A 72089-nucleotide genomic window follows, 5' to 3' on the forward strand; every position below is an offset into this window, starting at 1 on the left:
ACCTAAATCTCCCCTCCCTCAACTTAAAACCATTTCCCCTCGTCCTACACATATCAACCCTTTCAAAGAGTTGATTCCCCTCCTGTTTGTAGGCTCCCTTTAGGTATTGAAAGGCTGCAATGAGGTCACCCCACAGCCTTAATCTTTGGCATAACTGTTTTCAGAGGTACCCTTGTTTCTGTCTCATTTTATTTTTGTTTTAGATATAATCCTTTCCTTTGTCATAGTGATGCCTAATTAAAAATTCAGCTTGTAATTCTGGGCACCTGCCAAATGACCTGGTTATCAGATGGTATCACTGACAGCAGGACAGTCCAGGGACTACATATGAAAACTATATCATCTGCACGACTTATTGCCAAAACTGACAAACAGTCTTTGAAATCTCAGGTTTCTAGGCTCTAAGTTACCCTACCACCAAATAAGGTGGGTTTTTTTGTTCCTAAAATACACTTTTTCAGAAGTTCTTAAGATAGGAAATTATAGAGACCAAAAGAGGTAGAAATGATTCACAGGAAACCAGGCTCAGACACTGAAGGAACGCGTGCTGTAAAGCTCAGAGAATAGGTAGATAGCTGATTTGCCAAGTAACTGTTGGAGTAGTGTAGTTACCTTCCTGCTATGGGAGCTGTAGATTAGATAGAAGGCAGAAAATCTAAAATGAAATTGTAGCTGCACTAGGAGCTGAAGATATAGATCTACTAAAGAAATATAAGTTTCATGATCCATTTAGTTATAAATAGTACATCTCATTAAATAAATATTTGTTTCCATATCTGTATAGCCAATGAATATAAAGATGCTATAATTATGAAATAAACAAGAGAGTTTAGCAGAGCAGCTTATAATACTAAAAAGAAAATAGACAGAGTGCTTACCCTTATCCTGGGCTCCCTGTAAAACTCCAAAGGAGGGATCTCCAGAAAGAGACCCATCCCCACTGATAGTCAGCTCCTAAGTGGGTGTAGGAGAGATGGAGCCTGGCTCCACCCCTTCTGGTAGCACCAGCTCACCTCAGGCAATCAATCAGAGGTTCAGGCCATGATTCAGCAGTTCCTGTACAACATCCTTCATGTAACTGTAGATTGCAGGACTAATTCAGTATCCCCTTTATGAAATTTTCTCTTTCCTAGAAACCTCCATACAGAGCCAAGACATTAATAAGCGAATCAAGTAGACAAGCAAGAGCATTCAAGGACAACAACCCATCTAGGAAGAATTTAAAATGGGATGTGTGGGAGGAGGCTACCCAGCCACAGGTACCAAGCCAGAGGCTGGAGGCAAGATGCCTTGTTCCTTGAGGGCTGGCTCTAGCATAGAGTAAATACAAGTCTGGAATTAAATAGCTTGACAAGATTTTTTGTTTCTTTGTTCTAGTAGAGAAGTGGAAAAAATCGATAACTGTGTTTTTATGCCTTTTGTTTTATGCATGTACTTAGAGATGCTAATGGAAGAAAACTGGCAGAAGGGCCTGCTTTAGGAGTTGCTCTTGCAGCTATTCAGAAAGATGAAAGGAAGAAAAAAACTTTGTAAGCTTTTTTTCTTATAAGGAGAGAGAAATAATTACTAGTGTTTCCCCTGTGGAGAAACTACCATCTGTGTGTATGGCTGTCATGGTAGGATAGCTGACTTAGAGGAAAGTGAGCCAATTTCAGGTTTGCTGAACTTCAGGAGTAGCTATGCTACTGTAGTTTCCTTATAAATTTTAAATCTGGTAAAACTGCATTAACACAGGTGTTGCAAGCATACCAAAATTATAATATCTTTGCCAGAGCTTGCTCAAGAAAAACAGCTTCCTTATCTCAGTAGTTCAGTAAGATAGTGCAGACTTCACTTTGTTGGCAAGCACCTATGTTGGCTTAGAGAAGCAGTAGTAACTGGGCCATAATCAAGTAAGGAGTAAAATCTGTGAAGATAAAAGCACATGAATTCCATTTGAATTAGGTCACCAAATGTATCAAATAGTGTAAATGATAGCAGTTACACTCAGTAACACACTTTCCTTCAAGATATTGAGTTATGTTGACAGTCATTTGATAAACTTTTTTTTTTTTTTTTCCTCACAAAATAACAATGTTTGAATACATTTTTCATTAACACACTTGAAGAAATGCCAGTTAACTAGGTGAGCAAACTTCCTGGATAGCGCAGTGACTTTTACATTGCATTGTTTTCAGGTACTTCAAATATCAGCTAATTTTTCAGTAAGTGAAAAGTGTATAAACAGAAGATATAAGAATACTCTACAACAGTTGCTTGGATAAACTCTTTTTGATCCAGGAGGCAACATCAGCTCAAATAAACTTTTCACGTTTGAAACCAAGATACCAGACTCACAGTAATGAAGAATAAACTAGATAGAGAAATATTTTTTCTTACTTATAGAATTATTACTATGACCCAAGAATCCACTGTGCGGGATGCTGTGTTTGTCTTCCATGATTTAGATGCAATGTGTGGGACAGCAGCTAAAAAAGGTAAACAGGAAAGTGCAAAGGCTAAAGGAGATGAATACTGGGGAACACTTAGAGTTATGATTTCAATGTGATAGCAGCATAGTCACCAGGAGAACCTTGGATAAGTACAGGAAACCTTAAGGGAAGATCCTGCAATGCATGAGAAAGTATGGGAGGAATCCCATTTAAAAAATATGTTTGTGAGGGTGTATTTGGATCGATAGTACATATTAGTATATACATCTATGTTGTCTGGTCTAGCAGGTTATACAGAGATGGGTTTCTTGATACTGAAGAAAAGTTACTTTGGATGGAATATGCAGTCATAAAGAAATACATGAAAAAGTATAAGGAATACCAGAATGATGGCACTTAAAATGGGTTGTCTTTGGATCTTGTGTGTTGCATATACCTTGCAGAAGATGTGAAGGTGTAAGATTTAAAGGTTATACCTAGAGAGAGAGTCCCTATTCTAGAACTGTCTAGCACACCAAGGAATAGATCTGACTTCTTAGCACTGGAAAGAAGAGGAATATGAAAGCTGGGAGGTGTTCTGTTTAGCTTTGTCTTACAGACTTGGACTCACTCCTGTCTGCTCGAAGACAAAAAAAAAAAATTCTTCTGAAGATAAATGAGCTGTTCACCGATGAAGCCTTCTGATTCAGTGCCTCTGATTTTCAAGGAAAGCATAATTTCAGATGACACAATTTTGAGGAAAAAATGGGAAGGACTTTTTTTCTGGCTTTTTTTTTTTTTTTTTTTTTTTTTCACAGGAGTCCAGGCACAAATGCAGAATGACTGAAGGAAAGAAGAAAGCTGTAGAGAGCACCAGGATTAACATGTAGAAGTCTTTAAAAGTCTTGTTTTGTCTAAAGCAGAGTAAAGCAAATGTTTGTCTAAAAATCCCACATAAAATTATCCATTGATTTGTCTCATTTTCATTGCAGTTAAATCACATACCTTAAGGATGTGGTGAAAGACAAATAAGAAGAGGATGTGAGGGAGAACAGGAACTATGAGCAGTTTTGGGAGCACAGGAATCTCAGGAACAGGTCCTGGGCTCTCCAGATTGCTGAGGCATAAACAGAGGCTTAGGATGAAATGTTGGTTAGGGGCTCAAAAAGGGAACTTGGCAAGCTGCAAAGCTGGAAGAAGTACATCATGTGCCCTGATTTCAATAAGCATAATGTGATGTCACTTGGAAATGTTATGTTTTTTGGTTAATCGTTTAGTTTTATCAGCTTGCACGCACATCATCTTATTAAACAGTAACTGTCCTTCATTAATCATCGAGTTCAAGGCCAAGAAAACAGCTAGAGGCCATATTATGCTTGGGCTCAGCAGATGATGAATGATTTGCAAGAAGGAACGTTGCTTTCTGCCACCCACCACTATTTCCTTGAATAAAGGGCCAGAAGATCATAACGTCGGGCCACTAGAACTAATAAATCAGACTTGCAGCCTATGCCTAAGTAATGTAAATTCAGAACAGGCGAAATTTGGATGAACACAGGACTCCCAAACAGAAGACAAGCATCAAGCCCATGAACTGCACTGAGGATACCTGTGCCCCAAACACAGTTCCAGACCATTCAGGTTTCTGTAAAACTAGATTTTCTGTTTAATTTATTATTATAATACATTTAAACTATTTGGTTTCAAGCCCAGGGTAGCAGGAGTGTGTTTCCAAAGTTCTTCTCTTTGTTGTAGACCTGGAAGGAGAACAAACCAACCATTTTTCAGATTAACTTCTCACTAGTTAAAATCAGCCTGTTAACAAAGCCTTTATTTGTTATTCCAACAATTGCCTTCTGGCTGTTACCACGCAAATTCAGATCTTCACTCAAACGCTGTGCTGAGCAGATAACTTACATGCTGAACTTTTGTCCCCTGCATCCTCTCTGTATATCAGGTCAAATTCTGCACCCGCCACAGTGGGAATCATGCAGGGAGAGAAATTCTGTAATAGTGTGCACCTACATGACTGGTGTCAAAAAAGTGGCTGAAAGAAGGATCTCTTTCCTCCTCCGGCTTTAGAGGCTGTAACTTAGGTTTCATTCCTCTTTGGAGAGCTTGAGCAGCAAGCCTTTTTCTGGTCAATGGTATCTGCAACAAAATAGCAGTTGCATTACATTAGTCAAATTAGAGCACCACTGTGCCCTCACTGACAACTTCATGGGCACAAATGGAAACTGGCTAAATATGGTGCTGCCATTGTCAAAACCCTACCAATACCTGGACATTTTAAGGTACATAGGCATGTTTTCAGGATTTCAGGACACAGTAAGGATGGAAGACTTCAAACAGATCACTTACCATCATTCCAAAACATAGAGGGTAGGCATAGACTTAGTGCCAGTCTGTCAGAGATTTGATTAGTGTTACCACTGACTTTGAGATTGTACATGAAGCAGCAAATGCAGCCCTGTGCCTGTAGCTCAAGCTGCTAAAACTGTGTGTCTGATCCAGGATGTTTACTCAGAGGTGTTGACAACATTAACATTCCCTCCATAAAAAGCTGTTGTAGAAAATGTGTTTTTCCTCTGTGGGAGTGGTTGCAAGTGCCTGCTCTCTCTGTTAATGAATGCTTATGTATCTTCTGCCTCTGCAAAAGGAAATTCCTCTGCCTCTGTCTCATCGGGCTTAAATTGGGTTTACCTTCCTTGCTTTGCAGAAAAAGCAACAAAGATGCCCACAGTGCCATTGTGATTACTTTTTTCTTTCTAGGTTTTCTGTGCATCTTTTCCCAGTTGGTTTGTGTTTTGTTTTTTGTTTTTTTTTTTTCTATTGTATTTTTCTAGTGTACTGTTAAGGCCTGCACACTACATGGCTTAATGACTGGGTTTATACCAGTCATCATTTGATTCTACCTCTTTCCTACCCCCAGAGAAGAACCTGGATCTTCCTAGGAGCTTCATGTGAGAGAAGCCCATCAGTTTAGCAGTGATTTCTACAAGAAATGTGATAACGTTGTGCAGAGCGTACACTATTACCAACTCTGCAGGAGAACAGAGGTGTCCCAGTCTACTGATGCATTTCACCAGACCTCATAAAGCAACATGGGTCTGCAGCAAGTGGCATGGACAATGCATCTGCAAGAAACTGACCCATACGCATGACAGGAGCTCCTCTGCTATCAAAGCAGAGCAAAGCAGGATACTGTAACCATCTATTAATAGATAGATTATATTTCTGTCGGAAGTATTTTCTTGTCCCCATCCTGAATGTGTGTTTATTTGTTAGGCAACATCTGAACATCAAGGTATTCTTTTTATTTAGCTTGAATTCTCCTGACAATGTATTGTACCATTTGAAAAACAACATAAGCATATCCTCTTTGTGGACGTATTTGCACACCTTGATGAAAACATGTTAATTCTTAAAAAAGAAGGGAGTCTCTCTTCCTTATCTTACCTAGGCATTAAAAATATGAAAATTCCATACAGATTAAATATTGATTTTATTTTTTTAGAGAGCAAGTACAATGATGTTGCATTAAAATAATGCTATGTCATAGTTGTTACAGCTCTGATAGAAAAATAAACATCTCAATATACTACAGTGTCAACTCATTAATAAATATCAAAATAGAAGTTAGTAGTCAACTGAAATTAATAAACAGCTATAAAAGTATACTATTTTAAATAATAAAATATTCAGAATATTTCCAGACAAAAAAAGTAGTGATTTAAAAGTATCATTTAAAATGGAAGATGGACAGTAAGAAGTTACAGATATAATTAAACCGTCTTCCCTTACTAACATTCTCTATGCATAAAATCTAGAGAAACATTATTCATCTGTATATAATTTTTTTTTACAAAAGGTAGTATATGTTAAATAGAAAGTTAAAAACTGTAGTAATGTTAATAGTTGTCACATCATCGCTTAATAAGACACTTTGAAGCAGTAGTGAAGTAAAAGTGAAGACGTTAGCACAGTGAATTCTTCTAAAACAAATGCCTTCCTAAATTAATCTCTCATCTTTCAGCCTCGCCCTTCAAAATACAAACAACTCACGCATAGGTATCATGATGAAAAGTTAGGATTTGAACAGAAGCTGTTGTTTAAACAAAAGTCATGTTTAAATTTTTTTTTTTAATAACCAGAAATCTTAACAAAGAGAAACATTTCTAAAACTTAAGAATCTACTAATTTTGTGGGTTTTTTAAATATTTTTTTTAATATTTTTTTTTTTCCCAGAATGACCAATCATTCTGAGTTGGCTTGCACTCAGTGAAATCCCACTGATTTGACTCACTATAGAAAAACATTCGCATTAGCTACGCCTAACCTTTTCTTTCTCTCCATGAATTTCTGTTCTGTGTAATATCCATGAGATGTCTGTGCATCAAGAAGCATCAAGATTACCATGGTAAAGTAGTGTCATTCTTAACGCTGCTTCACTCCTTTTTACCAAATAGATCTTGCACCTCTATTGCAAAGGGAGAGCAAGAACACTGGCACCACAGTTCAGTCACAGAGCAGAGTAATTGTCACACAGCACCCTTATGAGAAGCGCCCTTCCTAGCTACTGAAAATATTACAGAAGGCCTGGCAATGCAGATCCTGGGGCTGGGGAGAAGATGACGTACAGATGCCCAAGGACTTTACAGGAGGAAGGCTTGCTTTCTCTCTCAAGGACGGCTGCATCACCCAGATTTACAGTACCTCACTAGGTTGTATGCAAGCAGTGTTTGATGAGTAAAGATGCAAACAGGCTGCAGTGTTGATGACTGTGGGCTGCACGTCACGCATCTCCAGTGTGTGGCCATTAGGATTACCTCCTCCGACAAGGCCTCCTGCCCTGACAGATGGAGAAATACAGTCCCGGAGTGCCATCTCTCTTGAGATGCCATGAGGAACAGCAGTGTGTTTGGGATGCCTACTGCAAAGGCAATAGGGCCCCTACATCCTTTTGTCCTGGGCACTGCTGTCCATTATGGCCACTTGCAGGAGTAAGGGTTGCTTGAAGCTGCTTCACACATTCACTTCCACAGTTTATGCTGCACATGCATTTAAGTATGCATACTAAGCAGAAAACAAATGTATGATCAGATTGGGAAAATATTTTTTTCCACTGTGGTCTGAAGAATACTTTACATAGCAGGTTTTTGTGATATCATAGAAAGGAAAAAATAAATCCAGTTAGTTATAGTGGCTAAAATGTAAACTATGCCTACATACATGTCCTTCCTTTTTAAGGTTCACTCGCAACATTGCATGTGAACATAAGGGAATTTCAGCTAGTCACAATGAAAATTTCTCACATACCATGTGCACGTTTTCTGGATGAAACAGCTATTTTCCCACACACATCTGTAGTGGTGTTATTAACATACTCATGATGCTTGGAAACAATCAGTGCACAGCATTTTTTCATCTCTCTCAGAGCCTCGAAAAACAAATCTGAAGATGTGTGCATTTTAGTTGTATGAATGTGACATTTCTGAAATGTTACACAGTTAATAAAACAAAGTTAAAAATAATGTGGGATTAGAATTTTTAACGTACAAATCTGCTGTGAAGAGCCAGGAAGATGCTCTGTTTCTAGGAGAAAATCTAGAATAAATGCTGCAAATCAGCAATGAAGTGCCATAGTATCTGTAAGCATACTATTAGGTATAGGCATGCAGTCAAATGATCTGACCTTCTTTCCATTTTTTCAAGCAGCCTAGTATATTTCAAAATATTCTACTTGATTTCAAAGGTTTGAAACATGCTACCCTGAGGCTAGATGTTTTTCCTGTATTTTTACAAGCATCTTTGATGCACAGTACTTTGAAAGTTAATCTGAACTAATTTCTCTGTGATATCTCCCATACTAAGTGCTATAGGAAGCACAATCCTTCTGTGACTGCTGAGGAAATTCCTTGTGAATTACAGGCTGCTTTCTCATTCAAGGTCATGTGCTGAGGGAACACAGCTCCCTAAATAGTGAGGCTTTTGTTGGTCTATTCATCTCCTGCAGCAGCTCTTCTGAAAAACATGGTCAAAGGCAGAGGGAAACAAGCACTGAGTAAAGCCAGAGTTTCTCATGGATAGATTCCATACTCAGAAACAAAGCCTTCTCCCAAGGATCCTGCCCTATGTAGGCTCCCCATGGGCCTTCTAAAAGCCTTGACCTGTCACATTAACAACAGCTTATTCTTTTTCACTAGATCCCTCTAAAATACAGCAAAGCAATGAGCGAGATGCAAGAAAAGCCTTTTTATAAAATATGTTTTTTTCTTTTCTTTTCTCTTTTCTTTTCTTTTCTTTTTTTTTTTTTTTAATTTAAGACTTTGCCATGCAAGCCTGCTGTGTTTGAGCAGAGCGTATCACACACTCAGGCAGGTGTCTGATAAAGACATACTGTCCACAATCCTGCATAGGCAACACTGCAGTGCCAACAAAGTGCTACAGGAGAAAAGTGACAGCAATAGGATGTGTCTGGATGAAGGGGGTACAGATCATATCTTTCTTCCACAGACACCAGCTTAATTGCCCCTTTCCAAATTTAGCTTCCACTAACAGTGAAAAAAATAAATTCTAGAGAAAAAAACAGTAGCTGTCACTTCAGAAAGTGGCTTACGGGCTGTTAGGAGAAACATTTTGATGAATCTCTTCTGTTAAAAAAATTATATCATATTGTTAAGGAACATAATCATAGCTTTTGTTATATATGCAGGTATTCTCCTGTGAGGTTTTGTTTCTTTATTTTGTTTTCCTAAGTGAAATAGGCAACCATAGACTTTTTTACCTGCTCAAAAACCATGTGACAAGAACAATAGTAAGTAAACCTTAATAGGTTTTTTATCTTAATCCCCCTGAAAACAGTGGTTCAGAGTCTGCTAATTTACATGGAAAGAAAATGCATCTTCAAATGGAAAGGAAAGCTCAAGGTATTCCTGATATGCTACAGAGTAATGCTTGAGTCAGAATGAATGTATAGATCAGATATTATGATGAAACTATCAGTAAAATCAAGGTCAGTGTAAGGTAATCAATTTAAATGATACACTTTTACCTGAATGGTGGGAAGCTAAGGGGCTACTCTGAGGATTGCTTCAGAAACAATTAAAAGACCAGTTTAAAACCTTTTTTTTTTTTTTTTTTTTTTGCATGATCCAAAATATTCATTGTGAACTCTCACATCATAATTATTTGTTCCACATCCTCCTCTCCTTTCACCTGTGGGAATTTACAGAATATTGAATAGGAAATACTACTATATACCAATTGCTACCATATTTCATGTAAGGCAGTCCTGCTTTGTTTCTGTAACTCTTACCTATGGCAATTACAGATCAAATTTAGTACCAGTAATTACAACTGTTAAAATGACACACTGCATAATGTCCTATGAGACAGTTTTTTGTTTTTTGTTTTTTTTTTCCACTACCAAAATTTTAGTGCATATTTCACAGACACTGATCAGAATTTCTTAGGATCTTGGCAACATAATGTAAGTAAGCCAGCATGCTGGTTGACTCTTCTCATTAGTGTATACCAGTAACCTGCTTTCTACCACTACAACCAGTTTCAAGGGTGAGAAAATAATTGTGCTAGAAATTCTAGCTCAAATTCTGCTTTCAGGCGAGCTTATATTGGTCCCACTGTATTTAGAAGAATTTTGCCCATTACTGAAGGCAGAATTTGGTCCTACATTTATGAATGAATATGTTGTCTTGAGAAAATGATTCCTAATGTGGTTCTAAAGTGTTCCTAAAATGATTCCTAAGTTCCTCCACTTCTCTCAAACTGCAGATTCTTTGTCACATCAAACCAGACACGTTTCTCAATGCACAGCAACAAAAATTAAAGAGGTGAAGAACAGAATGAGAAAAAAGAATCCTGTCAACTAATTTACAAAGAAAAAAGAGCACGTGTGTAACATCAGACTTATGTCTCACATACAAAAGGAACAAGTCCTTACTTGCCAAAACACTGACATGTAGCCAGCAGACCAAAGACATCTCTGGTGCAGTTTATCAGATTGGAGCTGACGCTGCTGACTCCAAAGGCGCAGTCAGCAGGCAGTGGTTACAGTGAAGGTGGTGCTTGTGGACAGAGGAACTCATTTTCTGTAGCCACTCAGTTTTTTTGAATATCTTCATATTCACATGAAAGTTTTACATTGAAGAAAGCAAAAAAAAAGCTAAAAAGCACTCCTTGTCAGATATAAATTATCTCTAGGTGACATAACACATAAAAAACCTACATATATATTTGTCTGTGTGCATGTGTGTGTGCGTGTGCCTACACCCACAACTAGTAACTAAGCACTCATTTAATCCAGTCATTTTTATTAAGCAATGAGGAAAAGCTAAGAGGCTAAAGCAGACAAATCAGTGGAATTTAGTCAACTGAGAGAACTATAAAAGTACCATTTGCTCTATTTAAGAGCATTTGAAAAGTTTCATCTATTGCTATAATATACAGCAATGTTAATATTTCAGTCACAGTTTTTGTTCATTCCCACAGAGCACATCAGTACTAACTACAAGTAGAGTGAGATCAGTGCTTTGTCAGATCTGTTTGTATCTACATTCTATGCCAGAACTAAATAAATTAGAATACATTAAAGTGCTACATCAACACTAATGTTCCTGAACAGTAGTAACGCACATTTTCTTTCAAAAAAAACCCAACCAAACAAACAAGAAACCAAAACAAAAAAACCAGCAGCTATAGTTTCAGACATAGTCACCTTATGTGAATATGCTTACATGTCACGTTGTTACAGTATCCAACAAAATGCATGACAAACAGCAACAGTCGAGATTCTGACAGTGGTAACTTCTAAAAAAGTAGAGAATGATGGAAATAGACATTTGCAGAAAACACACTGTCTTCAGAATTCACACTTGAAAGTTTCATTTAACCGCAACTTGCTGATGTCGATATTTATTTCCTCTGGTTTGTCACGTCTGTATGTTACTGTTCTTGTACAAACAGTAGGCAAAAACATCTTTTCCTTGAAGGAGAAGATACAATTTTTATCAACAATTAGCTAACTTTTATGTGCAAGAAATAAATTACTGAACACGATGGCTCTGAAATCAATTACCTTCTTTGTCGCAGAGACTCTGTAATCAGCTGAAGATTTAACTTTATTGCTATTTCCCTGCAGAATTATCTGCCTGATGATAAGTACAACAAGCAACCCAATCAGAAACGTAACTATAAAGATTATGGAAAACACTCTAAAGTAGCTTCGGCCAGAGAAACATTCTGCAATGAAAGGAAAACACAAGCATAAAGCCTAATGTACAGAATAAGCACATCACTAAAGCACATTTACATTTACCTCTGCACTTTATAGGAGCATAAATGTAACACAAGTCTGCTAAACAATAAGGGAAAATAGCTCACGTTACCATACACAAACTTTTAAAGCAAAGAACATCATGAACTCTGATTAAGACCAAGCATAGAAAAATGTTCAAATATCATCCTTTTAATCTACAGAAGTAGGACTAAGGCTTTGCTGTGCTAGCCACACTGCAAACCAGTGAGTTTATAGCTGAGATTGAGAAGATGAATTGTTAGAGATGTTCAGGGCCAGAACAGTTTAATTTTCATGAGGTTCACAGTACAGATCACAGGCGAATATGAAAGAAAACATAGTTTCTTGATTCCTTGTGCAGTATTGCCCTCACTGGCCAATGCTCTTACAGAGTAGGCTTTCTTCTAATCAAAAAGGTCACGAGAAAAGTATCCTCAGCTAGTTTTTCCATTCATAAAAATTTTCAAGAGAAAAAGACATACAAAAATATGACGTTACATAAGGTAACTATCTACTTCCATTTTTGATGCAGTGTGGACTAATTAAGCTCAATGATATTTTATAAAAAAGCATTTTATTCTTCCAAGGTCCTCAAAATTACAACATTTTTGTACTTGCAAAAAGATTTAAACATTACTGACAGTGAAGTAAGCATTCTATTTCATCCTTCTTCATTTCTGGTAATGTCAAATAATGTAAACATATCCAATGTAATAAAACATGCAAATGTCATAATGGACTTTTATAAATATTTCTTTAAGCATGGCTCAGGCAGGATTCATTATTATTAGATGTGACTTCTCAAGGAAATGGGAAATCTATTTAGCAATGCTTGCCAATAACATTTCCTGTTACTATTTATCTTTTACTTTCCCTGAAGCAAGAAGGAATTTCTTTTTTTCTGCTTTCCCTCTTTCTTACTGTGATTACAGTAATAATACTGACACACTTTTGAAATACATTGTAACAGTGACCATTTCAAACATCAATATGGACAGATTTTGAACTCTCACCAAAATTATGCAGAAAATATCACATACCTGAAGTTTGGTCAACGTAATGCAATAGGTAAGCACATGAGGTTTTACACTGGTCAAGTTTAGCTTGAGATGCATTGTTAGAATGATGGCACTGAACACAATTCCTGTAAGAGAAATGTAATTAAAACATTATGTCTTTCTCTGCACTCTTCTTACAGAGATTCTATCAACAAGCTGACGTATTATGTTTTCCTGTTGTTAGTAAAAACATTGCGACATTTATTTTTTTTCTGAAATGCGATGCCTTCCTCAGCATTTTATCCCTGTGACACTTCTCAAGGCTGACCACTCAGAATTAGTAAGTAAAACATCTGTTTGATTTCAAGCCCCCTTCATCTGGCCCCTGCTTTGCATTCTCAGATGTGTTCCTTTGGGGTCTTGCACCATCTCTTCCACTGTCAGCCTCATGTTCATTCTCAGTCTTCCTTACTTTAGTACATATGAAAAAACTATACTCACACCACATATCACCTATGATTTCCCAAAGCAAAAACATTGGTGAACACAGATGTAGACATTCAGCTGTTTTGTCAGCATGAAAACCCAACTACACGATGAGAAGCCTTGAGTAGGAAATGTTTCAAGTTTCCTATAATCTAAACATCTAAGGAAAACAGCACATAGTACACATAGCCAAGAAGAAATATTTCTCCTTGCTTCAACACTACAGAGTTAAACATGAAGTGCAGCACAAGGAAAACCTACCAGTTTTCTTCACAGGCTTTGTTACAAGCAGGGCAGTATTCACACAAACGGCCAAAGCTTCTTGGGTCAGTGCACTCACATTTTCCACATACACAATTTCCTCTTCCACTGCAAATCTGGCCCTTTGAATTCAGGCACTGCTTTGCTGATTGTAATGAACACTGGCAACGGTCACCTTCCCAATCAGCAAAGCATTTACATTTACCAGCTTCACATTCACCATTACCTAAAACATCAGATAACCTTGAGTCAAATGCTTTTATAAAACACAGAAAGTCAATTTTTATATGCATATATTTGTATTGCAGGTACCTTCATCAAACAGCTAATGTAGTCCTTGGCCTGCTGATAAGCTTTTTAAGTTAACGATTAGGCTGAAATTATCACCATGATACATATTTATTGCTGCTCTTTGTCGCTACTTTGAGCAAAAGCTGCTACCTTGATTGTGTCCTAAAATGTTTTACCACAATTTTCCTTGTTGCTTTGGATCAAAGCAGCAGAGATTAAAAATTACACAACTTTCAGGAAAATCAAGCAAACTAAACAAACTTCTCTGTAGCAATTAAGCATTCAGTTCAAATAAATTGCAAAATTCTGAGAGGAATGAGTATTGAGTTCATATGTTCAAGCCAGTTCTTTTCATTTTCTTTTCAGAAGCACGCGTTACAACAATGTTTATAAGCCTTTTAAAGGGACAGATGACTGAACAGGCGAGATAAATACGCTATGTTTATGAACAGTGAGTTGTGTAACATGAGCTTAAAATGTATGCTTCAAGTACTCAAAGGGTACAGAGAACCTCTGGTGGCCTTTATAATCTTCCAGGCAAATCAGAGGGAGCTTTAGGGCAAAATCCAGACGTTTTTCACATTGCAGTACATTTAGGCAGGTGTACAATTGATGTACACCTGGTACATCAACCTGGTAATGTTTAGCCATAGTTTTAAAGCATAGGAAAACACCTTTAGGAAATATAAAAACAGAGAGCACCTTGCAGCTATAGCTTGAAGCTATAGCAAATCTTATGAGACTTCCTCAGCCATGCCCTCAGCAGTACATAGGCTTCACATGCACTGCAGTGGTCTTTCTTGTGCTCTTTCAGAGGGACCTTCAGAGCAGATGCAGAGAGACAATCCCATGTAACTACATGGAATCCCTTGAGGGTTGGGGGAGGCAGGCAGTGTGACCAAAGTATAGGCTGCCCCTTTTTCTGCCTGGGCTCTGTGCTGTAAAATATCCCACTAAGGGGACACATACAGCCATGGTCGCATGTTGGTTGGGCAGGAGACTCCATCAATATGAGAATCTCCAACATGTCTTTGACAAACATCTCCCTGTTTTCTCTCCCACTGCATCTCAGACTTCGGGAACTTGCAAATTTGAAAGTTCTGCTTATGTTAAGAAAAACTGAATTCCCAGACTTTGCTGTGGTTATAGAAGAAGATTGAGAACATGAACCACAATTCTTTGTATTGGAATGAATCATAAGATCATAGTATTGTTTGAATTGCAAGTGACTCTTGAAGGTCATCTAGACCAATCTTCTGCAATTAACAAAGACATCTATGGCTTGACCAGGTTACTCAGAGATCCCTCCAGCCTGATATTGAATATCTCCAGGGGCATGTCTTCCACCATCTCTTTGGGCAACCTGTCTCACCACTCTTATTGTAGAAAACTTTTTTTCATATATCTAGTTTAAATCTTCTTTCAGTTGAAATCATTTCTCCTTGTCTTGTCACAAGAGATCCTGGTAAAAGTCTGTTGTCTTCTTTCTTATACCACCCTTTTGATACAGAAAGGCCACTATCAGGTCACCTTCGAGCCTTTTCTACTCCAGGTTGAACAGCCCCACATCTCTCATCTTGTTCTCACAGGGGAGGTGTTCCATTCCTTGGACCATTTTTGTGGCCCTCCTCTGGACACGCTCCAAAGATTCGTGTCTGTCCTGTACTGAGGACTGCACACGCAATACTCCAGGTGAGCTCAGAGCAGAGAGGCAGGATCACCTCCCTTGACCTGCTGACCATGCTTCCCTTGATGCAGCCCAGGATACAGCTGGCTTTCTGGGCTGCGAGGGCAAATTGCTGGCTTGTGTCCAGCTGCCATCCACCAGTGTCCCTAAATCCTTTTCCACAGGGCTGTGCTTTATCCTTGCATCCTCTAGCTTGCATCTATAGTGGGGGCTGCTGAGATCCAGGTACAAGACTTGGCTTTGTCAAACCTCATGAGGTTCACCTGGGCCCACTGCTCGAGCTTGTCTAGGTCTCTCTGGATGATATCTTATCTCTCGGGCATCTCGACTACACCACACAGCATGGTTCATGCAAACTCATTGGGAATGCACTTGATCACACAGTCAATATCACTGATGAAGATATTAAAGAGCATCTATACCAGCACTGACACCTGAGGTACACAACTTGTCACTGATCTCCCTTTGGACATTGAGTCTTTGACACCACGCTCTGGGGAGTAAATGGGAATTCTTTTTCCATTGAACAGCCCACATGTCAAATCCATATGTTTTCAATTTGGAGAGAAGGACGTTATAAGGGACTTTGTCAAAAGCCTTACTGAAGTTCAGATAGATGACATCAGTGGCCTTTTCCTTGTTCACCATCATAGAAGGCCACTATGCTGGTCAAACAGGACTTGGTGAATCCGTGCTACTTGTTCCGTATCGCCTCCCTCCTCTCCATGTGCTGTAGCATAGCTTTCAGAAGGATATGCTCCATGGTCTTCCCCAACACAGAAGTGAGGCTGACAGGCTGGTAATTTCCTGGATTTTCCTTTCTAACCTTGTTGAAAATGGGTGTGACATCACCTTTTTACCAGTCACCAAGGACTTCACCTGACTGCCATGACTTTTCAATCATCATTAAGAGTGGCCTGGCAACACATCAGCCAATGTCTCACTCAGTACAGAGTGAAATGAAAGGATGCAGAACAGCAGTACAGGTTTTAAATACTTGAAATATAACTTCTAAAAAAATATAAAAATATAAAAAATATATTTCAGTACAGGTAATGATACTGATTAAAACTTAACAACATTAACTTAAAGATACATGCTTTTTCACTTAGTTCATATACAATTTTCATTTGTATGATTTCTTAAAAAACATAAAGTAGGCTGAAAAAAAAAAAAAAAAGAGGATTTCCATCTACTCTCTCTGGTTATGTTTTGCTCACTGTCCTCTACTTGAAGCAGGTGTTCCAAAAAGTGTTTGCATATACATCAGGATTAGAAACCAAGCATCACTGTATGTCTGACAAGACTGATTTAGGGTGTTAGAAAATCAGAATTACATGTAGACATTATGGCTCCTTTTATTCTCTCAGTATCTCATTTATATTTCTTATTTCTGCACATGCAATTCTTATACTTGACAGCCTTACATCATTGTTTTCAGCTGCATAATGTATCTAAGTTTCAGAAAACAAAACACAAGGAAAAAAAGCAAAGCACAGGCCTAAATTCTGCAGCTTACCAGAACATAAGTTTCCCTGGTGATATGGGCAAGAAAAATCATCCATTTGACAGTATTTGCCATACACCCTGCCTAGCTTGTTCTTGTAGCAGAAACATTTTCCCTCTATGCAATCTCCTTGGCCGCTGCAGATGGGCTGGTCCTTGTGCTGCCTGCACTCTTCAGAAGGAAACATGTCTCTGCTGTAGCTGCAACTGCTGTCACTGCAATGGGGCTGTTTGACATCAGGAAAGGTTTCATCAGTCCACACTCTCTTGGGCTTTGCGTTGTCTCCATTCTGACAGGCACAGCTTTTCTGTACATTAATAATGGTGGTTTCATTGAAACCAATAGGCTTAAGTATTGCATATTTTCTTCCCCCAGTTGTATCACATCCTTTCATTGTGACTGATACATTGAAAAGAACCTAGGAAAAATAAAAACATATTCTGCATTTATTTTTTTTCCCTATAAGTTACTTACAATTTTTAACATACAAATAAAGAATCTCACATTACATATGAATGCTCAGTAGCTGCTAATAGCGCTTAGTGGCCACATATTAGCAAACATAAGCATCATATATACAATTAAACCCTAACAGCATGAGGTTGGCAGTAGTCTACTTTTCATGTTAAGAAAGCATAGCTGCAGAAAGCAAGTTTAACGCTGGATAAATACTCATAGAATTACCATCTTCCACCTCCTCCTTTTTTTTTTTTAAATGTTCATTCTGTTTATATTATAGAAATGCAAATCAGAATTGATTGAGCAAGACCAACACAAGCTGAAACAGATACTCATCATAAAAACAATCTAGAGTAAACGTCCTTGTTGCAGAAACAGACTGTGGAAACAAAATATACAGGCATTTCTGGAAGGCCCAGAAATGGCTCACACCTTAGCAGCAGCTTATTTTTGCCTTTCCTGTGATGCAAGTGAAGCAGGAAAGTGCTGCTGCTCTGGCTGCAGCCGTGCTCTGGGAGGAGCCCTGCACTCACCCTTGGCCATGGCCAGGCCACCAGCACCATGCCCTGGGTCACAGCCTGTGGCTGCGCTCACGGCGGCAGTGGCACCTGATGCCTTCCCCAGCCCTGGCACCTTGTCACGGCTCTTTTAGGGGTTAGGTGGCTGCCATAGAGTTGGCATTTCTGACTGCTAAAACTCTCTGAGTTTTGATATCTGTGGTGATTTCATAACAGCAATCTTTGCATTGCACTTTTTTTTTTTTTTTTTTTTAACTTGTTTGACTGCTAGTGTTCTGATTAGGTATTGCTCTCATGAGGTATATGCCATAAGCTGAGAACAGCTCTTCTAAGCCTTCTTGCAGAGAAAGTATCACCAAATAGAAAAGGTGAGAAAAGAACCCGAGGGATGCAAGTGCCTTTACATTTTATCATCAACGATTTCCAAATCAAAAGAATTGAAAACATAAGAAAGCTGTGTTGTGGGAGGCTGAAACTCCCCACAAAGACTGTGGCATTCATTCCCCATGGCGGTCTCCCCCTCCGGTTCCACAAAGGCAGCTTTGTGATCAGCCGGGCTGCGGCTGCCTACACCAGCAGGAGAAGAATGCAGTGCAGAGCGTGCACTCCTTAACCATCCCATCGAGGGTGCACAAAGGCTTTGTCCCTCTCTTTGCTTTTCTTCTTGTTTTTCAAGTGCTCTGCTGCATGCATAACCCCCAGCTGCCAGCAGGCTCTGTGCTTGAGACTTCTTCCATGAGGAAGCGTGGACATGCACTAATAATTCATACAGCAGGTGCATGTCACGAGGGGAGGAAAGGCTGCAGCTAGAGAATGAGCTTTGTGTACAGCACGGGACCCTGTTAGAAAATGTGATCTTCCAGTACAACATGGGAGGGAAGGGCAAAAAACGCCTTGTCTAAAAGTCATGAAACATGATGGCTAGCAGCAGAAAGATTAAAGTTATTGCCACTAAATAATTATGACACCATGAACTCACTAATAATCAAAGTTAGTTTTGCACCATGAAGAGGCCGCAGGATTCTTCCAGACTATAATGCACTTTTGTGTTTTACTAAGGAAAGGAAGGAAGAAGGATTAGACAATGAAAGGAATGTGAGAATTAAGAACAAGCATTCTGCCTGTAAACAAATACTGAAAGGAGGCTTTGCGGTTAAAAATAAATTAATCTCTTGAAGATGGCTCATTTTCAACTGCAGTAAGCTGTAAGACCACATGTGATCTTTTACAATCAACTGGCTTGTCTTTTTATTAAAAAGAACCAGATATAAATATTTTTCTTTTCGTTAAACAGAACGAATTCCATTCCTATTTCTTATGACATACACAGGGAATGACATTTCAGAAGAGTTAAGAACAAAAACCTATCACATCTACCTAAAGTGTAGCAGTCAATCAGCTGCAAATCGTGCAGACAAAATAGAGAAGAGAATAAAATACATTTAAATGAACATATTTAAAATTCACACATTTAATCTATTGTTTTGCCACTTCTATGCACAAACACAATCAAATCCCATCAACTGATCTGTGTGTACACCACAAGGAAAGAACTCCTTGACCCTGCTCTCCAGAAACACAGACCTCTTCCTGGCAAACTACAGGAATTACTCTACTGATCCAAGCAATCAAATAAATATATCAACACACAGAAAAGTTGTTCTGGGAAGAAAACCACGTTCTTTATATTAGCCAGACATCTTCCCACACATTTTCATGGTGCATGATGCTCCAGTTTTATAATTCAATTCATTCAGTACATGGTACTGATCCAAATGGGAATTAATCATTTTATTAATTTGATTTATAAGATAAACCAATTACCCGTGACTCTGAATGTGCACAAAGGCTACTGGAGCAAGGAGAGAGAAAGGTGGTGTCTTGAACAGATCCAAGCAGCACAAATTCCAACGATTCTTTTCTACTGAGTGATTATCTTTCAACCTCTTTAAGTACAAATTTCATCACAATGAACATGGCCATTGTGACCATCGAAGGACAAAGGAGAACAGTTTTAATGGACATTAGCTTTCAGGAAAAGCTTTGAGCCTGAGTCCCACGAGATTAGTGAGAATTAAAACAAGATTGGGGAAAAAAAAAAAACAGAATAATAGAGAGTTTGTGATCATTAATCACTAAAGTGCAGTTTCAGTTTGAGTAAATCCCTAGAAGATTTCACACCATTGAAACTCAACCAAACAGAAAAATAAGTATTCCAGTTCCTTGAAGAATGAAAACTATCAACATACTTCTTCATTATATCCAACGTTTTTACATCCTTCCATGCCAGTTTTTTTGCTTCCATCAGGACAGATTGCAGTGATATTGAAATTAAGATCCTGGATCTGGTTATCCACTTGAATTTTCACTTCAGAGATTAGTTTCTGTAACCAGAAAACAACTTATAGTTGCATTGCATTCCCACATATAATGTGCATTAATGACTAATAGCAAGTACTGCTACAATGACTGACTAAAAATGAAGAAAGCTTGTCTGTGTGAATAAAGGAATGAATTAAAGCATTGTTTCCCATATAAAGAACCAATTACGTTCCAAAAATACACAATCAATGAACTGGTAGCTCTGATAAAGTGGATTACATTTTCCAGATAAAAATGTTTTCAGCTTTTCAAAAATGGTTTTGAGGCTGTATTTTTGGCAATTTGAAAATCTGTTCTAACAACTATGTGTAACAAAAACTGCTTATTATCTGAGAGACTATGTTGTCTTTTAGCTGCACACTTGAAATAAAAACAGAAAACATGCATACTACTATTCTTATTCAGCAGAAAAGGTTACTAATCGAATCGATGCTTTAAACTTGTGATATTTTGCATCTGTCCTGGAAAAGTATCCCCTGAGCAAATCTTAGGGTGATATAAAGGGTACTGAGATTACCCTTCCTGATTTATTTGGGTCAGATAGGACTATATAAGTCAACAATCTGTTAATTCCCAAGTGGGCTTTTGACGATGCAAAGTAAGTAAAAGGCCTGCTTTGTAACCAGTATTTTCCATGTCCTCAAAAATACTATTTAGTAATTACAAAAGAAATATTACTTCTTTGCCTTTTGCAAACATATTAAAACTCTGTAAACATTTATTGCACCAAGAGAATATTAATTTTCCATGCAAATAGTATAATTCCTTGCATCTTACTATTTTTAAAATTAGTTTTGTGGGATGGGACATTAGTGTTACAAATGAAAATTTAATTATATGAATCTGAACACATGTTTAGCTAAGTAACTTTTTCAAAATTAGTGACTCATCATTGACTTTTTAGGGATTTCCAGACAAGGTTTTCCACAACTAAGCCTAAGGCTTCCCTGCTTACAAAAAGAATACAAGAGGCCCACTACCATCAGACATCAAAACTAAATTTTCTTATGTAAATACTTATGCGATCCTGGAGGCAAAACATTCAAAACACTGTTCACTGTGTTGTTTGTATCTTACTAGAAACTAAAAACATGACAAAAGTATTCAGAAGTACCAAATCCAGTTTAAGAGAGGAAGGATAATGCTGTCCAGAAAATAAAGCAAGAATGAACTGGGCGTGGCTGGAGAAGGAAAGTCCCATAGAATCTTCAATTTAACTGAAAGGATTATTTTGTAAATTTTTATTTCCTCTCTTTGAATGCTTGCCCTGGATTATCCTATAAAAACCTGGATACAATTAAGAGTGGATGGTGTAAAAGTGGCAATCAGAACCATGATCTGCAAATTATTACTTTTTTTTTTTTTTTTCAAGTGGTATTTCACTATTTCCTACAAATATCTATATTCAAAATGAGATTTCTTGATTTTAGAAGAGAAAATCTAATACCAGGGAGAATTTCTCTGCAATTTGATTATACTTCCTCAGCTTTTGAATGCCTTTGGTGTCTGCACAATGTTTCCCAAAATGACAGCGTGAAAACACAGACAAGCCCACTCTACTGCTAGTAATAGACATGGGACTTGGCTTCTCATTAGAGCTAATTTGCTGAAAGCAACCAAAGAGCCTCATTTAGATGGTTAACCTAGCATAATGGACAATTTCATTCTTTCATCTCCAAGTAATCCAAATTAATGTGATGCACACTGATACCTTGCGTACAGATTTATAACTAATTTTCTAATTTCTTAACCTTGCATGTTTATGCAACTTGCACACCTGGAAAACATTCAGCTATCTTATCTTACTGTCTTATTTTACTCCTATTTTACTCCTGCTCTATGTGCTCCCTTTGCTCTAGAGGATCAAATGTATACTACAATGCTTCATTTTAGAGTTGTTTATCCCCCCTTTCACACACTATCAAGATGACAGTCTCCCCTTAAAAGCTGACATTCCTCAGCAATCATTTGTGAAAATGCTTTTTCCCGTACTACTTCCAGTTGAGAACTTTACATGGAAGCACACAGAGCCATTTCCTTTGTTCTCTCTCAAATCCCTATCAAAACTTTTTTTACTGCAATGTATTAAAACCCTGAGACATTATGCTGCCCTATGCAATGTAAATGCTGCTTTCCACAGTATTCTTTGTGGAAATATTCTTTTTGTAAATTTCCACTTTTTTCCTTTTTTTCTAAGAACTATGAGGTAAAATCCTCTAAATCTTGTAGTGTCCTTTGGCTCTGAGTTTGTATGGTGCCTAGGCAGTAGTGTCTAGTATGTAACCAAAGATCTGAGATCCCAAAATACAAATGAAACTTCTTTTAAATACAAAAGAAATTTCTTTTGATGCAACATGGCAAAGAATCAAACACTGTATTAAAGAGCATCCTTAGTATAAAATTAGCTTTTGATTTTGAGACACCAACAGCCTGGGAATTTGAGAGCTGTTTAGGGATACTGCCATCACCAACCTGGACATTCAGAAAAGTAGGAACATGGACTTTAGATAGAGGCCTGGAAATTCCAACTTTAGGCTCTAGACTGTGAAAAGTAAAAAAAAAAACAACAACAAAAAACAAAAACAACAACAACAAAAAACCCTGTACAAAGACAGCATCCAGCACAGTCATTCTGATCATACCTGATAAGCTTCTACCACCAAATCATTGAGATTTGCTGCTTGTGATTCTATCTGTCTCGCAACAGTACCAGGCAACAGAGGTAACAAATCCTACAAAAAGAATACATTAATTGATGCACATTCAATATATTTAATAAAATACTGTGTTTTCAAATTTAGAAAAGGAATCAGGTTTCTAACCTACTTTATACCAATGGAACTGGCTTCCTTGAACTGCAAAAATGACATTGATGTTATTGTCAATCAATTTTTCAGAGAGCTGACCAAGAGATGGATGCTCCTGCAAAATAAAACAAAGAGGACTGCAGTTTAGTAAGAGACAACCTTAGATTTTATGTTTGTCACAATACAGGGCTACAAAGCCACTCCAATCCTTATTTCTAAATGTACAGAGAAATGCTAGGTTTACATCCAAAAGAAGGTAGGGCTGACTGAATATTAAAAAAAAAAACACCACAACAACATAACAAAATCAGTGCATCAGGTGTGCTGCAGCTGTGCTGCAGAATGGTCTAAGGACCATTCTGGTCTAAGGACTAAGTGAACTCTCCACACAGTACCTTTCTGTTGGAGTCTAATGCTTATGAAACAGCTGCTGGATATGGTATTTTCCACGGTCTGCCCAGAATACTAAAAAGATTCCTGAGAACGATAAGTGGGTTCTTGCTCAAAAGTCAAGGAGAAGGAATGACATGAGGGCACCAAGATGAGGTGTGATTTGAAGAGTGGCAAGGCAAGTTATTAAATTTGTTTCTCAGCACCAGGGATTTATTTCTTGGCACTAGGGATCAGACACATCAGCAAATGAAACCATTGGCTCAGGTTCTAGCAATGTCAATATCCTATATATATCTTACAGCTGACAGCTTTCTTCAAGACTTGCCTAAGGAGCAATGTCTTCAGCTGTTACTGCAATGTCTTGCTACAGTTTTTGAACCCTGCTTCTCCTTGAGGAAGGTAGAGGGAGTTTCACTTCTCTTCACACTGTGGACATTATTCTTCTTGGTGGGGTACCTATGAGGGCAGGTCCTGTGCTATGACCTGCCCTTCTACACTTCTTGCTGCAAGATCTGACACAGACTTGGGAACAAGATGTATGTTGCTATCCATTCATTCAAGATATTGGGAAGAACAAAGGTGTTTGTGGCCTCAATGGGTTTGTGCATCTGGACAGTGTGGGATTCCTTTCAATTCCAGTACTCCAAAGCAAACTGAATCTGAAAGTCACTGCTGATTTACTATAAGTCTGGGAATACTTCCTAGGAAGTAAATTTAACATCTAAAATTAATGATAAAACACAGTGAAGTGACTGGGGCTCGTGTGTCTTCCCAGAGATTTCATAAGGACACCTATACACGTGTCAAGACAACCGCATTACCCCACATACTTCTGCGGTCTTTCTCTTCCTGCCATTTTTCAGCATTTGTCCCACATTTTCTTTCTTCCTTTCTCCTACACAAACATGCTCTCACAGTTTTCTTGCACAATTCATTACTCCTCGGAGTGCCACTTGTTATTCAAGGCAGCCTGCAAGTCAAATGCTATCCTAACAGTAATTTGAAAGCCAGGACAGCAGAAACAACGTTATGCAAGGGGATAAAATCCATTTTCCACCACATTGCACTATCATAAATAGCCTTGGACAGAAAGAACAAAGGAGCTCCTTGCTGCAGTTTGATCCTAGACAGGATCTCCACTCATTTATCCTTTGATAAGAGATTATATTTTTTAAGGTAAGTGATAGATGTTGGGTAAGACAGAGATAAATCGACATTCTTACAGCTGCAGCTTCTCAGTGTGCCATACATGAGGGTCCAGACAATATACATTCCTTACTTAAGACTGAAGTGCAGCAGCAGAAGCCTTGTTGTCGCTCTCACAATACTGTGTTAAGACCTGCTCCCTTCTCCATGGCCACAGACCACAGTGATAAGGCCTCCTTGGCCTGCACAAGCTATTTGCCACATGCAGATGACTGGCAGATCACACATGAACCAGGTGCTCCCAGGACACAGGCTACTGAAACTAGATGTTGTATAAATACCCCCTGCATTCCAAATGCAGAGCAGTGGTGAGGGACCATCAGAGGGTGCTCAAACAAGTCAGTGTCCTGCTCACCATATGACACCAGACATGTCCAAATTCTGGTAAAATGACCCTTCAACGTCTCTGCAACTAATGGCAAAAGTTCAAGATTGGTAGTAGCTGAAATGGGTTTCTATGAAACAAAAGCTTATTCAGATGGATGACATACATAGACATGCAAAAGCTGTAGGGACCAGATCCCAAATTACATAATCTGCTCACAAGAAAAACTGAACCTCCATCTTCTTGCAAGTTCTAACTCATTACAGTGCTTGTTTTGGTTAATAGTACATCCAAGTCTCACTACAGATTAGAAAGACAAAATTCCTTTGTATTAGCATGGATATATATTTTTAAAGCCCCAAAAGAATCACACTATTTTTTTTATTTTAAGCACATAGAGAGATGACATAAGGGACTGTTGGTCACTTGAGGAGTCACACTCCACTTCTGGTAAAAACCTCGGCATACTCTTATCTTATCTTATCTACTCCCACTACTGTTTAGAAGAATATATTCCCATTTTAGATCTTCTTTCTTGTTCCAATTACATCATTCATTTTATTATTTTAACCTACTGTGTTAAACTTAGAAGATAACTAAAACAGACGTTAAGTATTTCAGAAAGGGAGTGAACTGAGCACGAATCTAATAAAAAGGAACTGGATTTCTTTCTTGCTTAATGCTTTTTGCTGATCTGTGCATGACTACTTAACAAAAGTTAGAAAGAAGCGAGAAGAAAAGTGAGTAATTGGAAACATTTCTGATTTAAAGATTAGGCTTATACAAATAAATAAGGAAAGGTCCTCTTAACTGGAACAAGAGAAAAATCGAAGTATGCCAGAATTCAATCCTCTCTAGACTATCAGGTGCTAGGAATGAAAGTAGAAGCATAATATTATCACAGATGGCTCTTTAATTTAACATAGTACTTCAAAATTGAACTGAGAAGAAAAAGAAAAAAAAGAAAGCTATGTTTCTTCTTTGCAACTTATTTAAAAAAGAATTGATAGACTTCCATAACATCTCATTTAAATATTAGTTACATAGACTTTCTTTTTTCAGCTAATGAGATATATCTGAAATAATCACAGACAATATATTACTGAGAAGGAAAAAAATAGGAACCCAGTACACTTACTCTTCTAGACATTACTGTGCTATCTTGTCAAATCTGTTCCAGAAAATATCTGATACTGAGAAAGATTTCCATTATGCACCTGTTCCATTACTAAAGTTTCGATGCAGGCACACAAGAATTAGCCAGTGGCTGAAAAAAGTACGTGCCAGCCCCCAGACAACACGTGCTGATCTAAGTATCCTTTAAGGTCATTTCATTTGGACAGCCTGAAAGACTACATAATCTCACAAAAGCATCAATACAAAAAATAATGGAGATTTCTTACTGCAAATAAGATAATAAAATCATGATTCTTCATCCCAGAATTTAAAAAAAATAATAATTTCATTAGTCAGCCATCAGTCATACTTTGAAGGAGATTAATTTTGCCTGTAAATAGATTTTTGTCTGCATTTTATATTGGTGAAGCTTTTCAGATAGAAAGAGAATTTAATTTCTCATGTTGGACAGCTTTTTCTGGTTGTTGTTCTCTGAAACTGACAATGCCTTTATGAACCAAGAAATCCTGAATCCAAGAGACAGACTTGTATTACACCAATTGTTTAATAAAGCAGTGGAAAAAAAGTAGAGATAGGTACATCATAACCCATAAGTATGCTCTGCTTTGGGAAAGGAAAGTTTCTGGTTTCTTTGTTCTTGCAGAACAAAGGGAGGCATTGTTTTTATCCTAGGGACACTAAAAACACTGAAAATGGACAGACTAGTTAAAGAGAAATAAATAATTCTGACATCAGTGAGGGATTATCCAAAAGGTGACAGAGGGAGTGAGTTACTGTAAGAACATCATATAATCAGAAATCCAGATGACCTTCCCCTCAGCGTATGCTTGGCTGCCTCCTCCACTCAACAAGGTTGTGAACACCCCCCTGTTACTGGAAATCTCCTGTATTTCACTATAATCTCCTTTTGCTTCTCCATCCCAGTAAGCATTTGTGCTGGAATCCAGTTCAGAGCCAGTTTGCATGCAGCTCTCGCTGATTTCCTGAATGGCCTGGCCTGAACGTGGATGCTTCAACTAAGTGCAATGAACAAAACTGCGAAAACTCTTGAGTGCTGTAATGATACCACAGCTCATATTTCCATTTTCTGGTGATTACACAGCAATTTAGTATTGATTCACGTTTCTTAAAATGAATGAATAACATTCGTTCAAGGAAATTGCAATTGCAATTGTATAGATCTCATGAAAGCAATTCTTTCTTAATCACTCATAACTATTTTGTACATACTTGAAGAAATCCTTTCGAAAGTTAAAATTATCTGCTGAAGGCTTATCATTTTGTTACAGTGGATTTGAAGCAACTTTTTACACAGGCATGTATTTCAACACATTTGTTTTATACTGTAAGATTTGAATATATTTAATGTTGCATTAACAACAGCAAAGCTTTGTGGTACCTAAGTATTTTCTAGTCCATCAAATTTGGAATAGCTCATCACTATTGCACATCTTCAGTTTTCTCTTACAAAGTATTTTCAAACAATGCAACTATGCATCTTCTGACCATAAAACACGATCAATTCCTTTGTCTCATTAGCATATGTAATTCTGACACATTATGAGCTTCTTCTGTAAAATATATCACAGACTTCTACTTATGTTTTATACAGAATGTTTGCCATTCCTGTGAGATGACAGTAAAAAACACATTAAAAAACAGTAATATATTCTCCTGTGCTCTGTACTGTTGATTCAGACTACAAAACACTTCATCTCAGATTAAAAGGATGCCAATATTACCAGGCAACTGATTCTTTATTACAAATCTTGCTTACCTGGGAAAATATTATTTTAACGAGTGAATTAAAAGCAATGCTCTGACACTGACCTAAAAACCTCATTTACACCACTCGCCTGAAGGCAGAAGGTATGACATATACCTTACCATACTCGTAGCTTTGACGTAAACATTATCTTTCAAATGGCAGTTTCCATCGTGGGGAATCACAATCCCTGCTAATTTACTATCTAGGGCTAGATGGGAAGTTTGGTCTGTCATCACTAGAAGTAGTCGCTTGGCTTCTTTGCGCCATCCAATGTGGCTCTGAAAAGGAAACAAAATTGAACATAAGAGAGAGGTAACTGCCTACTTCCAATAATAATAAATAACAAAATGAAAGATGAATGTAGAAGTCTGCTTCCAGGTGTTGGGATATTTAGAAACACTGGGTTTAAGCCAGGATAACCAGGATATTTAAAGCATTCTTTTCTTTTTTTTTCTTTTTTTTTTTTTTTTTTGAGTTTTTTTTTTTGAGTTTTTTTGATTTCACATCCTATGTCTGAAAACTATTCTGAAAGTCAAAGGTCCACTTACCACTTGCTTTCATTTTTGAAGGAAGATCCCTCAAAATATAAACAAATTATGCGTTATATAGTGGGCATGACTAACAGCTGACACACAGTACATAAAAAGATATACATGTAACATCTGTGTAATTTTCTGCATTACAAACAACAAATATAAATCCAATGTGCTTTAGGACTTCAGTGATATGAAACACGTAGCAGGGCAAGCTTAGATCTATACTGGGTTGGGTGCTTATTTCCAGAACATTTGTTTCCCTCCAAAGAATGAATGACTGCTTTAAATAAAACTTTGAAGACGAAGACATGAATCACCTCATTTTCTTTTTCATTCCCATCTTTATTATTCTATTTTCTTGACTAATTCCATTTTTTTCTTCCTTTTGCCTCATTTCTTGCTCCTCCTTCCTACAACTCTGCCTCATCTCTGCCATTTCCCCACCTCTTCACAACCTCTTCTCTGGTAGTTGTAGAAGGCTATGAGGTAACCTCTGAGCCTCCTCTTCTCTATACTAAACAATAATAGTTTCTTCAGCCATTCTCCATGAGACTTGAGCTCCAGACCCTTCACAGCTTCATTGCCCTTCTCAGGACATGCTCCTGGGCCTCAGTGCTTTTTTTTTTTGTGGTAAGTATAACACAGCACTCAAAGTGCAGTCTCATCAGAGCTAAATACAGGGGGACAATCACATCCCTGGTGCTGCTGGCAACACTATTTCTGATACAAGCCAGGATGCCATTGCCCTTCTTTGTCACCTGGGCACACTGCTGGTTCTTGTTCAGCCTAGCATTGACTAACACTTTCAAGTCCTTTTCCTCTGCAGAGTTTCCCAGTTACTCTGCCCCAAGTCTATAGCATTGCCAGGGGTTATTATTGCAGCCAAAGTGCAGGGCCTGGCACTTAGTCTTCTGTGAACTTCATCCCATTGGCCTCAGCCCAGTGATCCAGCCTGTTCAGATTCCTCTAAAGACAGATTGAAACTCCCTACTAACTTGGTGTCATCTGCAAACTTCACAGAATCACAGAATAGCCTGGGTTGAAAAGGACCTCAAAGATCATCTAGTTTCAACCCCGCTGACATGGGCAGGGTCACCAACCACTAGATCAGGCTGCCCAGAGCCACATCCAGCCTGGCTTTGAATACCTCCAGGGATGGGGCATCCATAACCTCTCTAGGCAACCTGTTCCAGTATGTCACCACCCTCTGAGTGAAGAACTTCTAATATCTAACCTAAATCTCTCCTGTCTTAGTTTAAAACCATTCCCCCTTGTCCTTGCTCCCTGCAAGTACTGGAAGTCCACAATGAGGTCTTCCCAGAGCCTTCCCTTCTCCAAGCTAAACAAGTCCAGTTCCCTCAACCTTTCTTCATAGGAGAGGTGCTCCTTAGCCCATGTTTTCATTCCATTTCATTCTATTGCTTTAGGAAGCATGGATGATTCTAAAACTCACAAGTCATAAGTGTGGAATGTATCCAATGAGAAACACTGCAATCTAAGGAACTTTTCCAAAGCTTCTGTAAATATTTTTTTTCTAACAGCTGTGAACACAGCTGAGAATAATAACTATTTACCTGTGTTACAGATAATCAAAAACTGAAAATAAAAATGGAACCAAACTATTCATTGTTATCATACTTGGGGTTCCTTTTTGGGTTTGACTCCTTCTGCTCCAAGAGAGAATGTGAAAATGGTCAAGATAAAAGAGTTACATTGACATCATCCCAAGAAACAAGAACTGCACTAGAAGCCTGTGGTTTGGCTGGGAGGAGAATTATCAGAAAGAGTTATTCTACAGAGCATTAGTAAACCCAAGAATCAGTAAACTTTCAAAATCTCTGTTGCACTACTTCAAGGAAAACAGCATGCAAAAAAGCCTTGAAGAGAAAACAAATCACTGTCATTTAATAGTCTTACAGATGCAAATCTTTTCCATCTCTTTCTGCATGGGAGAGACGGGGACATAATTTTATCAATATAATATATTAATTTTTAGTTTATTTGTATTTTTTCAAATATTAATTCGTTAAAAGCTGAGATAACACCAAAATGCATATGTTTTCTTTATCTACACAAGCAAACATGTAACTGATTCTTCAGTTTTCTTAAGTAGCAGAAACGCCAAATGGTATGTCCTTCATTGGGAACACAAGAAAATCATCAGTGACTTTTGACAATGATTTTGTAATTGACTGAAAGTAATTCATGTTTCAAGCATGAAGCAGTTGATTTCCTTATGCATTCTGTTTTTTAATTCTATCCTTTCTCAGTTTCATCTGGAAACCAAAATGTATAGCTTGAAAGGAAATAATGAAACGGGAGGAAGAAATCCTACTATTTTTTGGCCTATAATTGAGAATTTGAATTCAGTATCACTTGAGCACAGTTGTGACATACATATTCATGTCCGAAGTACCATTTGGTCTTTTGTTGATATATTCCTTACCTGGCACACAGCTGCTTGGAGCATTGCATCAAAACCCCCTTCAGGTGTATCAATATTCCCAGAAATTTTTTGTTTATTCACTGCATTTCTGAATTCTGCTATGTTGTCAGTCAGGGATAGCACGTGAATATAACCATGAGGTGGCATACAATCTAAATTATAATCACTGTACGAAATAAAAACAAAACAAAATTTAGCAAAAAAGTCTATCATAGTCCACATTTTCCATTTGAAGGAGATGTAAATATTCCCTACCAATCCACACAAAATCCTGTTACTAGTGAAAGTGTATATATGAATTTTAAAATAAGTACCTAAAGAGAAAAAATAACTCCACACAACACTACGTTCAATAGAAACAATTATATACAAAAGGGGAAAGGATTAAGTTTGACACAAGTAAGATAATGCCGTAGGACTTTTACAGGTCATTGCTCTGTGACCCATATATTACAAAAGTATTTACAGCGAAAATGGAAGAGCTCATCTGATTCAGAGATGCTGAGCAGGTTCCACCTCACCTTTTGCTGCATACTGATTGCAACCTACCCTCTTTGAACTCAGTTCGCAGTAAATGAATAGAAACTGGCACTGTAAGATATAATGCATCTGCAGACATCTACTTTTAGGCAAAATAAATCATGTCCTGGAAGTGATAATTGACTTCTACTTACCATAGTAGACAGTTTAGTTTACTACTTCAAACACTGACATTTTATATCTATCCAGGTAATTTCTCCACTAATACCAAATTAAAAAATCATTGGAATAAAAAAAAAGATGCTCATGGACTTCATGGAACCATTAATCATGTCTTCCCAGTAAAGATTATAACAAGTAAGAAGATGCAAGCAGTTAATATGTGCTTTACCAAGTATTATGCATTATAGAGATTTTAATTTAATGTGAAAATTGTGTCTTCTGGAACATTTCCAAAGTGATTCCTCACTTTACCTATGTGTTGAATGCAAGGAATAAAGGACATGAAAAAAGAAATTCAAGCCAGAACACCTTTCTCATTTTAAATGGGAGTTTGTTCATAAAACAATGGTGAAATTGAATCAAAGGATTTCTTTTGTTCAAGAAATGGAAGAAAGAAACTGCATCACATCGACAAAAATAGACTTTGAAGAAAAGAGCTAATGAACGCAGGACCATACACCAGAAGAGAAGTCTTTGGTCAGAAAGTATCATTCTTTGTAATGAATCTATGCAACATATATCCAAACTGAGAATATAACAGTTTGCTATAAAATTAAATGAAAAACATATTCAAACAGACTAAAGAAGGCTTGTTTTTATAAAGAAAACATTGCACATTTTTTCTTATATGGCAACAAACTTTTTAAAAACCATTCACCAGATATTTCAGAAATAAACACTGAATAATAATTTTCAATATTTTTTTAGGAACTTTGCTGGAAACTCCTAGTATAGTGAAGCAGATTCTGGAGAGCTTTTAAAATACATACACATAATGCATATTTGTGTAATTAGATCAGTTCTCAGTTCTACAGTAAATATCAAAAGATTACATACCTGCATTGGTTATGGATTCTACCTGGGTGAATGCTAATATAGGGTGACACTGTTTTATCCACATAGGATCCAAATCCAAGTCGAAAATCAAGAGAAATATTCTCCATCTTCTTAGATAAAGCAAATCCAACAGAATTTAGTTTCTCTATGTTGTTGTGCATAGAAGCTGAGACATCAACTAAATAGTAAAGATCCACAGGGTACTTCTCCAGAGGATGAACTTTTAATATAAAGCTTGCTTCACTTCCTGATTCAAAGGAAATAAATAAATTAAGGTACTATTTTTCAACATACACTCTTAAAAACATATTATCTTTGCAGCAACCTCAGCACAATGTTGTTTGTGTCAGCAAAAAAAAACCCCAAGGAAATAAGAAAACCTCCCAAGAGTCAATGAAACCTTGAAGCATAGTTCAAAAATAAGCCATAAGGGAACTCTTCTTAGAAAACATCTTGCTTTTTTTTCCTCTCACAGGAGTGTTCCTGAAAATCTGACTTCCCCCTACTTTCTTCTAAATTCCTGGTTATGCAATCCCTTTTACGTTGAACCAAACAGCAGTTACAACTGAAAAAGGACGCATACAAATTCTGGCCACTCACTTCAGGGCTGACACTTGAAAGTATATCAAAGTATCCTGCAAACAGCCTATCATGTGTGTATAAAACTGTACATTTCTTGACAAAAGCACAGCCTGAAGAACGCAGGTAAGTTAAACAACAAGCTTAGACCAATTTGTTCCCAAAGACTTGATGAGAAAACTCAGTAGGAACGAAATGAAAGTAAACAAAGCAGGTTTTAATATTGAAAAAAATAGAAAAAAATGGTCCTCTCCTTTCATCTCAAGATAATAAATGTCTGTATTTCCTGCAGAATCATTTCATTTGTGAAGTGTGTTAAATTCTATCAAAGATCTGACTCAGAAATGTTAAGCACGCAAAGTACATTTTAAATAGGCTACCTAAATATTTTTTCTTCCAATATTCTTCAAACATAATATAGCTGAATATTTCAAGATGTATCTTTTTTGGGTCTGACATGAAGAAAACAGAATTTCAGTATATTGTAACTTCTGTTTCCTCTTTGCCAATGTAATTTGAAGTTGTTGTTTTGTTTTGTTTTTTTTAAATGACCGGGTTGCATACAGCAAATACAACTTGTATTTTCTCCCATTCATCATAGTTGGGATTCTTGTAAATAGTGATGAAAAAATGGAATCAAAACAAAACCATTTTTGGTCTAATTACTGTAAAAAAAAATATATATTTGTCCCACTGACACTGTATATCAGTGAATTTTCCTAGGGATTAAAATGGGATTAAATGTCTATATATCAAATATTAGTCTTCTGTATTTGTCTCCTTCAAGCAGAAGCTTCAGTACAGTTTATGGAACCCTCAGCTTAGTTTCACTACTGGCAAAATGGTTCATTAAGCCCAAGTTTACAAAGCAGATTGTTTTCTATGAATCCAGTTGTGTCAAAGCTTCAGAAATAAATGCAATAGCAAACATTTCTAGAGCTAGCTTGGTTCCCGATACCATGACTCAGTGCAAAGCAGATTACCAGTCACTTCTCTGAATGGAGGCTGGGGAAAGGAGAAGAAATGGTGACGTTGCTTTTCCAGTTTTATCATTACAAAGACAACAAATTACAAAGAAAACTAGAGTTACTTCGTGCTTTATGCTCCTGCAGCTTCTTTCTTTTTCCTTGCAATTAACAGAAAATTACTTGTAAAAAAAGACTGATCTTTTACACAATTAAAATCAGCAAGATACAAAAGTAATTCAGACTTCTCATATTAACTAAGTATTTTTCTACCAAAAATTGATCAGTTCAGTAGAGGGCAAATAGAGGTATTCTAAAAAGACTCAAATCCATAAAAGGAGATATCGATTCTGTCAGGGCCAGGTGTCTCATGTGTTTTAAATGAAAAATTAAGCATTGAATATCTAAGTCTTCTTTACAAGACCAGTCCTCTCTTTCACATTGGCTGTCTTCACAGTTGTTTACTCAATGCACTTAAGCATAAGCAAATAATAAAGAAGCTCATCAACATATTAATTTATGAATTATAAATTTCAGTCCAATTTACTTACAGTAAAGAACACATTTTATATGGATGTAAGGGAAAATTAGGTTTGAAAAGAAAAAGAATCACAAAATCATAACAGAAAATAACAAAGACTGCCTAAGATCCCTTTTCTACTCACTAATTGCATTATTTTCACCATAAGCTGTGTTTTGTAGAAACACTTCTTACTGAAGACTGTACTTGACTATGGGAGCAACACATTACACATATAGTGTAATGTTATAGCATCATTCTTCAAGACGATTCCAGCAGTTTCTTTTCAAAATGTATTTAAATATTATTGTGCTGTATTTTAATTGACTATAATATCAGTGTATTAAAGAAAACCCAACCTGGACGCAGTTGGACTGAAACTCTTCCTGGAGTCACTTGTGTATTTGTTTCTTGGTCACTGGGTATTGTAACATGAACTGTGGGACTTTCTACAAAATCCGATTGGCAGCCTCTTTTCAATAAGTTGAAAACAGTGTCACAGCGTCCCTTCTGTGTTGAGTCAGCCATGAAATCCTATTTTATGAGAGATAAAAAGTACAAAAAATTTGAGCTGAAAAAACCCCAACTGTAGTATCTTCAAAGGAAAGAGAAAAACAAACTAACAGTCTTTGAAACAATAAAACATGCTACTATAATTGCATAAATAAAAGTAGTTCATGGAAGCCATATGTTTTAAATAAGAGTAATGTCAAAATATTTAAATTAGATGTTAACCTAATTGCTACAATGACTATTTTTCTATAAAGGACAAAACTCTTTGTGAGAAAGAAGATCTTGCACAAACAGAACAAGATGACTTTGAAGGAAAAGGAAACTATGTACTGTCACTGTAAGTAAAAAAAGTTCTGTGCTATGCTATGAATTAGTTCCACCAAGAAAATGTCATTTGCATGATTTCTAAGCATATTTACTGTCAGAGTAATCTTAGGCTACAATTTAAAAGTAAAAGCTGCAATAGAAGTTTTACATTTCTCTAACCTGAATTTGACAATTACAGATTTTTAAACTTTATCCTGTAGCCTGCACAGAAGTGAAAGACCAGCTGGACTATATCTCTAGAAAGAGGAATTTATGTACAATGGGACTGAAGAGTTTAATATGCCACCGATAAGAAAAAAGTCTCTGTAGCAACAGAAAAAAGGTTAGTAGTAGGATGATCTCAGAAGCAGGAAAAGGGCAAAGCTGCCAAGATTGTGCCAACATGAACCAGTGCAAAATTCCTTCCTGACCACAAATCTGGTGATTAGCATGATCCTGATCATGCAAGAAATAAAAAAGGCTTGACAAGATCCTTTGTGCTCTTTGAAGCCATTAATCCATTGCAGCCACAGCTGGAGACCAAACAATGGACAACCTCTGATACTTCAGAGGCAGATGGGGAAAATAAACAATCGAAAAGTGCATACAGCCCACTCTGTAATAGAGAATAAATTGTCACTCAGACTCTGAAAAGACTGGAGAAAGCCTCTGAAGAATGAGATTTGTCAGTCATGTATCTTGTTTTCTAAGTTCCTACTGTTTTTGTAGTGTACCTGATACTGTTTTTTCACAACCTTCTTCAATGTACACAACAGAGACTACTCTCGTAGGTCTCTCCTATTTATACTCCTTTCATGATTTACATAAATTTCACAAAGATAGATTTTTAAATGTCCTAAGAACTTATTCACTCTCACTGTTATCACTGGAAATGAACAGATATAACATTTTCTGAAGTTCACTGTGCGGGGATGTAAAATTAAAGAATCTCAAGTGTTCTTTATGACTGTTTTTATTATTATAATATAGGCAGATGAAACAGCTGCACTAAGCTGAAAACTGCTCCTGTACCTTTACTCTGAAAAATTTCTATCCAAATTAATATTGGTTTTGACATCCCACAAACACGGACAATGCATAGGTGAACTGACTGTCAAAGCACGATGTAAAGAGGTTTGAGAAACCCCTGCCTTCCATAAAACTCTTAGGACTGACGTGAAAAGTGAGGCACAAGAAGCAGAGCAGAAGTCAAATTCAGTCAAATCTGAGCATCTGTTTAAAAGAAACCTTCTTCAGCCCCATAACAGTAGAAGGCTAAGAAGTACTACTCCATGGTAAATACAGACCTGGCAGGAAAATAAATTGTGCCTTCTGTAAGTAATGACATCACGTGAAAATAAGGAACCACTCCACATTTTAAGCCATTGTGCCATGTACATACGCCCTAGAACTCATGGACAACAAGTTCTCCCTGCCTCTATTCATCCTTGCATTATTAACACTTGTTTCAGACTAAGTTAACCATTCTAAGACAATGTTTCTCAGATAAAGTTATGCTAATGCTTTACTCTCTTTATCTCTTCTTTGCACTCCCTAGGAATCTATTTGCCTTCTCTGCTAACCTGAAAGACACAAGAAATGATTTGCTTATGACCTTGAAGAGCATATTAGCTTGCAGTATTCAGTGACATTCTTAAAAACTTCTCTCCTCTGAACTGCTAAAATAGTCCAACATTATTTGAAATCACATGAACGTGTTGGGTTTTTTTCCTCTAACAAAAACAAACAAAAAACCCAAACATATTCTCACAGTTGCCAAAGCAATACCAATTTCAGCTTAATTCTTCCTATCTGAGATTCATATTCTATTACAAATCTCAGAACCAATAGATGTCAAAATAGAAAAGCATCATTTTTTCAATTTGCAAGAGGTGGCATAAAATATGGTGAAGTCAAAGCTAACTCCATTCTTGTTAAGTACAATAGATACATATGTATAGACTTGCTCTGATATATAAGGAATTAATACAAAGTACTGATAAGTGATTTTAATTTTGATGCCAAAAACTTCTGAACTCTCAAAGCTATTATAAACCCGCCAAACCTGTCTACAAAGCAGATGGAACACATTAAAAAGTTCTCACTTTATTTAAAATTACTGCAATTTTCCAAATAAAAGATTGTATTTTCTCCTTTAGAAATGAAATATATTTAACATGATTTCTCCAGGTGCTGTGTCCAGAGGATGTTTAAAGATTTTCCTGTTATTTCTCACTATAATTTTCACAGTTTAGAAGTATTTTATCTTTATAAAGATCATGAGCAGCTAAAATGTAAAGTGAAAAATAAGTAAGCAAAATGCCATACCTCCTGAGCACACCATCCACACTCTGGACCCAGAGCAAGACACTTTGTACATGTTACTGCATTTGAAGTAGCACATCTGTTTTCCGCTGCAATGAAATACAAAACCAAACATTTAATGATTTATGAAGGTATGGGGGAACTGTAAAATACCTAATTTCAAACCAAGATTTCAAAAATTGCTTCACCAGATTAAGAGCGATGACAATGTATCCAAACAGAAGTAAAACAGAACAAAAGCAGCCTGCTGAGAGAATATTTACAGCATTTTTTGTATCTACAGTTTAGAACTGCATGTACAGATAGATAGTATAAAATTCATTCTCAAGGCCAAATTTTTAAAATCCTGACATAAAATAACTTTGAAGTGAAAATCTATCTTTGGCACATACTTTGCTGATTTACTGCCCAACGAAACATGTTTACCAGGTAGCTTATCTCTTTATAGACATTTTCATTTTAAGTTATTTACACTTGTCTGAGTTATTCATTATTCACTCTTCATGGAACCCAAAATATTTTCTCACCTTCTATAACATTTCCCCCGTACATATACTGGAATGAATAGTTTCCCAGAAGAGGCAGATTTCTTTTTTTTTTTTTCCTTTGCAGAAGTCAACACAAACTTATCCAAGTGTGTCATAGACTGAAGACATAATTCTGCACTGCCAACAACAAAAAGCTGTGCCTACAGCAGGTCTATGGGTAAAGCCCTTCATATCCTCTTTACACCTGTGCCTTACAGATTACTGCTTATGTTACTAGTATTTTCGTGCTTTTGCTATGAAACTCTAGCAGCCAGAACTGAGATTAGATGTCTCCCTTTTCTTTTGTGTGAGAATTGGCCTTACAGCAGCCATGAAGAAGGTGCAGGATATGACCTGTCAGAGCACAGCAGCATGGTGCCACTCCACTGCTCAGTGGCACATTCAGCATGGATTACCATATGGCTATACAACACAATGGAAATGAAATAAAATGAATTACTACATACTGGAAAATCTAAGTCTTTTGTCTGATCCACTATGATAAAAGGCATATCACCACATCAAAGCAGTTGGAGAAAAGCTTGTCATCCAAAGTTGTGACCAAGTGCTGTCTCTCAGGTTACCTCTTTCCAACCTTCCACAATGCAAACCATCTCTCTTTTTAGAGCAGTGAGAGCAACTTCACACAGCGAAAGGCAGCATTAGGATCACATTTACTAAAATTCCTTTTTTTTAAAATCTTTCTTTAACCAATTTCAGCTACGGATCTAAAGATGAGATTCCCTACTGAGCTGGCCCTCTGAATAACAGATGATTCAAGGAACTAATCATAGCTTGCACATTATTGCCATCAGCAACATATGCACCACCATAAGTACTAGCAAGACAGAAAAGCTTAATAAAGCACAATTGCAGCATTACACTGATAACAGGCTTGGAGCAATTCCATTGATTTCAAAGGTCAGACTGATATTTCACATAAACTGATGTTTACAATTTACGCCATGAATTCAGCGCAAGAAATGCATATGAAAGGAAGAAAAAATAATTACAGATGTGATTTTAAAAAAAAGTAAAACAAAACAAATAAATAAAAGAAAACAAACAGGAAAGGAGCGTAGGAAGGCACTGGAAATGAAAAATAATATTTAAAAAGAGATGGGCAGGGATAAATGCAGGAAGGGCTGCTAAGGAGAGAGAAGAAGGCAAGACAAAATCCAAAAGGTTTTTGCTTGTTGTAAAAACAAACACAGCAAGTTTGATTTGGATGGGGTACGCAAAAAAGCTCATTCGGCACTGATGCAAGAAAGCTTCTTTGCATGTATAAGATAATGGTAAGAACAGAGCTGGAGCCCATGAAAGAGTTACTGCAGCCATGGGGCAGAGCGATAGTAGGATCCCAGGTTGGTGCAGACAGTCACAGAGCTGTAGAGCTTGACACTGACCTGCTCCTAGCCACAGCTAAGCACAAAAGCCAGGTGAAGAGTTGCTGAAGGAGTACAACTAACAGGAATGTAATTATTATTGGGTCAGAAGCATCACTTCCATCTTCAGCTGAATGCCAAGTGAAAGAGAAAGGTGGGTTCAGTAGAAGTGGCAAGAAAAGGCAGGAACTGCTGATTTGCAGCACAGTGGTGGCTGAAGAGTAAGATGGGGCAGAACAGGGAGATGACACCATGAACTTTGAGGCTAGCAACCAAGCAACAGCCACCCTAGGAGAAAGAACTATTCTAATAAACTGTTGACAGAAACAAAGTGAGGGACTACTGTATCTAGCTAAAAAGATGAAGAAGACAAATCAACTCCTGGTCATCACAACCAATATTCAAAGTAAACAAAACAGTGAGTTTGACTTAATTCATTACCTATAATAATTTCTGATCTTAAAACATATAATCCTATTTGCATAACACAGACAATGCACTCACAAATTCTCACACTTCTAAAAACTGTTGACGATGTAACAAGACATTCACGTTTTACTGTAATGCGCACACACTACAAAGAGTCTATGACTGGAATGGGTATAGTATTTCCATTAAAAAACAGGCTGAAATATAACTGCCACAGATTTTTTTTCAGTGTGGTTTGCTGCTGAATCTTTTTTATCTGTATGAGTTAGGCACTCAATCTATTGAAGTCTGATTTAGTTTATAAATATAGCCTATCTTTTAAAAGATATGATTTCCTTTGTGTCATTCCAAACTGCTAAGTGAGAAGAAAAGATCTCAAAATCCAGTGTGGGTTTTCAGGGTGATCAAAGAAGATTAAATACTTTACCAAATGAGGTACACAGTACTGTTGGATGCAAATCTCTCTGCAGATCACTCTCCAGACTCAGAGCTCCATTTTTGCAACATGAAGTCATGCACTGGCAATTGACAGGCTTGGTGCCATTGGCTCCAAAAAATGATTTTTTTGGAATAAAGAGAAACTTGAAAAGGTTTATTAGTGCCTGAGACACATTCTGGCTACATCACTACTATAGTTCCAAAGTATGTAGTCCCTTATAGCAGTAACATTTATGGAAATGCTTTCATTCACCCAAACATTTACTATTTGGTTATAAATGTACTCTAAAACCTTAACTGATTCAGTGTAAACTTCTCAGTTTATTTTAAAAATCACATGCTAGAGCAAGACACATTTTTATATGAGTTGGCTTAACAAAGAACTGAGATTTTTCCTGCCACTTCACCAAAAACAGAGTCCAGACAAGACTGAGTTACTGTTCAGCCAAAGCTAAGGGCAAGTTTCTACTGGCTTCACTAGAACTGATGTATGCCAAAAGCTATTTTCAACAAGGGCCAACCTTTGTGCTGGGAACTGCACAGGCATATGCATATAATAAAAAATGAGTGCTGGAGGTTAACCTGCTCTTTTCTTGCCTCCCCCACATCATTCAACTGTGCTCCAGCTACTAAGCACAGGTAGGACAAGCCTAAACTTCAGCAACAAAAGGGATCAAGACTAGACAAGGATTGTATACGTTATAATCACATCCTGCCTCCGTATTATGAAAGTAACTTTATCATGATCAGAGCATTTATCTGAGAGTAGGAATAATAATAATAATAATGTGTTCTAGGGTTGGAGTGAATGCTAAACACTTGGTTTTCCAACAGCCAGCATGTTGTTCACGTACATCCAGGAATTTAGACGTTTATTGACATTGTTGTAGTTGCACATTTATGCTGTTTTTGGAATGCACACTCTTTGCTTTCTTGAAACAGAAAGCCAAAAAATAACTAACAGTTTATACTTCCTGATCATGGTCTTCAGACTGCTGAGCACTACTTAAGGTAAGATACAATATCATTTTGTCTATACATTTTTTACCCTTAAAATCTGCATCCAATCTTGTTCTACGTAAGCAGTCAGCCTGGCTGCCCATCTCTTCTGATGATGTGCCTTCAGCAACTAGAACAGAGCCTTGCTTCTGAGGGATGCTGCAGTTCACACAGCACACTGCAACCACCTCCACCTTTCTGTCCTTCCTTGGGAGCTGCACAGGGCAACTCCTACACCAGGCAGACAGGAGCTGCCCTAGCTAATGTGCAGCTTCTCCATGCACTTTGGCTGAACGCACAGATACAATGAAAAGCATTGTAAAAATGTTAGAGTGGGAATTTTTTTCCATGATTATTGTGTCTGACACTTTCTTACTCAGATTACAAGGAAAAAATGAGAGGCTGTGCTTTAACCACCAATCCTAAAACCTAATCCTGCATAAGGGATTCATCTCCCCTTTTTCCAAGCAAGCAATAAGCAGTCTCTTTGCCCCTGATGTACAATGTCATGCTTCAAAAGCATGCTTTGTCACCACGTTTTTCCAAGAGGGTAACAAGGTATTCCTCTGAACAGGAGGTGGTCCTCCCCTTTGTCCAAAAATATTTCAGTTTGAAAATTGTAATCTATTGTGATTGAGAATAAATTCCTAAGATTACTTGAACGAACTTACCAGACAATTTTTCTGCTTTCTACTCTCCTGTTTTGTTTAAACAAGAATGAAGCTGTATGGATTTGAAAACATTTCTCCAGCAAGAGAAGCAGCAAAAGGAGCCCAGATACAAAACCTGGGTGTATAAGATGGGTATTTTCTAAGAAAAATGCGGTGAGCAAAAGAAAGGTACAAAACATGACCTTCATTGTTCACAGAACTCTAGAATCACAAAATCGTTAGGTTGTAAAAGACCTCCATGATCACCTAGTCCAACCATCCACCTACCACACTAAACCACATTTCTTAGAACAACATCTACATGTTTCTTGAACACCTCCAGGGACGGTGATTCCACCACCTGCCTGGGCAGCCTATTGCAGTACACCACCACTCTTCTGGAGGAGAAAATTTTCCCTCATATCCAATATGAACCTTCCCTAGTGCAACTTGAAGTAATTCCTTCTTGGCCTTTTGCTAGTAACCTGAAGAGAAGAAGCCAACCCCTACTGATTAAATCCTGAGCCCTGGAAATATACTTCTGTAAACATGGCAAGCCTTTCTATTAAACAATCAATCAAACAACAACAACAAAAACTCTGCCACCTTTGACATTCTTTTTCAACTAGTCATTAAAAAAAATAATAATGGCCAAGAGGTACAGTGTTCCTTGAAAGAAAAGCAGAATACCTTGAAAGATAAAACCATGATATAGTTATAAAGATAAGAGATAAAAATGACACATAAATAAGAAGTATACAAACACATCTAGGCATTGCTAGTGAGTGAGTCCTGGTGGCCACTGTGGGTTCCCACTCCTTATTCTTCCACATTACCACAAGAACACATTATTCTACGAGCACGAAGGGTTTTACTGGAAGCCACAACAGTAATGGGCCATCAGAATGTCAAGTAATGCAGCAGTCTGCCTTAGTACACTACAGTTCATGCCTATGCAAACTGTGCAGAGACAGACCCAAGACCTTCTATTTATGCACTGTGCAATCTGTGAACGATGCCACTTGGGAGAACTGATGCTGGGTATCAGCTGAATAAGGCAAAGAGAGATGAGGGAAAAGGAGAGGCCCTTTTCTACAGTGTTACTACACAGTGTTAAGAAAGCTCTGACAGAAAAGGACATGGTTGCAAAGGCTAGGATGTGTAACATCGAAGCCGGATGTTCTGGTGTTGAACGCTCTGTCATGGCACATGGGATGGAGTTTTCCAGCATGTGTGTATGGGGTATTCACGTTTCCAGAATTAGGGAATGAGGCAAGGCTTCAAGGAGATACTCCTTACACTTCCCTGTGCCTACAAGCATCTTCCTTAGCCTCATCTCTCAGGGAGATTCAGTGATGTGAATATTGCACAACATTCAAAAGGAAACTTTGAGAACAGAAACCTCATACAGATTCATACAGACTCCAGTTTTTGAGAGTAATGCATAGATCTCATAGAGAATTTCTTCTTTTTATCAGAAAGCTGCACATAGTGTTTCAGAAAAGGTGCTACAAAAATAGTTGCTGGTGTAGCAGTTGGGGCTCACAAACACATCAAATTGCAGCCTCAAATATGACCTTGAATGTGGGAGACTGCTACTGAGTACTCCGGATTGACTTTGTTCCCAAGCCACAATACAGAATGAAAACAAGGACTGTAACCTTGAAATTTTTCATAACACACAATTTTTTTTTGTTGTCCAATTCTACTTGCAGCCTCTCCTTTCCATGAAACTTCCTGCTTTTATAGGAGATGGTTAAATTTGGTTGATGCAACCCATGACTGCAAACAATGAGTCAAAGACTATTTAGTTTCTGAAGCCAATCTTTTCTGTCTCTGGCAAGTAAAAACACACAGGGCAATTTACTCTGATTATACCATTAGAACTAGATTTGTTCCCAACAGCCGTTAGCTTTTATGGCAAAGGTTTGATAGCCTTGTTTGCACAGTTTTGCACCATTTTGCACCAGTAAAAATACAAAGCATATGGAAGCAGAAGGTTTAATTCTTTTTTCTCTTTTTTTTTTTTTAATTTAATTAAATCCTTTGATTTAAAAGAACTTCAGGATGTGTGGAGCTGTGCTAATTCCCATTTTCAAGGATAGAACATGGACATGGGAATCATTATACTCTCGTCATTTCCAGATGCTAGGATCTCCCTAAGAGTTGGCCAGCTTGGACACAGCCATGCTGCTTTCACAAAGCCTAAAATTGCTGCTGCTGGACCTCAGGGCTGATTACATTGCTTCTATCTTAGCAAGCATGACTGGCAAGTAGTTCATCAGCAACACAGAATAGCTCAGAGCTATTTCTTCACAAGGAGTATCATCACAGACCACCTGATCCACTGGTTCTTAGTCCACAGCAATGCAAATAACTCACTTTGCTGAGTTGTTATGTGTATACATTATAGACTGGGACAAGTTTATTTCATACTCCAGGCTGTAATACTCAAAGCTGAATATCTGTGGGAACCAGACCCTCAAGAACAAAATGATAATCAAATTATATACTTTATAGAAGTTTGCCCTAAAACAAAACAAAAGCCTCAATTCACTATGTGTTTGCATATAAACCCAAATAACTGGGTATATTAGTATAAAAAGAAGACAAGCCAAGGTTAAAAGAAAACACTTAGCATGAATTAAATTGCACTCAGAATTAGAAAACCTCAAGAATATGAAATTAAAGACTGGTATCAAAGAAGGTAACCACCTCTCTTGTGGACTTGTAGTGTATGATGCCCATCTTCTGGAGGATCCCAGCTTCTGGAGGAAGATATATTCACTAGGGGTATTAAAAATGTTATTGCCTTCAGGAATACAATGTGTTAGCTCTTTGTTATTCCAGTAACTTGCTTTTCAATAGTTTTGAATCTTCAAAAAAGTCATTGGACATGAGAACAATGGAATGCGGTAAAAGCTTTCTGGGATTTTCTTTTAAATTTTTTTTTTTTACTTTTATTCTCTTTGAATGCAGAAACCATTGTCTTATTTCAAATAACTGTGATAACACAGCACAAGACACTCAAGCTACAGTTTGATGATTAACAGCTGAAGCATGAGTCCTTCAAAGACAAGTTAAACTGCAGTGTTTTTCTGAATATAAACATAAAAACTGGAGGAACACAAAAATCTTTTAAATGAATAATGAGAAACTAACTTTCTGAAACAAAAGACACACATGTTATTCATAAACATTAAAAAAAAAAAAAAAAAAGAAGAAGAAGAAAAAATAGAAAATAGCAATCATACCTGTCTAGGAACAGGCAGTGCCCAACCTCCATTTTAGGTTTACATAATAAGCCTTTTAGCTTCTTATAATTTGCAGGTAAAGACTACATAAAACATGACTGCAGGCTGTAAAATGTGCAGACTTGCATACTAACTGTAACTACTGGTGAACATACACTGTTTGACTGCAAGCTTCTGCTTGTGGTTCTGCAAGTAAGTACTCACATATGTGAATGCCTTGCAGGTGCAGTTTAAATACTCTGTAAGGGACAGCCTTTAAACATGCAGCTTTGAGATTTCAAACAGGTAGTTATTTATTTCATGCTCTGAACTCACATCACAACAGTTTTGACAGCAAAATGCAATTCAAAGTTTTACTTAGATTGGAAGAGCTTGCTTGCTTAAGTCACTAGTTTTATTTAGATCATTTTACACCATTCATGCCAGAATGAAAGTTTTTTTATTTCCTGGGAGTCCTGTTTGTACAAGGAGATGAGAATCTTGCTCCATTTAATTTCCAGATGTCCAGCAAGAACCTCCCATCCCAAAGAAACAAGTTGTCTTCAGTACAGAACTAACCTGTCACCCTGTGGAGAGGAAGTGGACATAAATCATATTCTTAATTACAGTACAGCAAGAGGAATTCACTATGCCTTGCTCACTTGAACACTGAGAAGGAAGGGAATACGTTTTGGAGAGAGGAGTCACTGGTTTAACCAGATTTGGATGACTTTAGAGATGCCACTATACATCATGCAGCTCTATTCATAACACAGCTACAACAACAGTAAAATACCAAAAATTCTGAAGTTCTTAAGATTGGAACTCAATAACACAGTGCTGCTAACAACATCCAAACCATTGGGCAGAGAAGAGCCCTTATGAAAAATAAAAATCCAGCACCCAGGAGCATTATTCCACCTGCCTGAAGCTACAGAATTTTCCTCCTCTGATAATTATAGTTCAAACCCATCTCTTCATCTCTTTTGGTAATTATAAATACTTCAGGTTCATTACTGTCATCACAGTTAATAGCAGGCTGAAATTACTACAGGCGTATGACAGTGAAGTCATGGGAAGCATAGAAACATATGAAGAAAAGGAGTCAATTATGATCTTTGCAAACTTTTGAGTTTAGGAAAACACAGACTCAGTGAGAAGTTGCCTTTTTAGCAGCTTTCTAATGCTATAAATTCATATAATCTTGAAACACATTTTGCTAAAAGGGTTATTCTTGTTTTGCTGCCAGAACAAGAGGGAATCCTGAATGGCTGGGAAGAAGCTGGCTCTTCTTCTTGAAGAAAGGTTCTATTACAATGAACTAATTCATTAGAGCCCTATTTCCTTTCCAAAAACTAAATAGCCTGAGTCCATTTATGTAAGCCACACCATATATATATATATATATATATATATATACATGTTATTCCTTAATGAATTTCAAGTGGCTGGAGAAGAATAACAGACCGCCTCCTATTTTGTCCATCAAAAATTATGTCTATTTGTGCAGATCAAAAAGAAGTATTACATCTTTTCCACTGGTTTGACAGATGTCAGCAATTAGTTATGGACTTTTAAATCAGATTTTGTTGAAAATATGGACATAGCTATAAGCACAGAGGCCTTAAGAATTTGACTTAAAAGCATATTAACAGAAAGGAATTGATGTTCTCTAAAATTTTGTTTTCAGTGCATTCAACTTGAGAAACTATCTTTATACCAAAATGTCTGTACTACCACCAACAGAGGAAGTAGAGATTTACATACATAATTCTTGAAAATATAACAATTTCAGTGCCATTAAAGTATTTTAAGAACACTGAGCACACTGAAAACAAAGACATTCTGTCTGTCCTTCCTGACAGAGCTCATTAAATGAATGAGATACACCTATCCCAATACTGAACAAAAGCTGTTTTTGCTGTAGGTTTTTCAGATGCACACTTGTCATAAAAAAAAGCAGCTCATGTATATAGCAAATATTTTGTTTAACAAAGCTAGTGTTTCTTACTGTGGATCTGTTGCAAAAATGAAATCTCTGGCTTCTACTAAGAACTCTATGCAATTTATGCAATTTGTAAATATCGTATCTTACAATTTTTATTGTAGAATAACAATACTAATTATCCCAACTCCAAGACCAATTAACATGTACATCTCATTGGTTGTTTTGTTTTGTTTTGTTTTTCCTTTCCCAGTTTTGTCTTAGCTACACTAACACCTAGAATTGATGTGGTTTTGTCTTCAGGAGTCATTCAAGTGAAAAGTTCCTTGATGTTCTTATTTTATGACTAAGTTCTTTCCAGGAACTTGAAAATTCTACTTGCAGTGACTGAAGCATATGGTGAAGCACTATGTTTTTATGTCCTGTTTATGTACATTGAACATATAAACATATGAGGATTTATTTGATGGAGATTTCCTCAGGTTTCCATAAAGCTTACATTCTAACATCCTACTGATGCTCTGAAGAGATAAATCAAACTCAAATTGTACTTTAATGGAAAATCAAATTTATTCATCCAGGCCTCTTGATTAATGAAGTGTAATTCCTACCTGCTCTGGAGTTATTGCAGCTCCAGCCCTTGAAAGCTCAAGGACAAAAGAAGTTACTACCTCTTCAAATTGCTATGAACAATATTCCTGCTGCATGCAGACTTCAAAGCTGCCTTCCCTACTTCCTTCAGCAACAGTGTGTCCATAATGACATAATAACTCAAACTGCCTGGTGCACCAAGAGTATACTTGTTGCTCCTCTAGTAAACTTAGTAAACTGTCCATCTCCTTTCTTTTCCCACAATCACACCATCTCAAGCATCTGTAGCACAGAAACACTGCAAATGCTATATGTGCATCATTTCATTCAACTTGCAAAAAACCATAAAAGAACTATTGAATAAAAAGAAATATATGAAATTGCAACAAGTGGTGAGAACTGTGCAAACTACAAAGTAAATTTATGCATACCATTGGCATAATATGCTCCTTTGAAACATGCAGGTAAGTGAACCTCCTCTTTGCTATTCATCAGAAGTGCAATCTACTGCCAAAAATGATCTTATAGCCCTAAGGTGCAAATCACCCACACAGGCTCAGGAAATTTAAAATGGGCTTTCTCTTCTCCTTGGATTGCTTTAGGAAAAGCAGAACTGTCTCAATGCTGAGCTTTCACTGAGCCCCTAAATAGAAATGGGCATAGGATAGAAATCAACAGACAGATACATGGTTAAAGCTACCATAACATACAATTTATTTCAGATTTTTTGTTTGTTTGTTTGCTTGCTTTTGGGGAGGGGAGGGCAGGGCATTTCCTGACCACCTCCTCAGAAACAGTTCTTTTGTGTGTAGTTTGAATGGCTTTTTCTATGCCATTGAGAAGTGACACTGTAACGATTTATGAAATTTTGTAACTAGAACATGAGAATCTGATGTGTCAAGGCTGGCAAACTACCAAAGAGCCAGATGAGAGAACAGTAATGGATTATGTTTGGCATCAGAAGTCATGCTGTTTGGATAAATCAATTAACAGTTGTCCCTGCTATCATCACAGATCTTCTGTTTTCCCCAAAACCCCAGCTGGTCTTTCCAAAAGATACTATAAAGAATACTGACAATGCTAACTTTCAAAATATCAAGAGATTTGTCAACCATGACTGCGCAAAAGAATTGCCATGTGACTGATCTTCAGTTCTTCAATGAAGGATAAAGATTGCCATGCCATCCAATCTCTGGGAGCACATCACATGTAAACTCTGCTTACTTGAGTTTCATGTAGGAATGATTAACCCAGATAGTTTTGAAAGCATCAAGCACCTTAGCATTCAAGTTTTAACGTATGTAAAAACTGCTTTTTCTGAGACAATGCTGGGATTTTAACCAATGTCCTCTGTTAACCTGGCCTGATCAGTCATTCTACAGCATTTTAGCCCTATGCACTCTATATGGTAATACAGAAGATGCAAGACTTGCATGAGGTTAGCTTCCAAAAGAGCCAAGTGAGCAGACTGTCTGCACATATGCGGAGTAGTTATACAAGCAATGCACACACGAGCTCTTGCTGTAGAATTCAGCTTCTATTCACTTTGCTGGTTTAATTCTTCAGGAGCTCGTCAGTTTTTTGTGTTCCATCATAAATATGAGATCTGTGTAAATCGCTATAACACAAATTTAATTTTGAATTAGTTCCATTCTTATGTCAGGTACTTGTTTTAGTTGGCTTAGTGAACTGTAAATTCCCTTCGGTAAGACTTAGCGAACAAGGGACCCTTTGTCGAAGGGAACAACACTAACCTTTTATCTGAGCTTACAGAACCTTTAATTTGGGACTTGCAACTTTACAGTGTTGGGAGATTTCCTTCTGCACTCCTCTTAGCTGCAAACTGGGGTCACACTCTGTTTTTACTTAGACCCAAGCAGTAACTCACATCTCAAACTCTACTTTGAGAACAAATACTTCAGGTGACATAAAACTGTACATTTTTCAATTAGAAGAGCAAGAAATGCTTCAACTAGAATGAATACATTTCAGTCCCATGAATGTTTCATATTCATTCCAGTTCCTCTTAGAACTGGAGATTCAGTGCAAGAAATTCTGCCAAATGTGCACATAAATAATCTGAACTCTCTGATGGCACGGGAACAGTGTGATGCTCTTCTCCATGCCCAGTGCTGTCAAGGCAGAAGCACGGAGGAGTGGCTGCTTCAACAAAGCTGCGCTGCCAAATAGCTGTACATGGAGCTGCTGCCCAGCGCTTTGCTAACAGCAGACTGCAGAAGTTCAAGGAATTCAGGTGGTGCTGCGCTGATGCAGAGAGCTAACGCAGCCAAAAGTAAAATAGACAGACAAGGAAATAAAATAAATAGTAACAATAAGCCTCCAAACTTCTACCATTTATTTTATATACTCAAGGAAAAACAAAACACTCTTCTTGGTTAAACTATGAAGTGATTATGCATGAAAGGAAGAATTCAGTGCGACTTTCAGCTTTCACAAATTAGCAGAAGTTTCAAACACAGAGGAAGAGAGCAAGATCTATCAGAGCAGCAGACTGCCGGACCTGGTAGCAGTTGTCACAATAAACATGCAGCCCACAACTTACCACCCATGTGCATTTTCACTGTCAAGCACGACAAAGGAAGCAAGCATCTTGTGGAGCAAAAGCCTCATACACAGTCTTCACCTATGTCATGCTGTTCTCATGCCTTATTTGCACTGCTGTGCACCCAGGAGCAAGCATACCACTGCACTAAGGCAATGAGATCCCCTCTCCATAAAGTTTCAATTAGTTTCTTAAACTCAATTACACTGCACAGAAAAGAATCTGGAATACTGGACGAAGCTGTCATGTTTCATAAGACATTTAATAATATTATATTTTATTTTTCCTATTGACATTTAGTTTGGTTTTGAGCTCAAACTATGAAGCCAAAAGAGCAAAATAAATTATTCTGTGAAACTTAACAAATTATTCCATTGTTTTTAAAAGCACTGGGCAAATCCCACTGAATTAGGCATGAATTTGTCACATATGTAGAGAGGAACTTAAGACCGATGCATTGTTCCCGTTACAAATCTTATTTTTAAAGGTTTCAAGTTAATGTTTAAATTAACTCCAGGCTTAAGCACGGAATATGCATTTACTCCACAGAGGGAAAGGAAAGAAAGGGAAGGTGGTTGTCAACTTGATCTGTCTCTCTGTCCCTGCCGGTGAAGCCGCATCGTTGAAGAAACGCCAGACTAACCTGAGAGCTGTCTGACACAGGAGGTGCATCTGCACAAACTCCTCGGCCTAACCTGACGGCAAAACTTCAAGCAGCCCTCCCGCAACTCGAAGCGTCCCCCACTCTTACCTGAGCCTCCACGGCCCGCAGAACCGCTGGTGCCAGAGGACTGTCAGCGCGCACCGATTGGAGCAGGTAGAGAAAAAAGGTCTCCCTGAACTCCATGCCCATTTTTCAGCACGCGCTGTCAAACCGAGCGCTTAACCGCACCACCCACCCGCCCCGGGACCGCAGCCGGGCCGTGCCGGCAGCTCCCGCAGCGGCAGCAGCCGCTCTGATCCGCCTCCCCTACCGCCGTAGGTACCCACCACCCCACCTGCCCGCGGCCGCTCGGCCATCCCCTCCGTCCCACAGCGTCCGTCCCTCTCGGGCAGAGCACGGAGAGCAACTCGGCAACTTACGGCGCTGGCAGAGTCCAGGCACGGCCGCCAGCAGCCGGACCGCCCCGAGGAGGGCCCCGGGGCCGCGCTGGCACTTGGGCACGGAGACGATCCCCGCTGTGAGGCACGCCAGCAGCGGCACCCACATCATGCGGCGCCGCTCCCGCTGCCGCTCCCTCGCCCTCTCCTCGGGGCCGCGGCTCGGCGGCGCGGCGCGCTCAGTCCCGGCCCCCGCGGGGGCGGCGGCGGCGGCGGCGGCGGGGCCGGGGGAGGGGCGGCGACGGCGGCGAGCCCGGCACAGGTAGGGCGCGGGGAGGCGGCGGGGCGGGCGCGGAGCGCCGCATCTCAGGGGCAGCGCCGGCCGCGCCCCCGCGCCCCGCCGAAGGCGGCTGCCTCCCGCCGGCGGCGGTGGCGCCGGGGCCCCGGGCGTACGCGGAGAGCGGTCGCCTCCATCTGCCTCCAGCCCGGCGCGCAAGGGGCGCCCGGCCGCCCGCTCCGTCCGGCCGCGGGGAGGAGGCACCGGGCACCGCGCGGGGCCGAGCGGCGGGAGCGCAGCCGCCCTCCCCGCACCTCCCTCAAGGAAACGCCCGCCCCCCGCCCGCCCCCGCCGCGCACCCCCTGCCAGGTGGCCGCTGCCCGCCGCCGTCTCCTGCCTCGGCCGGAGCCGCCGTCAGCACCCGCCGCTGGGCGGGTGAGCAGCGGGCGCGGTGCCGCTCTGCTGCAGCCCGGGGCGCCGTCGGTGCGCGTCGAGCGCGCGGGTCCCCCCCGTTGCTAGGAGACGGCAGCGGGGCAGGTTCGGAGTGGGGGCGGGCGGAGGCGGGGCGCTGAAGTCACTGCGTCCGCGTCGCTTTGTTCGGTCGCGGCCCCGTCGTTCGTAGCCGCCCCGCGCCGCGGGGAGGCGGGCGCAGGCCGGGAGCGGGGAGTTGTGCTCCCGCCGGAGCGCGCCGGCGGCGGGCAGCCCTCACCCACGCCTCGGGAGCGGCCCCAAGGCCTCTTCTCTGTCGCTCCTCTCGTCCTCCCCGAGTTCTGCTCGGAGTTTCCGCCCCGTGGGGCGAAGTGGGAGTAACGCAAAGGTTAAGCGGTGCGGAAAGTACCTCGCCGTGTGCGGGTCAGGAAAGCCCCGCCTGGCCTAGGTGCGAGCGTCCCGCCCGGCCCGGGCGCCTCGCGGCCGTCCGCCCTGTCCGCAGTGACATCGAGTTGCTCTCTGGGCTCCGCTGCCCGGGCTGAGGGCGGTGTGCAGGCAGGTGGCTCTGTGCCGCCTCTGTCACCACTCGGGTTACTGGCCCCGAGTGCAGAGCCAGCCATAGCCATCGCTGTGGCCTCGCTTAATTTGTGGTGCTTCTGAAGAGATGTCAGAGTGCGTGCAGTGCCTATGTAGTATCCGGAGGCAGCATCCAGGGTACAATGTTAATAAATCATTCACATGCAGCCGTGCAGCTTTACAGTCCTTACAAACGAAAGACCATCACAGTGTTTTGAGGCTCAGTGCTAAGCCTCACGGTACTAAAGATAAAGGCAGTTTATCACTGGCCAAAGGTCAGAAAGTGAAGGTGCGCTGAGTTTCTTTGAAATCTCTGAGGAAGAGATGGCAGAGGCGCAGTCCTATGGTCCCACTCCTGGTGTTTTTAAACAGTTTCATTCTTTTGCCTCACTTTGGAGAAATCCTTAATTTTAGACATTAATCTGGAATGTCATTGTTCAAGTTGCCCTTGCCCCACTGGGGTTATGGTATCTGAGAAAAAAAAAAAAAAAGAAAAAAAGAAAAAAAAAAAACAACACGCACAGGGATGGTCGCATAACTTCAAATCTGGTAGCACTCCTGATCTAAAAGCTCTGTGATTTCCAAGATCACAATTTAACATTATTTGGTGATGAGCAATTTGTCCCATGAGGTGCTGTTCTTTGAAATGAGGTACATTTGTGACAAGCAAACTAAATTCAATTTATTTCTATTCAGCACTATGCTATCTAAATTCCATCTTAACATGTTGAAAATTCATGTTGATTCAAATGCATCTGGAAAGGAACCAATACAAGACAGAGAAATTCAAGGAAGGATCTTAAAAATCCAAGCAGAAGCAAAAGTTGCAGAAAGAAACCTTAGGGATTTTTGCTTGCAGAGGCTAAATGGTGTTGATAGGAGGAAGAATACACTTAATACTCCATGTGGATATATTCTGTATGAACCTCTTTGTCAGTCCAGCATTAAAATTACTAGCAAGTGGCTCTATCATCCACAGCAGGAGTTATCTTGTGAACTTACAGACATAAATCATTCATACTGGTAGAAGATTGAGTCCTTACTGCTCCTCCTGAAAATAATTCTTTTTGTCATTCTGAGCAGAATTCAGAACACCAGCACCTACAGTGTAACATGGGGGATGGTTGGGGGGAGGAGGGAGGGAAGGATGATTTTAATATAAAATAAGAGAATAATATGACCAAAATTTACACGTACTCAAAGTGAAACACCAAGAACAGAACAAAAAGAGCAAGTTGGTATGAAATGAGAACTATTCACCCTGAAGACTGAAAATCACCAGTACCAGCTGTGAAAAAGGAGCCAGGTGTTTAAAAAGCCAGTAGCTGAGGCCTGCACCAGCAGAGGCCACTGTAACTGCTCTAAGTATTCTCCAGGTTTGTGTAAAATGTGGCTTTCCCTCTTTGCCCTCATTCCTCCCATGGGGGAAGCCAGAGACTTAAAAAATGTGTATTCTGGAACAGTGGTGTCTTTAAATACACTGCTGTTTAAGTACTGTTTGTAATGCAGCAATACAGACTACATCTCAGAGTGCATTATGCAGTAGATTTGGATAGTAATTCAAGTTTTACATATGAAGAAATTGAATCATCTGATGTCACATGAGAGACTTGGAACAAGGAGCTTACTAAGGTCACTGGAACTGGATGCAGGTGTCAGTCTGCTGTGCTATCCACAGGGCCATGAATGCTTGAAGTATTGTGGTCGAAGAACCTCCCCTTGGATACACTTAAAATTCAGCTGACCACCTCCCTGAAGATCTTGATCTAATTGGTTCGACTTTGAACAGAGTGTGGGGGCTTTTTCCAAACTGATATTTTATGAATTTTTATGGTGAAAAATGTATGACTCTTTGCTCTTACATTGTCCATATGCTGAAGTTCTTAAAGTGTTACAATAATGCTTTCTTTAAGGTACTTTGCTTTCTTTAAAAAAGAAAAAAAAAAAAAAAAAGGAAAAAAAATGGTCAATCACAACATTGGCCAATCACCTCTCTTTTCAGGAAATGATTTTGGAAATATTTCATCTACAGTGAATCTTCATTATAGCCAGTCAGAAAACCCGAGGCATTTCTCACAAAAAACATGTTCCTTTTTTGGTTAAATAATTTCAACCATCTTTGATGTGCCATTTCATGGGGGGGAATTCAAACCAAGACTGCAAAGGGAAGAGAAGGGGTGTTTTACAATTTACCATATCTTTTTTTTTTTAATGAAAAATGCATTACTTGTTTACTGATCACATGATTGATCACACTGTCATGGCATCTTCAGCACTTCCAAAATTCCCATAGAAAGCAAGTTTGTCTACTTAAATTGTTTGCACTTTCCTCTAACTTTTCTGTTTTTTTTTGTTTTTTTTTGTTTTTTTTTTTCACATTCCTCTGGGACCTGACTTTTAATTATTATTTTTTTAGTTATTAATTTGAAATCTTGCTGGAGGGCAGTATTGGTTTTGAATTTTTACTTGTTACCACTTAATGTGCCAGTTCTAGGGTTTTTCTTGCTACATACCCAAATAATCACATTCTTGTCTGTTAGATATATTTGCTATAGTTTGGATTTGTTTTGTTTTACACAGTATTTAAATCTAAGCTGCATTTGCTTCATATAAAGAGGTCAGTGTATTTTTTCAAATCTTCCATAAACCATCAGTTTAAAATGATGGAGGAATTCAAATTCAATTACTGTTCCCAAGAAACTGACTACCAAAGGCCTCTTTTCCGGCAATGTGGGCCACAAGCAATGTATCTATGCTTTTATTATATTCAGTATAATTCTATATACATTTCCAACTGCCCTATACAATACACAATTATATTTTTTCAAGAGAATGTACATCATATTACTTTGGCAAAGCTGTAATTCATGTCCATATAAGAAGAAAAATCTGTGCCTATTTTTTTTATTTTCTAGACTTAGTTCTCTGTGTTAAAACCGGTAATGTTATCTTTCAAAATAAAATACCTAGCCCCCAATGTTGTATTTTTCAGTCTACTTTTTGTTGGTATCTACCTTATTTGCCTGTCCATGCTACTGAACTTCCTGATGCATGTGTGACAAGGCAAAAAAAGTTTAGTTATAAAGAAGAACAGTAGTCTAAGAAGGCCAGTGCTCTAATATTTATAGTGCATCTTGAACTTTCCATTGATTTCACATGGATGGTTCATGTGGACTTACAAATCTTGTTTGGGTTTGCACCTTCATTGACTTCAATACAATTGAATGAGATGATCTAGCAACATTCAAAGCATTACCTTTTTAAATTTAACTCCTTGACAGTAACATTTTGGGCAACATTGTACACTGGGAGGTGGGATAAGCATCTTCAGTTTTCCATACATCCCATTCTAATTTCATTTGTGCATAGTGTGTCTAACTTTTGTTCTTAATTGCTGTTTGCATGCCAGGGTTTAACTATAAGATGAAACTTTTTCTGGTCTGTATGTGCAAGCAATATTCCCTCCCTTCTGCTTTTCTATACACAATTACTTGAAAAACCAGTTACATTTCCGTTCCTTTCTTATATAACCAATAAAATTATAATATTTGTGTATTAAAAATACGTTATGTAATACTCCAGAAATCCCAGATACTGATCCTGTGTGCTTCTGTGCTTGCCAGAAGCTTCTGAAGCAAGTGTGTGTAATAATACAATAAACCAAGATATTTCACACCACTGTGGGGAAAAAAAATATTGCTGTACAGATGGATTCTCAGTCAAAGTGGTCAGAACACAATTGTGATCTCGCCTTACACTGCGCAACACAGAGACAGCAATAACACCTCGGGTGGGGAGGTCTCAGTCTGTTTAGGGTTTGCTGGGTCAAAAACAGCACTTTCATCTCTACACAGACACTTGTTTTCTAGGACATCTGTAGTTCAGAGAGCTGATCCTTAAGTAAGCATTCAGGAGATCTCAGTGAAGATGCCCTTGTCCTCTGTTTAAGAAAGAGTAGAAAGATTTCACTAGAAACAAGCAAAAAGAAATAATTCTAACAAAGACACTAAGAAACATAAAAGTGTGCATTGTAATCAGTGCTCAAAGCTTAGGACTGTTTATGGAAATCCTTTAATAATCTCTTTCTGGAAGTATTTATTTTTTAAAAAAGCAGTATATTCAGTTGAACAGATGTATTCTGAAACAAGAACATTTTAACTGTTGTCACATGCAAAGCTTTAAAGAACACTCACACTAAGATGTTCTGGTACTTCCACTCTGCTTTTTCATGTGACGGAACTGGTATTTCAGATAGAAGTATTTTCTTCCTTTTAACAAGGATACATGTGGTGTGATTTGAGGGCCTTCTGACTGCAGATGGAATAGGTCCCTTGTGGCCTATTGTAAAAATATAAAATTTACCTGGGGTTCTTCTAAATGCTGTCATGAATATTTTCCTGATACCACATCATAGATTTACAGACATTGCAACTTCGTTTCTGGATGGAATGGGACACAAGGTTGTTAAGTGTGGTAAGTTGTTTCATTAACTTCATTTAAACTGGACTTTTACCTGAAGGACAGGAGACCAGCCCCCACGATAATGATCTTTGTGCCATTTTCCTGTTTTCATTCTCTGATTAACAGAAAGTTAAAAACACAGAGTTTTATTTAGTTTTATATCCACAGAGGACTGTAACCGAACCCAAAACAACCAATGGAACTATTATTTTAACTATATGTTTTTCCAGCTTTGTAGAGGATGGGTGATGGACAGGTTTCCTCTTGCTCAGCGTAGGTGTAAGTCCATGGGTGCTAAGGCAGCTGAACACTGAAAATATACACGAGCTGCTCTGAAAGTAATGCCTCCTATTTATTTCCATGGAAACTACGACAGATACAAAGAGCACCATAGCACTATTCGATAGGGCAAGTTCTCAGCCAGAAAACACTGTTTTTCAGCATAGTCACCACCAATAGCTGTGCATTTTTGCCTGTGATGAACAAGAGCCTGCATGCTGTGCTTATGAAAGTCTGCACAGACATTTGAAACATGGTTTATCTTTCATGTTGCTTTGCCTCTGCTGAAATGCACCCACCCACCACTCCACTGCTCTGAAATCCACTGTTTGGTCTCCACAAATGTTCTGCAAGAGTCAGTGAAGGACAGTGGGTGCCATTTTTTCCACATGGATGAATTCAGTTCCACACCTTTGCTTCATCCACACTTCCAAATAAGATGCCATTTTGTCAGACTGCCCCTCTGCTGCCATCTATCACACAGCAGCAATGTGTAGTGGAATATTGCTGGGAAGGTTCAACCTATGTGTCGTCTTGATGCCTCTAATGTCATGGGCCAACGTAACAAAATAGGAGGCAATACTTTCAGAGAAGCCCTCACACATTTCAAAGGCCAGTTTGTGATGTAAATAAATAGTATTTTCATTTTGACAAAGATGTAACAGGCAGTGTGAATTTCAGCAACCAGATTTTTTATAAGATTTTTGAAAAATATTACACGTTGAAACTATCCACATTACTCTGACACTCCATACATTTTTCTTTCTTTTACCTCCACCTTTTACCTTGCATTCTTTCTCTCTGGTACTTTAAAGAGGTATGCAATCTCCAGTTGCTGCTGACGACTAATAAGTTGCCAGTCAAGTGACTGTGTTGCAACTCAGCTTTTTTAAAATTTTTCTTCTTCCTCAATTTTTTTTTTTTTTTCACATTGAGGTCTATTACTCCTATTTTGCCCTAATCCTCATCTGTTAAAATTATTTTAACTCTTCCTTCTGTTGGTTGTTTCCTTTTCAATCACATGAGGTAGACCTCCAGATGCTTTGCAGGCCCCCTTGCTTTCCCCATCTCCCCCCGTCTGCTTCTCTAACTTCCCCAGTGACCTCCAAGGTCCTGATTCCTGACGCAGCTATCTCAAGCAGTGCTGCAAGTTTCTCCCTCACCTTTTTTGCACTATGATTTCATTCTTTTTCTGTCCTCAGGCTTTAAGATATTGGGTTACCAGAGGGGGGGATGAAATATTCTGTAATAACACAGAAGGCTGGACAAAATTTTGGAAAGTTTTCAGAGAAAATTTCCAGATAAGCACCATTAGCTCACTTGTATTTCCCAGAGGTTTCCTATGTAATATTTTACAAGGAACTGGTAGAAAGAAAAAGGTAAGATATTGTGGTAAAATAGCAGGAAATATTTTGTTTTATTTCTCAAAGATCAAATTCCCTGTGAGAATCTATTGAGGAAATTAAGTGTTAGAGGCTGAAAGTAAAAGTTAAGTTGTGGTTTAGAAACAGAACTAGCATTATTAAACAGAAAATTAATGTTCATTTTTAGCACAGTGTATCCTTTATAGATCAGACTCAAAAGTATCCTAGTTACAATGCATAAATTTGTGACTAGGAGATTGGTGACTACAAATCATTTCTCCTGTCCATAGCTAAGCTGCTAAATCTGGTGCACTGAGCAGTGGCCAATGAATGGAAAAATCCCAAAGGCAAGTTGTGTGTGCGTGGCAGAGGGGGAAGTGGGAGGGGTGGGGAACAGGAATGGGGAGGGTGTGTTTTTCCAGAATTATCAAAGGGTTTCAGCGTCTCTGATAGGATTTTGTCTGTTCTTGTCTTTAGTCTTGAAATGTGGTGAGCGCATTACAGCCAGGATGCTCTCTGTGAGATATTTTTCAGGGTATCTCTTCTCTCACCAAACCCCTGCTTAAGACTTGCTGCTACCATGACAACCAAAGTAAATCAAGAAATGCTTACTGGCCAAGCTGAGAAAGGATGGGGGCAGATGGGGGGCATTTAGAAAACAAACAGCAACAACAATAAAATAAAAGAAAAATAATATTTACTGATTTTTGTGATTATGTCAAGTATGTGTCTGTATACATATCTCCTCCCTTCTCATATCCTGCTTATCTTTAGATTGTTATCACTTTGATATTGGAAAATGTAAGCTTAGGCAGTACCTCACACAATATATCCCTACTTCTGAAAGTATCCATAACTATAAATTTTCCCTTGTCTGATTTCAGGATCCAGAAGAGCTGGAATTATTGGTTTTATTGTTCTTTTTTTTTTTTTTCTTCATGCTGTAATGAAACTAAGATTCATTTCAAATAATATATAATTAACTTGTGGAATTCGTTGGCTGAAGATAAGAACTTAAGATTTAAAAATAGATTAGATATTTATATGAGCTTTATGTGCCTTTACAATAGCCAGGATAAAAGTTCTTAAAGAAAAAAGCTTTAATAATTTAGAACAAAAACCAACTGCTCTCTGGGCCTGCAGAGCAAATTTCCCTGCTGTCATGTAGTGATGTAGTTCTTTTAACTTGATTTCTGCCCTTGCTGGAGCATGTGAGTTATGGAGTCTCCCTCCTTGGAGATCTTCAAAAGCTGCCTGGATGTGTGCCTGGGCACTCTGCTCTGGGTGTCCCTGCTGGCGTGGGGGTTGGATCAGATGGACTCAGAGAGCTCTGCCCACCTCAGCCATTCTTTTATTCTGTGATTCTGTGGTCTCGTACCAACCATTACTAAAACCAGGACAAAGTGTGAAAGGGATAATGGGATTCACGTGTTGTTAAGGGTCCGATGCCACTTTGTTTAGACAAGAACTTCCAGGCATAGTTCAGTCAATCTAAGCACACTTCATTAGTTCAACAATATTTAAAGAATCAGTATAAGTTGAGGACTAAAATTAAAGACAGGCTGGTAGCATATAGTTGGCTGGAGCACACAGGTACCTTAGAATTTGACCAGACCTTATCATTATCTCAAATAGAGATACTTTACATGATTAACTTACAGCCAAAACTAGTAATTTATTCCTTTAGAATATAGTTAATGTGTTACTTTCCCAAACAGAACTTGTGCAGCATGATATGCTAATGAACACTGGAAGATAAGAGGAAATAAAGGTTGCAAAATAATTTAGTAAGCCTTAATTATATTTGATGAAAAATGTTTCTGATTAGGCTTTTTTATGGCAGTGTTTTCCATCTCTTGTGGTCTTTAATTCAAGACTGTGGTTGCATAAGAGACTGGCTATAGATCAAGCGGAAGTGTTAAGATTAATGGGGAAATTGCGTGGTGAAATTGTATGCCCTATTTAATGTAGGAGGTCAGAAACAATAATCACTATAATTCTTTCTTAGTTTAAATTCTATCAACCTCCTAAATACCTACTCTTCTCAGGCAATTCATTCTGCTATAAATATCCCCTAAATGCTAGTGAGGTACAGTGAATCCCACAGCTGTTCCAGTAACTCTTGAGTCTGGACAAATGATATACAAAATTTTAGGGGTAAAATATGCTTTTGCAGAGGATGGAAGCTAATGTAATAGAGCAAAGTTGTGACATGGACCTGGAAGAAAATGGAACTCAGATTATTAGTTCGAAGTAGATGTGTCCTAGCTACCTCTCAAACAAGCATGAATTGCACACAAAAAAATTAAACTAAAATTTCACCACACTAAACAGAAAAGTACATGTGTAAAACACAAGCGAAAAAGAAGAGCCAGCACTGTAAGCAGTTCAAGTACCAGTGACATGTGTTACTTAGGCCCAACTGTCATAATAATAAATGCCATAGGATGTCATGATCTCCCAAGATGCGATCAAGGCAATAAGCTGAAATATATGTGTATGATGTGGAAGGCAAAGACACATGGACCACTCAAAGGGACAGAAGAGAGTAACTAGATCATTTGCTCTGAGCTGTTAACTGTCTCCTGAGAAACATTACAAATACGCTATGAACACAGTTCAAAAATGCAGAGTTATGAGTTTACTGATGACTTGTGTGTTTTCATTTTTACAATGGGGCCAAAATTATGCTGTCACTAAGCTTATTCCCATGTGTGGGTGGAAACCACTAGTTCTCTGTAGACTCTTGGTTTATTTTTCAATGCAGCCTTGTCAACTGGTCAGTCCACTTCTCTATAAGAACATGGGAGGTGTCACTTCTGTAGGAGGAGGGAAGAAAATGAAAATAAAGCAGAACACAGAAAGCCAAGATGAAGATGGATATTTGAATCAGGATTAAGCTTTAGGACCAAAATAGCAGAAATCTGTTATTTGTTGCGTGGAAAAATATGACTACATTTTTTGTCTTGAAATACTTCTTACTGCTTTTGTTCTAAGTTTTGCTGTTTGTGCTCTGAGATACAAGATACACAGAATGAGAAATGATAAAGCTATGCCTACCATTCTCCTCTAAAAAGATGCTTTAGTTGCTTCTGGAAGAGTGTGCATGGCCACATCCCTTCAGAATCCTCCTGTTTGGATCCTTACACTGTATTTATTCAACAGCCTACCAAAAATTATTGACAGGGTTCTACTTATACCAGGAACAATACATAGTGTTCACTGGGTAATGCTATGATTCTGGATATAGACACATATTAGACAAAGGTTTCCTAATGCATGTTCATGAAATTGATGCTTTATTGAAATGGAACTTTTAATAACATTCAAACAGCAGTGAAAGGTGTCAGTATTACCCGCTCAGTACCAACACTGTGAATGAGAAGCAATGACATAAAGTGATTTGATGGAAATTATAGGTAGATACATCCTGACGGGCCGGGGCAGAATTCTGCAGAAAGGAATCTGTGGCCAGGGTTCTCTTCTCCATCTGAGCTTCTGATATTTTCAAGTACTTTGTATTTCTAAACAGTGCCTGGAGAGTAGAATCCAGGGCACAAGACCTACACGTATGCATGTTGCCTCCATTGCGTTATCTAAATGCTGGCTGGGAACACCACACAGTTTTGCTTTGGAGACATCCATTGCTCAGTTCAGTAGTTTATGTTTCTTTGTTGTTAGTGGTGTTTTTGTTTCTGTATTGTCTTTCATTCTAGATTTCTTCTCTGAAACCAAGTAACATTTACTATTTTTTCCTAATCTTTAATTTGGCTTCCATATCAAATCATATGCAAGAAATTATTCTTTCTGGAGTGCTGCTGAACTAACTTTTTGTGTTTGCTTGCTCTGGTTTGGTTTGCTGTTTTTGTTGTTATTGTTTTCCCCTTTAATCTCTTTCAGCAATAGTGACTATAGGGGCTGCCTGTAATGTTAATAGGCAAGCATTTCTCCATTCCAAACAGGCAACTGCAGCCTGATGGTATTCCTCTAGAGGAGTACACGAAACCTTTAGGTGGCAGCCAAGAGCTACGATTTCAATCCCTAGATTTATTAGCTCTGTGGTTTATGGACTGCTGCAGGTGGCAAATAGGGTATCTAAAAGCATAAATTTCTAATCAATCAAAAAGCAGAGTGGGAGACATTATATCTAGGTGATTTTTTTTATTTTTTATTTATTTTTTCAATCTGTCTATATCTGGAAACATGGGAGTGCATCTGAAAACACTCTCTGTGACCTTCTGCTATCCTCTTTCACATTTAAAGTAGTCTCAAAAACACATCATAAAGCCTAACATCTTACTCCTAATGGCAAATCATTGTAAAAATGGCATTATTTCTCTCCCAGGCTCAGGAAAACCGCTGCAACTCTCACAGGTGATGTGAGATATGTCTCCAAAGGTGGCTTTTCAAAATGTATCTTCAGGAACAACAGCTTCAGGATTGCTATCTCAGTCTTCCCCTTGTCACTCTAATGTAAAGCTTTGTGAAAGTTGTTTGGCTTTTTTTCCATAAAGTGGACATACAGTATATCATTAGGGTATGATATATTATATATTATATATAATTATTAGGGTATGATATATTATATATATATATATGATATATATATATTATTAGAGTATGATACTAAGGTGTCTAGTGATGTGAGGATGTTTTTTTAATGAAGATATAATTCTTTTGAAAGAAGCTGTGGATTCAAGAGATATTTTATTAGAGAAGAAAATGCATCCTCGTTTTTACAAGTAATTGCACAAATATGTTTCTTTATATGGAACTTTCTTTTTTACGCTTCTATCATTTTTTATTATTATTTTTTTAATTTAAGAAAACATGGTTGTGTTTCCGTTGTGTGTGACAGGAGTTAAAAACCAGAAAATCTTATCTGTTATCTGTTTATTTAACCAATTCTAAAATTCTTCTTTACGTAATTAATGATCTCATGCAGCTACATATCATATTGTTTACCTATATAGTTTAATGCAGTATGCATCTTCTCACCAGCCCACAAATAGGGTAAAGTACTCAACACTGCAGCACCAGAAACCTGTATGTGTGTTGCACAAACATCCAAATTCATCAGTGAGACAAGTAATTGTGCACATTAATTCTGGACCAGACATTAAAAATCAAGGAGTTTAACTTGAATAATAATTCAGTGACAAACAAGGTCAGCATACATAGAATCATAGAATAGCTTATGTTGGAAATGGCCCCAAAGATCATCCAATTCCAACCCCTTGCTGTAAGCTGTAACCATCCACTAGATGAGGCTGCCCAGGGCCCAACCCAACCTGTCCTTGATGGGTCATCCACAACTTCTCTGAGCAACCTGTGCCAGTGACTCATCACCTTCTGAGTAAACCCAACGTTTAAGTTAAATCTTCCTCCTTTTAGATTAAAGCTACTTCCCCTTGTCCTATCACTATCAGACCACGGAAAAAGACAATCTACCCCCTCCTTATAAACTCTCCTCAGGTACTAGTAGGCTGTAAGGAGGTCTCCCTGGAGCCTTCCTTTTGCCAAACAAAGCAAAAGCCCAACTCCTTCAACATTTCTTCATAGGAGAGGTGCTCCAGCCCCCTGATCATCTGTGTCCCTCTTTTGGACCTACTCCAAAAGCTCTGCATCTTTCCTGAGCTGAGGACTTCAGGCCTGGATGCAATACTCCAGATGGTGCATTACAAGGGCAGAGCAGAGGAGAACAATCACCTCCCCCTTCCTGCTGGCCACTTCACTTTTGGTTACAGTTGGCAGCCTATAGGAACACGCTGTTGGCTCATGTCCAGCTTTTCACCCATCAGGACCTTCAAGCCTTTCTCGTCAGGGCTGCTCTCATGAATTTTTTTCCCAGTCTGTACGCATATCTGGGATTGTTCTGACCCAAGAGCAACACCCTGCTCTTAGCCTTGTTGAATCTCATTAGGTTCTCAAGTGCCCACTTTTCAGGTCTATCCAGGTCCCTCTGGATGGCATCCTTTCTTTCTTCTGTGTCAACTGCACCTCTCAGCTTGGTGTTGTCAGCAGATTTGCTGAGTGCACTCAATCCTGCTGTGTATTTCATCAGCAAAGATGTTGTAGAGCACTGGTTCCAATATGGGCCCCTGAGGAAGACCACTTGTGACTGGCCTCCAACTGGGACTTCCAGCTGCTGACCGCAGCTCTCTAGCTATGACCATCCAACTGAAGATTCTTTATCCACTGAATACTCTAATTTTCAAATCCATATTTTTCTAATTTAGATATAAGACACATCTCTGCACACCCACAGACCATTCCTATATTCTTCCCAGGCCATTCATCCCTGCTTCCACTGCCCATGTATTTCCTTCATATCCCTCATTTTGACCAACAGATCTTTGCTCTTGTGGGTTTTCTGCCTCCTCTATTTGTATTATGCTGGGGGATGGAGAGCTCTTGTGCTCTCAGAAAGGCGTCCTCACAGAGCAGCCAGCTGTGTTCTGTTTCTGTGTCCCTTAGGGCAGTTTCTCAGGGGAATAAAGATTTGCATTAGAAAATGAATATTTCCTTTAAATGGCCTGATTGAGTATGTGGTAATTTATTATGTAGGTAAGAAGATTTGATTCTTCTCCCCTCCCCATCATTATTCCTTCCTTCCTTCCTTCCTTCCTTCCTTCCTTCCTTCCTTCCTTCCTTCCTTCCTTCCTTCCTTCCTTCCTTCCTTCCTTCCTTCCTTCCTTCCTTCCTTCCTTCCTTCCTTCCTTCCTTCCTTCCTTCCTTCCTTCCTTCCTTCCTTCCTTCCTTCCTTCCTTCCTTCCTTCCTTCCTTCCTTCCTTCCTTCCTTCCTTCCTTCCTTCCTTCCTTCCTTCCTTCCTTCCTTCCTTCCTTCCTTCCTTCATACAGGCAAGGTTCTCTCCCGAAGAATCCGGGCTGAGGCTAACCTGCTTTCCCTGCAGAGCCTGCTAACTGGTTTCTGTCTAGTTACCTCTGACTGAAAGCAAGGAGATGTGAGCCTGTCTACTCCCACCTATGGAAAGGTGCCTTGCTTTTACTGTTAATGTTGTTATTCACTGCAAGAGCCTGCTAGGCTCCTGTTGCACAAACAGGTCAGGCATCAGACTTTACAAATTCTTTGATCTTTAATTGTTCACTCCTATTATCTGGCCAGAACACCCTCTCATTTATTTGTTCTGTCTTTTCGTTGCATTTGCCTCCAAAAAACGAAGAATAGGGCATCTAATTCATGTGAATGACCCTATTTAGAAAACAATGGTCTGAACTGTTGTGGAATGCAGCCAGAACACTATAAGAAATATTCTTGTTCATTCAAAAGGTATCTGTAGATGTTTACACGGGAAGAAAAGGTAAAGACAAAAGTCTTTCATCAAAAAAGCACCCATTCCTCTTGTGTATATATTCTCAATTATCTACTATTTGTTAGTTCGTTTAATAAAGCACTGGAGAATGACTTATCAGAAGTAGTCTTACTAAATGGTTCACTTACCTTTTCCTTAAATTATTTATTACTGCATAAACAGTCTTCAATTTATATATGTCCATCCAACTCCTATTCAGCTGTACATTTTTTTCTGCAGTATAATTTATTTGACGGCTTTACCTCATAACAACGATGCTGCAGGTAGCAGTGACCAGACAGGCATTTATGCTCTGTCTTGTGATGCACCAAAGTCTTTTATGATACATTTCCATACTAAGGAAATGTTTGTGACGTAGGTACAGTTTTAAATTACTTGTTTGGCAAACAGGTTAGAAATAGTCTCACAAACTGCTAGAAATGAGGAGTTTATTGCAACACGAGGTAAGAGAGTAAGTGTCCAGGATGGTGAAGAACGAATTATGCATTAGCTCACATCAATAATAATAGGAGGTGTGAGTAATTGCACTTTAGTAAAACTGTATTTGAAAGCAGTTAATTTGTAGTTTCTTAGCAACTGCTGCAGACAGCCACGTTTTAAGCGGTCAAAGCTTTCAAACTCAGTAACACCCATAGCCTGTTACACAATAGCATTGAAAGGACAGAAACAATACAGCAAAAGTGTTTCTACTCTCTAAACAGAAACATAGCAGAAGGCCAGAGCAGCGGAGAAAATGATTAAATAGAAAAAATGCAGAAATTACATTTAGATTTCAAGATAAGCCTTTTTAGGAAGAATTAGGAGGAGATGCTACTGAGAAAGGCAGGACCTATGGTCTACTCAATAAGGGGCAGATATTAGGGAATGTTGTCAGATCCCTAATTTTTTTTTTGTCAGTAACTCCATTATTTCATTAGCACACTTTTTTTGTTTGTTTTGTTTTGTTGTTTTTTTTTTAATGTTTTCATGCATTTGTTCTCCTGCAATCTATGTAGACATTTGAGAGTGCATGTAAATGATTTTATTTTAGGGGAATGAATGTATCCATGAAATGTAAATATGAGAACTGTTCATCAGAACACACTGTTAACAAGGTGGCTTGGGGTGTTGTGTAAGAATATTTCATGGAAGCATGCTATGCTGAAGGTGACCGAGAAGAGGTGAAGGAGAATGAGTCTGAAAATTTGTCTTTTTTGGCTAGCTGATGCAAATTTTCCATTTGTCTGATTTATTCTGTAGTGTCAGACTTGACTTATATTTCTTATAGATGTGCCACAGAAAGTGTTACTTCTGACTGTTAATACCATTCCTTATTTAGTTAGGTTCTATCCTAGCAGCTGATAATTCATTGTCAGTAGAGCCAGGAGAAAGTTCTTAACTAGTATTATTTTTTTTCTTTTGAAATCATGACATTTTCCAGAAAATGTGTAGGCTTATTATCCTGGGTAAAGCTCTCCAACTCAAGATGGAAACGCAAATGTGGTGATTAAGGTACTCACTGAATTAACAAACATCAAATTCCGGGCAAATGCCCTAACTTGCTATTTTGGTGAGTGGGAATGTCAACCTGCTTGTTATATGAATCCTATGGTACATCGTGCCCTTATTCCAGTACTGTAAGTGTTCTTTCTTTTTTAAAGTAGATCCTATGTATGTTCTTTGAAACAGTGGAACTGCCTTCTATAGGTGTTAAAACACCTTACACATTTCCATATTTTCTTGCAAGTACAAATTGTAATTCAATGGCTTGGCTTTCATTACCACAGATAAATAATGTGTGTGAAAAGACTGTTCTAACACGACATGCTACTGAGACCACCCTTCTTCACACTCTGGGTTGCAACAAAACACTTCCTTGCCACTCCACTCCCCCCGCCCCCTGTCCTCCGCCCCCTGACGACACTGTAGGTGCCCCAGTACAACAGGTACCAGGCTCTGGATGTGGAATGCCCATCTGTGGGTGATAACAGCCCATTCACACTACAGGAAGTATGATAACCAAAGTCAGAAAAACCTTCCCTCAGTATCAAGGTTACCTCCTCAAAGAATAGATGGGTTTTAGTTGCAGGTGACTCCTCCTTGCAGAGAACTGAACATCTCACATGCTTGATACATGCTGGGCAGACCTTCTTCATAGAGGTTTGCTGCCTCCCTGGGGCTTGGGTGAAGGATGTCACCAGGAAACTAGCCTGATATGGCCAACAGGCCATTATCTCTTGCTGCTTTTCCATGTGGGGGGTGACGAAGCAGCTACATATAGTTTAAAGGCCATCAAAAGTCAAATTTGTCCTTTCCAAATCAAATGATTCCATGCTTCTCCTGGAGAAAGGATAGGAACAGGACCAATATCTGGCTCTCACCCACTACTGTGTAGGACAGTGTTGTGCTTCTTTACAATGACATGAGTTTACACCAAATATATGCAGTACCAAAGACTAATGAGAGTTATATCACTTATTGTATTCAGTTCATTAGACTGCTGTATCTGGTCAGAAGTTTGCTTTTACCCTATGTATCCTCATACAACCTCTACTATGACATAGATTCCAATTTAACCAAATCTAAGAGGCATTCAGTTGTTATGTGATCCAAAATATATTCAGTATTCCCAGGGGCTCACTCTAATATCTCCACACATTTAGAAACAGTCCTTGGATTTGAAGAGATGAATTTATTTATCCATGACTGTATGATATTAAATGGTGAATAAATATTCCTTTGTAGGGAAACAACTGTTTACCTCTTTAATTACTGTCATTGAATTATCTATTCATCTGCTTTTTCAAAGCTGCATGTGAGATTTGCTGATCAAATTTTCTGCCCTTGAAATGAGTTTGATATTAATTTTTTCTTCTTCCATTTCAGTGTTTTATCCCCAACTTAATTGTTAATTCTATTTCTTCATGTGGTACAAAAATACCTTTTGGTACTTCACAGTTCTGTTTAAGATATATTCCCAAGCGTTGATGAATGTCCATGATTTCCACTGTGGGATGGTACACAGATGTTACAGTGAAGGGTATATTTATTACTTTGAATTTCAGGACAGAAAAAAACCTAAAATTGTATGAAATTGAGTAAAATTTCAAGATATCTTCAATATCTTTAAATCTGATGAATGTGCTCTTTTTTTTTTTTTTTTTTTTTTTTTTTTTTTTTTTTTTTTTTCCCTGCATGTTTTCAAGGATTTTTCAAGCAGAAGTACTGAACAGCAAATACTAATAGACTTTGCTAGGGAATTTTGTGAATATACATTGAACCTCAAATTTAAAAAATGGACTGGGATTCAAAGCTTCTCAGTGCTGAGTTTTAGATATCTAAAGTCAGATATCTAAAACATAGTTTTAGATATCTGACTTATACAGGGCTGATTTTCTCTCTGGTTTCCACAGAAATCAATTGTATTGCAATCTGTATGTTATTGTACAATCAGGGGATTGCAAATATATTGTTCTGACTGATATTTGGAAACCACATTCAGCATTGGACATCCTGTTTACAACATCACATAGATTTTTAAAGCTATCTCTGTTGGCTGATGGCAAGGCACCTATCTCATAAATAAATATATTTTCTAGTTTGAAGGAGATGATGCTGTCTCTATAAAATCATTGTCTATTATTGGTAGTTAAAGCACTGACACTTCATTTCTCTTTTATTATTTGTAGTTTATGATTGAAATACACCAGTGATTCACTTGTATAAAAAAGATCCATATTTTTCTTTTTAACATTCTGCTTCTTTTTAAAGCATCCACGTGCTAGCTTTAATGTGCATGTGGCATCACTGGGAAAGAATTTGGAGGCAGAACAAAAAGTATTCATTCCTTTCACCAGAATATTCCACCTATTTAAAGATCTTAGTGCAGACAGATGGGAAATGCCTAAAAAAGTACAAATCCAGGGGAAGCAGAAAAAAAAAAAAAATAGGTTGGAATGGACCATCTGTGAAAACTTTTTCAGAATCAGATAGACCTGAATAGCTGGCATAAAGAATAAAAGCCTCATTACCTCCAGATGATGCAGATGCTGTGTGTGCTTTAAAATGTTACAGAATTGTTCAAACTTTACAGCAATATGTCTGATAAGTTTCTCTGAGCTGGATTCAGTTGACTAATACTACTTGAACAGTTACACAGAACAAGGGTATTTTCTTTTATGTCAGTTTCTTGACAGGATTTTTAGTCTTGCTATATTGTGCAATGTAGGAAAACTGACTTTGGTCAGACAAATTTGGCAATTTCAAAAGAATTCCTGACATTATTTGCATGAAAATGTGGCTGAATCATTTTGTTACCAGATCTAAAAAACCTACTGGTCTATGAAAACTCATGGTAAAAAAACCATACTACTGATAAAGAGCAACAATCTGTATTTATAAAACAATTGTTAACATTGTTACTTTGTCGTAATGGACAGTCTGAGCCCTAGAATCTTTCCCATTACCAGACAGAATAACTGCAAATATGAGCAAGACATGATATTAACCATAATTTTAAGATGACTTCTAAAATGACCTGTATTATATTGAAAGTTCTTTTAAAGTCATCTTGCCCTGTTCTCTTTTCCTCTCCTCATGAGAGTGCTTTTTAAAGTGAAGGCTCCAGTTTCTGAGTAAAAACTTGGAATGTGTGCATATAACAGCAGTATGACTACAGCAAGTGAGCCATTCAAATTGGAATGAAAAAATCCCCACCAGATTTTATAACAGCTGTTGAAGTCATGTGGAGGAGCCTGCTCCCAGTCTGAACATCACAGGAAAAAAAGATCAAAGAGTAGTACAGAGCTAACCATGAATACAGTAGGGTAAAAGAAACATGGACAAAAGTATGTTTATTTTTGAGGTTTCTAGAACTGCTTTTGTACAGAATTATTTTGTAGAGAACAGAAACCTTGTTTTAAAAAACTCAGGCTCAATTTGAAATTATTCACCCAGGTTCTCCATAGGAACAAACATGTTGCTATGGAGATGGACCAGAGCAAAGACAAAATAGAGATACAGATAGATTCTCAGAGGAATGTAATTCAAAGCATAAGTAAATTTCTTGAACAGCATAAATACTGGCCTGGTATGTCTTGTTTTCTCCATCAAAAGTATAATAAAATATCCCTAATCCTAAATGAGCTGTTGTTTTAAAAACAGCTTTTAAGAGAAGATTAATCACTCATATACACATATATATTCAACAAAGAATACTACGGAAAATTTTTTGTTATTGCCTATGTGTTATTAAAATATAAGTGAAAATCAGCAATAAAATTGATAAAACTTTGCAGAAAAAACAGAGCTGAAGACTTTGCTGATGTAGAGATACTGCCTGCTGTGAATTCAGTATTCATAACAAATGTATAGAAATGTATTCCTTTTCTTAATTGCTATAAAATAAGCTGAGCTGAGCAGAACTTCTGAGACAGAAAGGACAAGTGCTTATCCTCTGAAACCCATGCATCTGCCACTTGGAAAAGATCTTTGTTAAACTTTTGGGTAGTACAACCTCTAAGCATACGGTGGTGGAGATTTGATTATGTTGCCGAGAAGCCGGCACAGTGTACATAGTTCATGGATCATTGTACTCCAAATGTTGTAAATGGGAAAATGATACAGCTTTAAATGGTGAATGATAAAAAATTCTAATGCTGGTTTTCCACCAGCAACCAGTAATTCAACCAGGAGAAAACTCACGTAAAAGTCAACAAGACATTTACAGCAGTCCACTATTTTACTTGAATAACTTTATAAAAGCACAGCTTCTGTTTCAGGTTAGACATTCTTATTCCTCAAGCTCTCAATGAAAATAGTAGGAATCCTAGTACATTTTATCAAAAAATTTAGGTTAAAACCACTCATATTTTTTCTCCCAAGAATTTTCATAAATCTCTCATTTTCT

The 72089-nt window shown here is 38.3% G+C and overlaps 1 protein-coding gene across 1 annotated transcript; it reads right to left on the bottom strand.

Moving 5' to 3' along the window:
- Positions 1-11292: 11292 nt before the first annotated feature.
- On the bottom strand, positions 11293-51654 carry ITGB8 (integrin subunit beta 8; the record flags this gene model as incomplete). Its single annotated transcript, XM_079538337.1, has 14 exons — positions 11293-11415; positions 11509-11672; positions 12768-12871; positions 13473-13698; positions 16970-17375; positions 20184-20318; positions 22959-23048; positions 23143-23238; positions 28072-28230; positions 30935-31100; positions 32474-32720; positions 34897-35071; positions 37685-37770; positions 51525-51654. The coding sequence occupies 14 exons, from the start codon at positions 51652-51654 to the stop codon at positions 11293-11295; spliced, it is 2307 nt and encodes a 768-aa protein (XP_079394463.1).
- Positions 51655-72089: the final 20435 nt, after the last annotated feature.

The sequence above is a fragment of the Tetrao urogallus genome (assembly GCF_951394365.1).
Source record: "Tetrao urogallus genome assembly, chromosome: 7".
Taxonomy (NCBI): Eukaryota; Metazoa; Chordata; class Aves; order Galliformes; family Phasianidae; genus Tetrao; species Tetrao urogallus.